Raw genomic sequence first — 72,089 nt, forward strand, 5'->3', positions numbered from 1 at the left:
ATTAATTTCTGGAGTTTCTTTTCCTCCATGTTCCAGATAAACATTTGTCTTTGAGGCTATAGATTTTTCTTTGTAAGATTTCTGAATATGTTGTTTGATATACATAAAAAGCTGTTGCTTTATCAGAATAAACAGATTGCTTGTATACTGAGCAGAAGGAACCTGAGTTGCTCGCCCTCCTCAAATAATTCAAGGTATTGACCTCTTTTGCTTGTTGTTTTGCTCAAGAAAAGTTTCACTTTTTTTCTGTCTCTTTCTAGCTCTTTTATTTAATTTTTTTTTTCTTTTTTTTTTCTTTTTGGTGCTACCTCTGTATTGTGGCTGGATTATGAGGACAAGAGAGGACCTACTCTGAGGCTATCAGCAAATTAACATTTTTATTAGGTAAACTGGCATGGACAAGACTAAGGAGAAATATCAAACCCACAAATACAAATCAAGGATCAGGTATAGACAATTTTTATTTCTATATGTAGTTGTGTAGAACAGTAAATGCAAACATGTTTATAGAATCTGTACAAAGTTAATATCTAAACATAGTTTCAAAGCAAAATTGCTGCTACTAAATTGGTTCTTAAACTGCAATGTGAGCTTTCATGTAATATTCAACAAGTCAAAGGTGCTAAGATGTGAGCCACCCTTTGTTCTCTGTCTCTCTAAGTGCACCCAGTACAGAGCTGACAGCAGCAAGTGGCCACACAGGTGATCTCTCTGGAGACCAGTGGCAGGACTTGAGAAAACAGCATGAAGTTGTGTCAAGAGAGGTTTAGGCTGGAGGAAAAGGTTCTTCACCCAGAGGGTGATTGAGCACTAGAATAGGCTCCCCAGGGAAGGGAGCAGAGCACCAAGACTAAGCTGAAGAAGTATTTGGACAACACTTTCAGGCCCATGGTGTGGTTTTTGGGATGTCCTTTGCTGGGCCAGGAGTTGCATTCCTCTGCATGACATCCTCATGTGTCCCATACTACTCGGGAGATTCTGTGATTCTATAATCTGTGGCAGTCATTGGTTGTGTTAAACTTGAAACACAAATCCCTTACTGTTTTCCCAGCAATCACTCATGTGGCCCTGAGTCCAGAGGGCTAAAGATAAATCTTGTGTTTCATTCTCCATAGAGTAGAACTAACTAGGGTGTTACCGCTGAAGATGAATAGATCACATGGACACAGGTCAAGGTGTGGTGAAAGGAAGAGAGAGTTTATTTTTCCTCCCAGGATTTATAGGCTTCTGACCACGGCCAGGGATTGGATGGTCAGGATAACACTTTCTCACTGCACTGGCCGTGAGAGATGCCCATCACAAGACGTGTAATAGAAAGAATGTACACATATCTATGTTTACAGTTACTGTCCTGGGAAAGTCCTTAGAAAACTATGTTAGCAAGCTCAGAAGCTGAGTTTTCAGGGCGACAACTAGGGGGGAAAAATGTTACCAAAAAAAACCAAAAAAAACCAAAAAAAACCCCAAAAAACCAACCCACCAAAAAACCAAACAATAAAAACAAAAAAACCAGCAAAAAAAATAAACAAGCACAAAACAGACACAGCACTGCTGGAGAAGGAGGGCCTTGTTTTTCTGTCCTGAGCTGGAATTTTTACCCTCCACTTGTGAGAAAGAATAACTGTGAGGTCAGTGGTTGGGAGCAGCACCCCTCCTTCCCGCCTGCCTCAGCCCAGCCCAGGACAGACAGGGGTGAGCAGAGCACTCCTGAGAGAGCCCCTGTGTGGATGCTGAGGGTCCTGCTCCCTCACTGTGGCAGAACGCCTCTGAACTGGTTTTTCACTGTGCCTGACAACTCTTTCCAGCAGAACAAGTGAACACATGTTCTGTAACATTTTTTTTCCCCCCCAAGGATATCCTTTCTTTTTTGTTAATATTCGGTATGTATTTGATCTTCTTGCCTTCACAAGACAATCAAACATGGCTTGTCAGCAGTTTATTAGCAAGAGAGAAAAAGGAAGGGCAGAAAGGGGTTATATGCATGAGGAAAATGTCAGGTTTAGATAAAAAATTATGAGGTCTGTTCCTTTGACAGAGTTAAACTCAATGTTTTAAAATCAAAGCTTTCTGTAATCAAACCATGAAGCTGAACTGATAATCATGCAAACCATTGTTTTGCTTGAACCAGAAGTAAATTGTCATTTCAATGCTTTTATGAATACTGTAGGAATTGAACCAAAACAGATTTTTGGTTGCAAGCTAAACACTACAAATAAAAATATACAACTCCCTAGCAGGGACTTATTTAGTATGAGCCTTATTTGCACTTGATAGGAGCTTCAAAGCAAAGTCACAGCCTATTCCCCTGTCTCCCTCCTTCCCACTCGACTTGCAGGCACAAACAGCACAAACTCTCTCTCCAGCTGCATGACATTGCCCTTCTTTACTCTCTGCTGGGCCAGCAGGGAAAGGTGGCAGAATCTCTGTCCTTGGAGATGTTCAGAAGCCACTTGGACATGGTGATCATGCATCAGTGGGGAGAGGAGTGAGCTAGGTGGTCTCCAGAGGTCCCTTCCAGCTTGAGTCAGTTTGGGATTCTCTCTCAAAGGGCTTACTGCTCCTGGAGATTAGTTAAAAGTTCCAGCTGTACAGGAATATTGGCCTGCATAGAGAACTCCATGTGGGGAGTAAGGGAGAAAAAGTCAGAAACACAGACGCTGCTTTCCAACTGCAGAATTGATAATGGCCTCTCACATATATTTCGATGTATGCCATAGAAAGGGCTTACCTGTCATTGCAACAGGCAGTTTGATTGTAGAATGATTTAAAAGTCTGATATTGATATATAACTCTAATAAAATCAGTGGAGATATACAGGTCTGACAGTAATGTGCAAAAAGTGGCTGACTGTCTCATTTTAAAATACTGATATGTATTAGTTTTACTTCATTGGTTTCAAGGAGCTTGTGTAGATTTATATTGATGCAAACAAGATTAGAAACAAACTCAATATCTGCAACTTTTGCATTTATGATTAAGAAATCTCTGAATCTCAGATTGATCCTCTACTGCTCCAAGCAACCTAGTTGTTTTCTTTTCTCAGTCCAGAAGCAGCTTTTTTCGTAAACAGCAGTAATATATTTTTATCACCTTTAATGTTATTTAGCATTTAATACAAATTTGACCCTCTTAGCCTTATACCTTGTCTTCTCCCTGCAGCATAAGCACATAATCACCTGTAATTTCTGTAAGTTCAGATCCCAGTAATCCAGATATAAGGATGAGCAGAAAACTGGTGCTTGGCAGCTGGAAAGCATGCCAAGGTTCAGTGCTCCAAAGACAAAATAATTTTTCTTACTTCTTTTGAATGGTATGAGTAACTTCTTCACTTCCACAAATGATATAGGAGAAAATCTAGCAGCATTAATCTTCCCAGAGTCTCTCCCTCTGCCTAATGTGCAGCCATAGCCTTCCTTCACCTCTGCACTGAGTTCCTTAGAGCTGCTCATAAGTACAAGGGGGCTGCTCTTTCTATTAGGCTACCAAGTGTTTCAACAAAAGAAGTGAAACCTTCTCTCTACGTTTCTAATTTTATCTTTAAGGAAATTACCAAATAATTCCTAAGTACAAATATTTTCTTCCTTTTACACAAAGAAATAGAAAAGCAAACTTTAATCATGTGTGTAATCCTCAGATTCCTGAGTGTCTGTTGTATTTCTCTTCATGGCAAAAATCAGATCAAGAGTAGAAAAATAGCATTTTAGAACAAATTAAATCAGTTTAGAACAATGACTCATAAAATACTGAAGCCTGTGCAATTTCTTATTTTTTTTTTTCTATAATTGAAACAGATTGAAAATATTTTTTTAAAAAAAATTATTATTTTAGCATATCTACTCTGTCTTCCTGACAAATCTGTTGTACAGGGAAATCATGGTGGAAAGGAAAGGAAAGAGGGGAAAGGAAAGGAAAGATGAAAGGGAAGAAGTGGAAAGGGAAGAAGGGGAAAGGGAGGAAGGGGAAAGGGAGGAAGGGGAAAGGGAGGAAGGGGAAAGGGAGGAAGGGGAAAGGGAGGAAGGGGAAAGGGAGGAAGGGGAAAGGGAGGAAGGGGAAAGGGAGGAAGGGGAAAGGGAGGAAGGGGAAAGGGAGGAAGGGGAAAGGGAGGAAGGGGAAAGGGAGGAAGGGGAAAGGGAGGAAGGGGAAAGGGAGGAAGGGGAAAGGGAGGAAGGGGAAAGGGAGGAAGGGGAAAGGGAGGAAGGGGAAAGGGAGGAAGGGGAAAGGGAGGAAGGGGAAAGGGAGGAAGGGGAAAGGGAGGAAGGGGAAAGGGAGGAAGGGGAAAGGGAGGAAGGGGAAAGGGAGGAAGGGGAAAGGGAAAGGGAAAGGGAAAGGGAAAGGGAAAGGGAAAGGGAAAGGGAAAGGGAAAGGGAAAGGGAAAGGGAAAGGGAAAGGGAAAGGGAAAGGGAAGGGAAGGGAAGGGAAGGGAAGGGAAGGGAAGGGAAGGGAAGGGAAGGGAAGGGAAGGGAAGGGAAGGGAAGGGAAGGGAAGGGAAGGGAAGGGAAGGGAAGGGAAGGGAAGGGAAGGGAAGGGAAGGGAAGGGAAGGGAAGGGAAGGGAAGGGAAGGGAAGGGAAGGGAAGGGAAGGGAAGGGAAGGGAAGGGAAGGGAAGGGAAGGGAAGGGAAGGGAAGGAGAACTAGCAGAATTTTCAGTATTGTAACTTGGAAAATACTAACTAATGTGCAGGCATGGGCATGTATTTTGACATATGTGTTGAGCCAATTCTGTGGGTTCAGTACAGTCTAAGCAGTTCAAAAGAATCAGTCTGAATGGAGGTGAAAGCCTTCTCTCTGTCTCTGTGTAAAGAGAAGTGACATTCCCCTATCTACAGATAACTTATAAGCAAGGCAGTGTATGAAGCCCAACAAAGAAATATATTGTATTAAGACAATTGCATTTGGTTTTCAGTATAAATGAATAACAAATCAAAATATTCAAGATGACTAAACATTAAAATTAACAAATAAAACATGCATAATTGGAATGAGACAATGTTCAGATCAAAATTATAATCTAGTAAACATAGATAATTCACTGAATTATTTGATTATTTGGTTTGATTTGATATAATAAGAGCCCAGACTAGAGCCACAGATCTGAATTACTGATAACTAGCTTGAGTAGCTTCAGCTCACGCATGGACTGTCAATGTGTCTCTCAACTCATTTCACACTTGACCTCCCAGAGGGCAGTGGAGCTGTGCATAAACCTACACTGTGCTTTCTGCTCCCAGAGTTTGTTAAAAAGGAAAAACTGCACCAGAAAATCTATATTGAAGTAGTAACCAAACAGAAAAACCTCATGTCTGAAAGTCTTAAAAAAACAGAAAGGAAGGAAATAAATTCATGATTTGAAAGCTCTGCCCACATAAAGAGTTATAGTGCCTCTTAAGAGTAGCACTCTCATGCATTAATAGTCGGGGCAGGAGTTCAGTTTAACTATTGCTGCAGCTTAAGGTACACAATTACATTCTTCAGTGTTGACATTTTCACCTTGATAAGCATAATAATGCCATGCAGATGCAGACTAAAACCCATAATTTCAGCACTCTGCTTCTACTCACGTTGATTATAATAAGGCACGGCACTGAAGCATGCACAATCCTACATTTAATTGTCAGCATAGCCCTTCATTTAAACAAGAAGATAGTTAACAGGATGCCTGCTCCAACGAGTGTGGGAGGCACTGCAAATAGCTGGGGCTAAACAGAGGAAGTTAAATGTGCCAGCAAAATGTGCAAAAAGCTGGTGGGGGCCTAAATTCACCTCCAGTTTCTCTGTGGATTTTAATGCAAATAAAAAATAAAATATGTTTATATTTGCAAGTAAGAACCTGAGTTTGGGTGGGGTTTTTTCCTTCTTTCCATTGTTTTTTAAACTAGGGAAAGTTTCCCTGCAGTTAACTCTACATCATCAGGAAGCAGCAAACCATATGATGACACTGAAAGATAGATTCTTGTACGTATAGAAATACACAAATATAATAAACATGTCTAAGTTTGAAAAGGGAATGTATAAGATTGAAAGGAAGTCTATGTAAATTAATCAAGACAAAAATACTATGCATTGCATTTTGTTTACTAAGCCACTTCTGTGAGGAAGATAAAAGCAACAAATAGCAAATAGAAAATTATTTAAATTGGGACGGTAGTCATACACATACATATATACATGTTCTTTATTCATACATGTATGTATGTATGTATGTATAGGATTAAAAATATCTACTGATTGAAAATAAAAAATGGGTATTAACAATAAAAAAATCTTATATTTGATAGAATTTCTTGTATTTTTAAATTTGTACTCTATTGTTGCTTGATGCTTGAAGCAGCACTAGTTTGAAAAAAACCAAACAAAGCACACCCAAAACTTGAAACAACCAGAATAACCTTGTTCACTTCCACCACATAATTCTCTCTTATGATGCCATAATGCCTTGGTAATATATTTTAATTCCTTCTGATCATATGAAAAGGGAAGAAGACTCTCAAAAATACATAATTTTGAAAGGGAAGAGGGTCTTTGCCCTGGCTGATTAAATGCTGTGTTGTGCTTTCTAGGCATAATTAATCATCAGGCACTACATGCACTTCATGAGATGACATATTCAAAGAGCTGCAGAAGTTCAGTGGCTCGTGGCTTTCTCACTCCAAACCAAGGAGTTACCTTGTGATTGCCAGTGGACAGGCAGCATATGTCACACGCTGAGCTGAGGAGCTGGTGGGAGGTCTGGCAAGACATCGGGCAGACTCCAGGGCTGGCTCACAGTCAGACTACGTCTGCTCTTTGCTGAAGGTAATGGCAACTCCAAACTCAGCTCATGAGCATCTAGCACTAGACCTGCTGGTTTATTTTGTTAGAAATTTCATGATGCTGCTGTACTGCTCTCTAAAGTGAAAATAAGTTGCCTCCCTGGTGTACCCAGCTAGCCTGACAAGACTGGTTTAGCAGAAAAGCTATAAATTACTGTTCTGGCTTATATATCATATAAGCCAATGCAAAACTATGATAATGTAATTAGCCCATGAGCTTGTAGTAAATACAGACTTCAAAGCAACTACTGTAGCAGATTTATGCACATTTTCTGCCAATTTATTTCTAACTCTGCCTCAAACCTAACTGGGTATAGTACTTCAAGGTTGGATCTCTGCCTTGGATTACACCAGATGCAATTCATAAACTTGCAATCAGTTGAGGTTCTGTTAAAATTACTTTTTAAAATCTTTTTATATAAATTAAATGGGAACTCACCAACTTCAGTTATATTTTTCAGACCAAAATAACAGCAGGTAGATGTGAAAGGAAAGCCTTTGTAACAGATCATGGAATTCACGAGTAATGCTCACTCTTCAGCTACAGTCCTTCAGTTACCACTCTTCAGCTACATGCCCTACTCCTCCTTTGGGAATGCTGTATTGCTGGCCCCAAGGAAAGGAACAAACTTAGGGAGCTTTTATGAAAGTGCTACACTGTGCAGCACTAGATGTTGTCAACAGAAGACACTTGCCATAGAAACTGGGTTGTAAAGTGTTTCCTCTGATGAGTTGGTATGTGGTGGGCCAGAATGCTGAGGTGGTACAAAGAAGAAAGCACATGCGCAGTAAGAAACTCTTCATGGGGAATAATATGATGTTGGTGGTAGGACTTGCAATTAATTTTAAAAGTGCACTGTAAATTAAGTGCTTATAGTTTTGAAGTGATGTGTAGTGCAATTCAAATGTTGGGTGCTCTAAACTTATTGAGCTTTAATTAACCACTGCAATAATTAAAAAGAAAAAAGATTTTTAAAAAAGGAAAATGGTGTTTATTTCACGGGAGAAAATAGTTGCATATGTTTGTATGAATCATTTAATATCTGTCAACAAATGATTACCAGATCTCAGAAGCAAAAATGATCTAATTGGCCCTTAGCATTTAGAAGCAGTTGAGTGACTGGGAGGATACTGCTATATAAATATTGTCACTTAGTATCCTATCGTAATAACTAAATTATATAGCATTTATATGACAAATCATATTGAAGACAACATGCATAAACATTTATTATGCAGAACATGAGGTGATATGAGACAACAACTAGTCCCCACCATAAACAGCACTTTTTATACAGTAGTACTGATAAACTGAAGCAGTCAGGCTAAATTGCCTCTACAAGCCAACTGGCACCTCTGGAGTTGTCCTGATAGACCACAAGAGAGAGTTTCTTCAGCGATTTCATTACATCTAAATTAATTTTACGCCACATTTTTTTATTCCTATTATGCTCAGAATTATGCAGAGACAGTGCTTACTACTTCATGTGAGGTTACCTTTCAAAACTAATGATAAAATTTATGTTGGAGGAGCAGCACATATAATAGCTTTCTCCTAAAAATCTTGCTACAATTACTTTGCAGGATGCTGTAAAATCAATAAAACACCATTATCATAATGCAACAATTTTCTGTGTATTCTTCCTGTGGCTGGTCATCTCACTTTCCTTTTAAGATTGTATCCTCCTCCTCTGCTTCATTGCTGTTGTGACCACATTTTTCTGGGCTCTAATATGGGCAAGATGTAGTGCTGTCTCTAAGTACAAATCTTCCTCTGTTATCTGTAATGGAGCCTAAATAATTTGTCTGGATTATGTCATCATCTGGGCTAACTCCAAGGTAACTTGAGTATATATAGGAGAAGGTCATCTAGTATTTGACTACGATTGTCTTGGAGTTTTCTAACACCTGCAGAGTACTGAAATTTCTTCTTTTATATCATTCTTTGTTTTTCTTCCTTTCTTCCACTTCTACATAGAGATGTAGATACTCATCTATAAAAATACAGGCCCCATACAGAAAACTTATTTTCCTTTAATACTTGGGGAGGTGGGGCAGAGGCACCCCCATTGATATTCACATAATGCTGACATAGATCAGTTCTAGGTTAAGGTGCCATGGTGGGAGGTTTCTCATGAGCTCAGCTGATCATGAGAGACTGTGCCATAAAAGCAACAGAAATACTACAACTGTTAAAATGGGAGGAATGGACATAGAAGTATGCTTCACTTCTCCAATGCTGAACAGTTAGTGCCAATGTCAGTCCAGAGGTTCAACAGCCCTGAATTTTCTACTGTAGCTAACTACAGCACTAACTACTGCACTAGACAGTGCAGTAAAATAAGAAAATTAGAAACATGCTGCAGCTGCTTTCAAAATAAAAATTTTACTAAAAATGTATAATAAATGTAAAATCCCACAATATTATGTTCCTGAAAAAAAAAAGAAAAAAGATAACATTTCTTTCTCAAAACATTATAAGCCAAATCACAGACATTTTCTAATGAGGAAAACCAGGTCAGATGTTCCAATATGCAGGAAATTCAGTGAGGTATCTTCATCCCTTTTTCATGCACCCAGTACTACCTGAATCCAAAAGAAATGTCTTGAAATGAATGTTCGTCACTGCCTCCCAAACCCCACCAGACACTTGATACACAGTTTGTAACTTTCTAGAGCAGTAGGGATAAAATCTAAACTGAAATGAATCACAAATCTTAATTGAATTTTTTTAATAGCATAATTTTCAACAGTGACTATTTCATGCTTTCAAATTAATTTTAGTATAGTCGAGTTTATATTTCTACATTAACCCTCTTTATATTTTGATTATATTTGTGATTTTACAGATATGTGGGCATGGGGGAGGGGGAGTTGATTTTTTTTTCCTTATTAGCTTTTTAATTGTTTGATTTCTGCATCAATCAATAAATGCATCAAAGTTACTATTATGCTAATTTAGGATACTTTTTTTTGTTTTCTTTTTAATCTGGGTTATTTTGATAACAAGGAAAATCCATTGGCATTGGAGGAGCGGGAAAAACAAAATAAAAAAGTTTCAAATAATATGAAATATTTTTTCTACTGATTGAATTTTGAGTGTTGTTTAACTGAGTCGTAGTCATTGCATCCACTTTCAGACAAGAGCATGATATGGAGTATTGCTGAGAAAACGAACTCCTAGTGCAACTGCCATAGAGAGTTGATAACTTTTTTCCAATCTTTACGACAGCATCTTTAGTAGTAGTATTATATACTTCTTTCTGAATACATACCCTATACTTTCAGAAGTATTACCTTCTTGAAACATTTTTATATTAGCAGACAATATATGGACAGAGAGCAATATTCCTGTGATGGGTGTGGCTGTATTTCAACTGCTCTGATTAACTTGCCATATGAGTACATTAAATAATTTTTAAAAGTGCATATTTAAGGTAAGATTCATCATAAAATAGATAAGGTGGTGGGGAGGTTGGAATGAGATGATGTTTAAGGTTCCTTCCAACCCAAGCCATTCTATGATTCCATGATATATTATTCTGCTCCTCCCAGGCTGGCAGCCACCTTCCCAGGTGTCTACCAGCTCTCACCCTTGGCAAGCACCCTCCTGTCCCCTCCCCATCCTTTCCCTCCCTTCCCTTCCCTTTCCCTCCCCAGCATTTGTGTTTCTCATCACATTTTCATCTGAGTCTTTTTTCTCCTAACTTGGATGATTTCACGTCCTTGTTTTAAACTGCAGTTATAATCAAATCAGAAACTTGCCTCTGTGTTCTTTCTCTCCAATGTACTTTCATTAAAACTACAGCTCATGGAGCTGAATCTGGGACAGAATAAGAATCTGTAAAGTGTCCTTATTTCAACATTTGTTTTACCTTGAGAAATATATTTTGTCTAATCTGTTGCTCTATAATCACCTCAATTCAGTTTTCCTCTTTGTCTTCTAACTTCTGCAAACATTGCTGCTGTCTCAGTCTTGGCATATCTCCATAGAAATTAGAGTGACTGCCCAGTTATTTCCTACATGACATTAATTTTAGATATTCTAAACTTTGGTCTATTTTAACATACCTGAGTTCTTTCACCTGTTTTCCTGTTTATTGCAGCTTAATTATAATGTTGTTCAAATTCAGACAACTAACACAGTTTCATTTCATTTCTTAGATATTAGGAATGCTTGCAACAGAATTAAGCTAAAATTAGATTGTAGTAACTCAATTTTTGCTTCTAATCATTTGGGAGGCTTTTTTTTTATATAATTCATTAAGAATTAAATTATGCTTATTTGTTCACAATATCCCTCTGGCCTTTAATATCTTGAAATATATTAATCATACCCTCACCTCCAGAGAACAAGCCTTTGTTTTATGTGAGTTTCTCCTACTATTCTCTAGACCCTGAAAGATAATGATCACTTTTTTCTGCCCATTTTTCTCTCAGTGCCAGTCAAGGACGCTGAATTTCCTTTTTGGAGAAGGGACTTGTGCTAAATTACTATCACAGAAACAGAATGCGCACAGCAGAAACTGACAAATTGTGGAAGAATTTGGATAAAACATACATTCAAGCTTTGGCTCAGTGGTTTTCTTTTAATGAACCCAGTTCTCAGATATTTTAAACCTGTATGTCAAAGGCTTTTGGCCTTTGCATCAGTTTGTTAGCTATTTAGGAAATTTGCATAAAGGCATATGGTCAGATTTTAAAACAGGTTGAGGTCAAAACTGTTTGATACAAGTCCTTGTGATTCAATTGTTTGGTTTTGTGGGGGGTTTTGGTTCTCTTTTTCTTTTTTACTAACTGCACATTTTACCAGATATTGCTCAGAAATTGAGAAAGATGTTCAGGAACAAAAAAATGCATGCATGCAGTCCTTCCTATTTTTGTAGAACTACTTTATTAAATACTTACCGTCTCGTTATATTCAGAGCTATGAAAATATCTTTTTCCTCACGATAGTTATTCTTCATTTGCTTTCTTTTGTTCCAGTTTTATTCTCTTGACTTTGTACCCTGAATGCCTTGCCTGGCCCTCTATCTTCCTTTTTCTTTAAATCAGCTTCATTTCTCCCATGTCCTTGTGAAAAACACTCTTTTTCCTATACTAAGATTGGCTTTTTAGCCTCACAGTGTAACCTCTCATATTAATTTGCACAGAGGTGGTGCCACTCATTTCATACTAACCAGTAGTGAAATGGTCATCATCCAGTTACAGAGATGCTCTAACACCTGTGACCATCCTCACATATTCCTTGGGAGAACAAAATATTTCCTTATTATGCTTTTGGATAATGGAAAAGGGTTGCTAAACTGGCCTTGCTCCTGGGACAAAGGTACCATCTAGAGCTCCCTGTGCTCAGTTTTTTGTGGGACACTTAGGGCAAAAAATGCCAGGTTAGGGCCAGCCTGGCATCTTGTTTCTTCTGGAGTTAGCCAGGGAGCCCATCCATCCCAGCTGGTCTGTTTCATCTCCAAGTCAGCCAGGCCAGTTTAATGTGACACATGCTGTTGCTAGCAGGTTTTCTTTTAAGAAACTGGCAGCATATCAACTATGAATTTATTTCTCCAGTTGTGTTGGAAGATCAATAAATTACAGTACAGTCAGACAAGAGTCAGTCATATTTTAGACTGGCCTGGCTGTTTCTTCTACAGTGTAATAAAACTTTGATGAGGATGAATACCAGTTGTAAATTTACTGTGGCCTATTCAAGACAAAGAAGAAAAACAGAGCTTTTTAAAAATACATCTGTTCAAAAGGTAGGCATATTTTGGTTTGGAGAGAACTGAAACAGAGCTGGAACCTTCTTCTTACCTTCTTGCATTATTATGCCTGTACTTGAAATAACTGATTGCTTGTTTACTTTAGTCCTGACCTCCAAGGTAAACTACAAAAAGGCTATTCAGATGAAAAAGTTCTACTGCATCAGACACATTTAAAACACACAAAAAAAACCAACTTAGATACACTCTACATCTAGTAGATATACATCTAGTTTCTGATGCATATTTTCAGACTTAAAGCAATTATTCAGCAAAGGAGAAGTATTCCCATGAACTACAGAGAGAAATTTTATAAAGAGTTTGAGTTAGCAAAGCTGATATAATACACAAAATGACATTTATGTGATCAAAATTTGTTGTACAAGACATAATGCAGCATCAAAAATAAACACTGCCATTGCTGTATTTTCATATCTATTGTCCAATATTTTTCCCAGGACCAACCAGCAGTCTTCCACCACTATCCCCTACACCCTGCTTCTTTTCTCTAATGCCTTCCCTTTCACCACATACCCCATCTCACTTTTCTCCTGTATTAACTCCTGCAAGCAATTCTCCCTTTAGCTTTGTTGACAAGCACTCACCAGCTCTGTCTTGGGAGGAGTAGCTGCACAGGTCTTTACTGCAGTGCTGGTGAGGAGAACTGCAGGTAGTTTAAGAGCACAGACCCGAGATGTTAATTCATAGTAGGAGTTATAACTGAGGTGCTACTGGCCTGTTGCTATTTGGCTTCTACAGAAGGTTAGGGTCAGTTTGCTTGTTGCAGGTACACCAGCTGAAAAAAAATCCCTAAGAAAATTAATTGCTTAATTAATTGTGTCTGTAAGGATGTTTCAGAATTTTAAACTCTAAAATTTCTCCTGTAGGCACAGATGGAAACAATGCTGTCACTGCATTGGCAGTGGCACTGGTTGCCATTAGTAACAGATTGAGCCTGGTAATCAGACTGGACTACTAATGGCTGCAAGTACACTTTGCCTAACCAGTACTGGCAGGAGGCTTTCCTTACAGTGATAAATGTACAAGCTGTGACTTGCATTTCATTCCCAACCTTGGCAAGCTAAAAGAGTCTGTTAATGAATGAAGACATCTTTAAGCATGTGGTTGTATGCCAACAGCAGTTGGTAATCCTCCATATTCATCTTATTTCATTTCATTTACGATTCCACTTGTAATCAAGCAATAAATAAACTACTGATGCTTGGCCAGCAATACCCACATGACCTTAGAAAATGTTTGAAATCTGAAAAAAAGCAAAATATGTCTGTCACTAATATTGCTTTCATTTTCAGTTCAACATGCAGATAAACAGTGCATTTGAAAGTCATTCTGAAAATAAACTAGAGAAAACTCAATCAAAACTTGTATTTATTTTAAAATATGATAGACCCAAAAAAAAGCAAAAAAAGCCCTTTGGAAATGGCTATTAGAACTAAATGCTCAGTGCAAGGTATTTCTGATACAGCATATGACAGAGTATTTAAAACCCAATAAAATTCAGTAAACCACTGAAGTTTATTTATCGTGATATTGACATGAAAGAGGCTAAATTTATAGAAAGCTGGAAACCTTTGGTTGGTTGTATAATTTTCAGTATTGAAGGTAAAACTGTTTCTCTTCTTTTGTGTTAAGGAGAAAGCTAAGCAAATTAAATAAAGATATACTAAATTTCAGTAATCACCCCTGTGTGTCACCCTGATATATTTTGTCTTTTCCTTCAGCAGGTATAGTCTCTAAAGGCAAAAATAAAAGTATTTTGCCATTCCTAGTTTTGCCTTGAAGGAACTGAGTTGCTGCCATTCCTTAGGTTGCCTGTTTTTTGACTAAGGAAAATTAGCAATTATTACTACTGCTTTTCATCTTACAGCACAATTCGATTTCACAACCCTTCTTATAACTTCATTATTATTTCTTCCCATTTTATAATTCAATTAAATAATGAACAGTCAAGAATTATTGTATTTCTAGCTTTTAATGATCTTTTTTGAAACTTCAAAACTACTTTGAAACTGCAAACTCATTGTGGTAAAATAACTGTCATAAGAGATGCTGCAAAGTTCACCTCACATTTACATTGCAGTCCTTAGTTAAATTCAAATATTCCAAGTACCTAAAAATGTTACAGAAGAGCTTATGGAAAATGAAGGGATCTCTTTCAACACATAGCTAATAACTAGAAATGAGAAAACTTCCCTATATCTTCAAACTTGGGTGAAAGAGAATTATCAGTCCTTAAAAGTCACTACTGCAGGCAACATTCAGGCTTGCATGTTTGTTTTTTGGAAGCAGATTTTAATCTTTTTGATAAAAGTAAAATCTATGATAAAAATTTCAAAAACATTTCTACCGTAACAGACCACTTAGAGGTCATCTAAATCATGAACATTGTGCACGATGTACATGACAGATTGGAAACTGATATATATTCTTCAAGCTGTTTGAAGAAAATCACCAGAAGCATGGGCAATTGAGCTAAAAATAAAACTAAGGGATATAAACCCCAAAATATAGTTTATGCAAACCCCAAGTGAGCTATTTATAAGTGCAGTCAGCTCAGAAAAGATCTGTTAGCTCCTACATTTTTCTTATTTTTTTATGAGCTTCAGCAAATCTGAATAGATTTCTTACCTGCTAGGTGTTTGTTTCTCCCCTCTGCAGGCACATAGCCAGTATAGGTTTCTTCCTGATTCTTTTTCAGATATAAAGAATCAGTAAAATGGTTTATTTCCCTCACTTGCCACCAAAATCTGTAAATGTTTTCACAAAAGTACTTAAATATTTCTGTAGATGAATTGATGAATAAGCTACGACTTCATCTACCAGACAGCTAATAGAATGAGTGTCTCCATAACTTATTCTGCCCTGGATTTCTGATCAATCCTCACAATGGAAAATTTATCCGTAATTGGAAGTTTTGCCATGATAAGGCAGTATTTTTGTACTTAGCTGAAGAATAAGGTTCACTGCTGAAGTGAGACACTGTCATAGCAGCACCCCCCATTACAGGCAGTGACATTAATGCTGTTTTTTTCAGGATTGTTGAGGGGGGAGGGGTTTGCAATGATGTGTAAAAGAGAAAAGAAATTTGGGATTGGTTTTTGCTTCATTTGTTGGTTTTATTTTTTATATTTTATCCAGATTATTTTGTGCTTATGATATTTAGTAAATCTCTTGATTAATTGCAGTGCTGAGAAGACACATTCTGCTGCATTCAATGACCCGTAATGTTTTGATCCAGATTCCTAGGGATACTGAAGAGATACTCATGGAGAGAGACAGAGAAGGAGAGAGACAGGACTCATTAGGAGGTAAAAAATTAACTACTTTGAACCAATAGGAATAACAATAATGACATTTTTGAAAATGTATCAGTTTAAGTGGGGTTCTAAGGAAATGTGTATACCTATCAATTTTTTAGTGTACAAGTCTGCCTGTGGCAATATAAATACATTTTTCTTCTACAAAAGGGAAAGTTTGGAATTTGTTACTATAAAGCTTCTGCAACTTACTGATGAAAAGCTGTCCATCAAAAAGCTTGGTGACGTGGACATATCATCTCACTGGTGAGCTATTAACAACACAGATTGATTATATTAAGAGTGTAGAAAGATAGCTTATCTTTGAGCTGTAGAATTTTATGTGACTGAAAAAGAGAGGGGAATTCAAAAAATACTTTTGTCAGGCTTGAAATAGATCACTCACCCCAGGGATTTTTCTGTGGACTTGTAGTGTTGACCTCAGTTGAATCAGTTAATCTCTCCGAACCTTCGTTCAAACCAAAAGGAAGAGAATAAGATCTATTTAATGTAAATTTTAAGGACTTTATTTTTAAGAATTAAAATTTAGGGTGTGACCTTTATTCTAGCAGTGCCTTCAGGTATTTGTGACCTTCTGGATAGAAAGTATATTATGAAGTCAGTATTCCTCAACATATACATTTCCTCTTAAGATTAACTCTTTCCCATGATCAGTAACAGCCTAGAATGTTGGTCTTAAAATGTACAGTGAGCCATGAAACCTCAACTAATCTATCAGTTAAGAATGAGCTATTCACATTGAATTATTCTACTGATTTTCCTTTCTGAAAATTTACTAGCTCCTTTAATATATGTTGTGCATATGGAGTGCACACTCCAAAATCAAATTTGGCAGGTTTCATCAAGCAACTATAAATGAAAGAGGCAAAGTGAAATCAACTTAATCTCCTCCATTCTTCTTTCTCACCCACTTATGTCTTTGTAGTAGAAATATTCTGTAGGTGCCCTTTAAAATGAAAAAAGCTTTGACAAAAGAAAAGTTTTTTACGTGGCTTAAATTTAGACTGGAAAGCATGAAAACCTACAAACTGTATGGGGTATTTATTCACTAGGAAAAACAGTTGTAGTGGGAGTGAAGGAACTCTCAGTTATCTGAAAGAAATCATTCAGCATCAATTTACAAAAATATTTTTTCACATCATAAATAACTGCTGTAATATGAAGCTGCCAGAATGTTTTCTCAGATAAATCTTCCTTTCAGAGATATGATCATAAATGGGACCCCAAAATGTATTTGCTGACTGAATGATAAAAATATGTTTAGTAGCAATATAGTCACAATGTGAGAATTAACCTCAAAGTTAAATTATTTTTATTTAGCAAAATGCTTGCCATTGTTTCTATTTCATCTTTTGCTTGGTACATGAACGCAAAAAGAAGAAACCAGCTGAGTGTTTAAATATTTAACAAAGCAAAGTGATAGAATACCCAAGCTATCTATAAAGGTCTGATTATTTTCAGAAGCAAAAAATATATCTAGGTTAGAACACAGTGCAAAGTTATTGAAAAAGATTTCTATTTTCTGTGAATCTCAGTTGGGCAAGCATTTTAGACCTTTTTTCTAATTAACTTTTTTTTTAATCTTATCTGCTAAACAGTTTCAAATAAAGATAATCCACCCTTCAAAAAAGAAAAAATAAAATAAAAACTCATATTGAAATTAAACATAATACCAAGTCTAATTCCTCAGTGTTTATGTCCAGTCAAGCAGATTTTTCTAGCAGAATTCAGTCATTTTCTGAACTTCTCTTTCAGTGTATCCGTCAGGATAGGATACTGCTATCCTGGCATGTAAGGTGTTCCCTTTGCTTTATCCAGAGACCATGGTAGATGCAGGTTTTGGTTCCAGTAAGGGTTCACACATGCTTAAAACTTAGACAAAACAATGACTTTTTTTTGTGTAGCTACCAAATCAAACATCCATCCCGGCTTTGGCTCAGACATTTCATACACATCTTAGAAGAACAATTTAATTTCTAACAGTGGGATTATAGCAGGATTCACAAAAATTTAGTGCATATGTTTTAGGAGCAAAAAAATGTGCTTCAAATATAGATCATGTCAGAGGCAGACCCCTCTCCCTAGTTAGGATTCAAAGGAGCAGAATCAAGGTGACTTAACTTACCTGGACTATTTTTACTTACACACAGGCTGACCCATTTAAAACTAGACAGCTTTCTAGTTAATTTAATTCCAAGCCTATGCCCCGAGCTTGAGTGTAAGAGACCTGGGTTCACTCTCTTCTCTGCTTGAGAAGATCTGAATTCTTACCTTCCAGGAGAATATCCCATAAGATATTCATGAGGGTGGAAAATATTTTCCCCCTCCTATTTCAGTCTGAAAGCTGTTCCACTTTGCAATAACTAATTAAATATTCAGTGCACCAAAAAACCACTAAAGTTGAGAGCAATTCCTTAGCCAAGGGCTATGGGTACCTCCCTTAAGATGAAGAGTCACAAATCCAGTCCTTACTCCGCTGAAAACCTTGACATGGTAATCAAGGAAACAAGAACTACAAAATTTGCTCTCATGAGAGTGAACTGCTCTACACAAAGCAAAGGAAATAGGACACATCCTCTTTCCTTAGGCACAAGAGTATTTATTTTAGAGATGCACGTGAAATGTTTTGTTGAGCCTCTTCACGCAAAACTAAAAATTGACAGTGGGACTCCAGCAAGTCAAAGGAGCAATCACAGAGTGGTGCCACCATGGGCTTCCTATCAATGACCTCTGAGCAGGAATAACGTGAGGAAATTGCATATTTACCCATTCACCAAGAAGAATGGGCTTGCAGAATAAAAATGGTTATCTAATTTAGAAAATTAACTATTTTGTTATTTAAATAAATTACTGACAGGGTTGGAGGTTACAAATCCTAAGGGTTATTGTTTGCTTAGAGCAAAGTAACTTTAAAATGTTTAATTCTTTTTTTCTATAGTATTAATAATTGAGTGGTGATAATTAACATAGAAATACGCCTTTCCTTAAAAGCCTGAAAGAATAAAATTATTTGTTAATTGGTTAACTATAGTAATGATTAATAATAAATAAAGCCAATCGTATTTCTCTCCTAGGGTTATCATATGTGTCCTTTTAGCAATTTATAATGGACCTTTGTGTGAGTTGTTCTAATTAGTGGGTTGGGACACTCTTGTTAAACATGTACTAAGTGAAAGCAATCTGGCAATATGTCCTTTACGTGACATATACCACAAGAACATTCCCACCAGTAGAACACAGAGAACAGGCTGTTCCGCCAGTGCTACATCAAAATCTAATTGACTGGGAAAACCACAGAGTTTTAAAGCATTGTAGCCATTTGTACCCAGAAGCTATTTTTCCTTGCTCCTGTGGTTACTATTATATTTTTAAACTAAAACAGCTTAACAAATGATGGATGACCAGGGAAGCTGTAAAGCACTACACGTATAGTACAGAACATTTATTGCTATAAGGTAAAGTCTGTGGTCAAATCTTAGAAGACTGGAATAATTTTTTGACACCCAAAAGAAGTCATAAGAGCAAACCAGAATTTCCTGGGTTCCAATGGATATCCTAATAAAGAAATACATTTTTGCTGGCATGTTTTGGTGCAAAGAAACAATCAGCAAGGTCCATGACTAACCTCCTTGTGTTTTACAGACCAGTTCTCTGGGTACCATTACAATGCTAAGATAGAAATGTTACAATGTTAGAGTCTGATATTAGGATGAATATGCCACTACTCTTCATATTGGAATAGATAAAAGTGATGCGCAAATTGATTTATATGTATGTCATCTTGACTGCAGCCCCAGAACAAAATTAAGGAGCCATAAATGAGGAAGTGGAGAGAGAGAAGAAAGGAAGGAACAGAGGGAAAGAAAAGATAATCCTTTACTTAGGAGTTAGTTTTTATATAAAAGGATGAAAAATGCAAAAGAGCCTGGGGCAAGAAGAAATCAAACATACGTTCAAAGACAAGAGGTTGATCTTATTTATGATTTTTGGGATTTATCTATCTAATAGAAAATGCATCAGTGGTTATGTGGCTGGAATTTAAGTGACTGACTAGTTGACCATTGTGTTTTTTGTTGAGTTTGGACAAAAAATTGTTAGAGCTTATCCAGGAGAAGAAGGGAAAGACCAACTACATCCTAATCTACTCTAGAGTTGTAGCAGAAGAAGTGGTTTCAAAGTGTTCTCATTCTCAGATTTGGTAGATTATTCTGTTTTGCCATGTGGTTCTATAAGTGTGTTTGGCTTTAATCCCTGATTCTTTTCTTTCATAAAGGTTGGTTTTGAGTGGGAAAGTTCTTTTATTGAGTGCTCCACTGGAACATGTTTCCCTGGTATGGGAAAAAAAAACATTTTAAATTTTTGTATTCTTCTCTACAGAATTAAAGAAGAGCTATCATGGAAAAAAACCCTTACTATTTCAATTTTCAGAGATTGTCATCTTTAATATTTGTTTCTATAAACAAGGGTATATTAAATTCATGGCCTTAGTTCTGCATAAGTATGGTGCTGAATTGTAAGTTCTATTGTTTTTCCTTTCTAATAGAAATCAATTTTAATTTTCACCCCAAAATTACTTTTGTCACACATTTGATTAACTGATTTATTGTTCACTGTTAATGCTGTAATGTGACACATGTCATTGTTTAATGTGGCTTGATCATTTAGGACTTCTTTGTGATGGTGCCGAGCATACTCCCAATTTACCAAAATCATTTGACCATGGAAACAAAACCTCTGTTAATAAAGAGGAAAAATACCTATATAGTTAACATTTTGAAGTCTCTTCAAAGCCGACAAACAACAGCAATACTTCCTTGTTTTAATGGAATCCATACCTAAAACATAAATCTTAAGCTGAAATGAACACTCAGGAATTTCAGGAGTTCAGCTTTACTATTTTCTTTTTCTTCATATGTTACCATCTTCCTTCTTTCCTTTCCTTTCCTTTCCTTTCCTTTCCTTTCCTTTCCTTTCCTTTCCTTTCCTTTCCTTTCCTTTCCTTTCCTTTCCTTTCCTTTCCTTTCCTTTCCTTTCCTTTCCTTTCCTTTCCTTTCCTTTCCTTTCCTTTCCTTTCCTTTCCTTTCCTTTCCTTTCCTTTCCTTTCCTTTCCTTTCCTTTCCTTTCCTTTCCTTTCCTTTCCTTTCCTTTCCTTTCCTTTCCTTTCCTTTCCGTCTTTCTTCCTTTCTTTCTTTCTGTCTGTCTTTCTGTCTGTCTTTCTGTCTTCAGAAATCTGTTACTTGGAAGTAGCAATGCTGCAGCCAGCACTGGAGTGGTAGGGGACTGAAATATAAATCTTGTGGAGATTTGAGGAAGACAGAGGCCTTTTATTTTATAAAATATATTTTTGAATTTTCTTTAAGTTATATATATGTAATATATATTTACTTACTTAAATGAACAGGTTTGAAATATGAAAGGACTTTTTCAGTCCCCTCACCACTCATCTTTCTCACAGGGTTGACTAATAAGTTATGAGTGAATTAGTTTACTTGATAAGAAATCATCCTTAAAAGAGAAAGAATGGGTTGTTCCTAAATAAGAGCTGTAGCTAATTAAATATACATAATTTCATTCTTTCATTTTCTTTGGCAAAGCTTTGCAAGACTTAATATTACTTTAATCAATAAATTTAAAGTGAAGCAATAAAAATTTAAATTAGTTTTGAAAAATGGAAATTAAGTGAATACTTGCAAAGAATTCTGTTCTTTTGTCAGAATGCCAAAGCAAAAATATGAGTCAACTTTATGAAATTTATTAGAGGATTAGTACAGTTACATGAAAGGGAAAATATGAAATTTTTCTGTTTTAATTATATGCCCAATTTGGTGATATTACAGTAGTTTTTCTTGATTAAAACATTAAATGGGAACACTACATAGAAATATCTGGCATATTGACAGTTGGAATTGTTGAATGAGCCAGCTATTGAGGCCGCTAAAGAGCACTCTCATCTTAGTACTGAGCACTTTGTTCTTTCTAATGGAAATGCATGTGAAAGAACTACCAGTAAAAGACTACCATTGAAGGTAATTTCATCATTCATTGAATCATGCAACAATCATGTATAACATTTCATTTAGGATGTTCATGTAACAATGCAAGGATCTGTGAGGAAAGCCTTTCATTTTGTGGGGATTTTTCTTCAACTATTTTTTAATCTATTGATAGCAATAGGGCTAGTTTTTGCATTAATTTTAGCAATATTTTGATCATAATTATTATGATCTTAGCCTCATATATTTTCATAGCTGGGTAAAATTAACAATATTACAATGCAAAGTTGTAGCTGAAGTGCACATACTTTGCTTATTTAATTATAAAAAATAGTAGTCTGAAAGTTTTTGTAAATCTAAATATTATGAAAAAATGCATGTCAGAAGTCCTGGTTAGCTTTTATGCAAGCAATGCTTTTCCTTAAGTTCTCAGCAAAAACTTATCTATTGTCTAAATCCATGACATTTTTGACTTGAGCAGAAGCCTGCAAACCCTTCAGCAATTGCACTCCATAGCCTAAGTGCACCTAAGAAACCTTTGGATGCATTCTCTGAGGGTCTTAATTTTAGAAGCAGCTCCTACCTGAGCATTGTTCCATGCCTGACACCAAAACACTGCAACTGGAAGTGGTGTTTTCCTTATTTAACAGGTCACTGCAGAAAAGCCAACAAGGAACCATAGCCCTATTTCAGGTGTTTAAAGATCTAAAAAATGTGATGGAACAAAGCCACAAAAATATTTTGGGTTCTCCTGGGCAAAGGGTGGCTAAAAAGTTGCTCACCTTGCTGCTACTGTCCCAGCACAGTGAATTATGGATGGGAATCTTCACATGTGCCAATTGAACAAGTTGGACTGGTAAGGAACTGGAGTACATGAGATGAGATGATAAAAGGTCTCGCCTTAATTTGATGGAAGTGTTACAGCTTATTACAAAGACTGATTTTTTTTCCCTTCCTATTTCCCCCCACCCTCCAAATGCACAGCTAAATCAGCCTTTCTACCCTGCATGATGCAGCTGCTATGGAATCTGTAAAAAAAACATAGAACCACGGAATAGTTTGGATCAGAAGTAATCTTAAAAATCATCAAGTTCCAACCCTCCTGCTATGGGCAGGGACACCTTCCACCAGACCAGGTTGTTCAGAGCCCCATCCAATCTGGCTTTGAACACTTCCAGCAATGAGGCATCTACAACTTCTCTGGGCAACCTGTGCCAGGCCTCATCACCCTCACAGAGAACAATTTCTTTCTAATCTCTAATCTAAATCTTCCTTCAGTCATTCTCCCTTTCCTGTCATTACATGTCCTTGTATACAGTTTCTCTCTCTTTTATCCACTACTTCATGCACAATTCCTGTGTTATTACTTGTAATCTCATTAAGAAATGGATAGACAAGGGTACTGATTCCAGATTAAATCCAGAAACCCAAAATATAGCAGAGATTCAGATAAGCAGAACTTCACACCTATTCTTTATAGATTTAAACAACATATCAAGTAACATTTGCCAGACATTCCTGGATTCAGCTCCTCCAATGAATAGTGAAGGATGAGCAGTAAATCTAACATACTCAGTTACTGGCAAAACTGAAGACTGTAAACGAGCAACATTCAGGACAGACAAGAGACTCCTTGCTACGGCATAAACCACAATGATTTTTCAGACTTAAATTTCAGACACCTACTTTGAGGACCAAATCTAAATCAAAGGCCTTCTCTCCACCTGAAAGATGTCCTCTCCTGTGACTCCCTGCTGAGTTGCAAGGAAATTTATCAGACTCATCAAGTATACTTGGAGGGTGTATGCATACTGTGTTCTCTCTCGCTATCATTTCTTTCTTTCGCGGTTCATTAATTCTGCATATATAAACCCTAAATGATTTTTGTCTATTACTATGACATCTAATAATCTCTTCTCTTGCACTTCTGAAGTCCGTACCATTATCACTTTTCCCCACATTGTCTTTGTTTCAGATAATTTTCAAAGCAGCAGTTTTTATCTTTACTTCCTAAATGCACTCCAGTCCTCTCTTTTTTTTTTATCTGTATGGGTATTTTTGACATTTCCCAGCTAGCTATTCACTCCAAAATAGGAATATGCTGCTCCTGCTCTTCCACAGATATTAAGGACAACTGGACTAAGAGGTGATTCCTGCATCTCTCTGCTGGCTACAGTAGTTTTGATCTATGCCTTCTACCTGTTATTGCCTGATGGCAGAGCTCTCAATCAAGATAATCTTTTGAATTATATTTTCAGTTCAGAAATGCTGCACCAAGTGGCTTATTAAAGAGCATGTGTATTGTGTGCAGCTCGTGTTTGCAAACTAATGTTTAATTCTGTTTGAAAAGATATGTCCTCATCACACACACCTGCAAGGCATATTTATCCCACCTGTACCCCAACCCAGATGTAGTTTTGCTGTTCTGGGATCAGGGAACTGGCACTGGTTGCTGATGCTAAAATGTGGAGCAGCAGTGAAACAGAACAAAGCTGATTAAAAAAAAAAAAAAAAAAAAAAGAAGAAAAAAAAAAAGAAACAAAAAACATAAAAATAAAACCCCCAACTGTTCAGATACTTTAGGCCTACTTCAGTGCTTTGACCCAAATAACCTGATCTGCAAATAGCAAATAACTTCTGTGTTCTAAATCAAAGGGGAAAAATAAGCTATTTGGGTCAGAGTACGCAAAAAAAAAGGGTCTACCCAAATGACTAGTCTCCCTCAGACACTAGTGTGTGCTTATCTTCTGGATCTTTTTAATTTGCAATTTTCCCATGGCTCCAGACAGATGTGTCAAATAGATCTGAACATTAAAAACATTACCTAAAGCCACAGTGATTTTTAATATCTCCAATAATATATTTATTTTAAATCAACATTTTGTAAAACTAGCACGGTCCTCCTAAAGGGTCTAAAGGATGTGGATGATGGGCTAAAAATAACACCCTCGGCTTTATCGTGCAATTTCCACCCCATAGCTCACTTTGGTGTTCACTTAGTATAATGACATTGTCTCTTTCCAAAGTGATCAGAAACATCTTGACTTCTCTCCAAATCCAGTCTCTGTTCACTCTGGTGCATTACTCATCACTCCCAAAGGATTTTTTGAGGCTGTGCACAAGGGATGGGATTCAGAACAAAGAGCTTACAAGCAGATTGCTTCAGTAGAATACAATCGTTTATAAATTTCCTATTCATTAAGTTCTACATTCCCAAGAAACGTTAATACTAAATTTACACTCAATTCCAAGGACTCAGCTGGATCTCTATCATAATTTATAATGCCACAGTGAGGAACTACCCCATTATTATAAATAATGAATTAAAGGTGCAAAACTTCCTCAGAAATATCCAAATCTGAAAGCACTCTCCAATTATGTTCCTTAAAGAATACATTTGTAATTTTGGCCAACTTGGGAGCCATTTGCAGTAGAAAAATAATAGGTCTGGTTGTATCCAGTGATGGAAATAATCTTTGAAAAGTTTCTCTTTTATAATGATTCTACTTTGTACACTTCATTTGGGACTATCATAAAGGTCGTATAATTTCATCATATGCAAATGTAATAGACCAAAAACCCCATAATTTAAAACATTTGTTTGAATCTTATTTGCTTGACTATTATAATTCAGGGTGTTCACAGAGATAAATGACAGCAAGAAGGATCCTATTATTCTGTTCAGGAGGAAAGACTGGGAGAGATATGAGTCATTTGGAAGAATGAAGAGAGTATGAAAATTTATCTGTAAGTAAGCAGCTTTTTCGGGGAGAGACAACACCGAGAGAGACAAATAGGGAATTCACCGAGGGTGGGAAATACAAGTGATGGTTTCAAGGAAGCCACTTCACAAGGATTATAATTTTCACAGTGAACTGACTTAGGACAAACATAGCCATCTGACTCCTATAGACTGAACCTGCTAGGAGGGCTCCTGCCTCCATTACGCCCTTGCCAAAAATCGGATTTTTCTGACCTGTGCTTGAACAGGTCTCACAATGATCCCCCTGAACCAGATGTGATTTATTACAAGACCACAGAAGTCAGTCTAGACACCAGTGTAAGATACGTCTGCAAAAGTTGTTATAAAAAGCCAGTTTGAATGGGCTGGTACCCTGTGATGTGAGAGTCTTCACATCCCTACCCAGGACCCAAACTTTATAGTGACCAGGAGCAGGACCCCCTCTCACCAGATCCATCTCCTGAAGGATAAAAGATGCCTTTGAGTCCCTTTACATATCCAGTGGAAGTCTGGAGAAATTCAGGACTAGCAGTGCTTCCTGGGGTGCCTTTTTCCAGTACCCACAGCACATAATACTGTCAGTAACACTTTCTGTCGATGGTGTCCTTTCTTCCCCTGACTCCAGTTGCTTGACCCAGAAGGAAAAGCAGCATGTCATACATATCAAATGAGAGAATTCTACATATTAACTCAGTCTTTTCTTAAACGTAAAAGACTGCTTTAAGCAAGCTTAAGCAAAATAGAAAATAACATCATGAAAAACATCACTCCTGGTTGCATTAATTGGATGACAAAATTACGTTGCTTGCATAAATATATCTGAATAGCTATTTTAATCATCTTAATATTATTCACTGTTTGGATTGCAATTTGTGAGGTAAATGTAGGAAATTTTTTATATCTTGTTTTGAATTTTCATAATTATCTCTTAGCATTACATTCCCCACCCCCCCACCCCAAATTATTGTCTGAATTCACTGACAATTGATCCGAAGGTGCAGGAGGTACTTCAATCACTGAAATAATTCAAAGCCAGATGACACTCTGTTAACACTTAAAAACTGTTGACCCCCATATGCTTGAAAATGTCTGGAAATCCCCGAATAAAGATTTTAATAATGAATATGCAACAGCACGAACCCATTTCAGAAGACAAGCGTATGGAACAGCAAGATCTAATACCTGTGGACCTACAGTATAATTTCCTTTAATTACTAGGCAAAATCAGGACTAATCAGAGTTCCTTTTAAATTCCTGGTATGAAGAAAAAATTAAATCAATAATTAATGACCTATGTAATTTTTTATTACTAGAAATGTAGTAGAAATTCTATACTCATACTCTGCAATATACAGTATGTAAATAACTTCAGACAATTTAATTTTAAATACCAGATGAAGTCCTAGTGAAAAACTGAAATGCAGTTATGGCCCGTGATGGTACTTAAGCATGTTTTCAAATGTTTTCCTAATTGGAACTTTAAGCTCATGATTTAAATCAAGTCCATAATTAATGCAGTCCCTTATATTTATTTAATTGGCTTAGTTTCCATGTCTGTGGAAATACTCAGCCATCTATTCCTCCTGTGACATTTGGAGCCCTTGAGAAATTTACCATTTGTGGCCCTTCAGACTGTATCCCTTCAGATTGTGAAAAGGACAGCATAGGAAGTAAAAATTTGTCCACAGTATCATCATCACTATTCAGCAGATTGTTATTCAGCTCCCACCTTCATTGTACTAAACAAACACAATAAAACACAGCTTCTTTCACAAAGTAACAAAACAAAGGAAAGGAAGCATTATCATCTCTGTTTTTACAAAAAAATTTCAGTGGAGTTTATGAAAATCTAGTACATGCTCCTCATCCTTGGGAGTTACCCAGTATACCTTGAAAGTATGCTGCGAGAAGAAAACTGTGACTTTTGTTTTCCAAAAAGCAAGTGAGTTGCACTTGGAAAGTTTTCAGGTGCTTTTGAAAGATCTGTCCCTAAGCAGCTTGACCATTCAAGACATGCACAGCTGTATTAGAAACTAAATCCACGTATCCTAAGTTTTGCTTCATTGCTTTTCTAACAAGACCTTCCCCTCCCAGTTCTTTTCCTCACAGCTAAATGTATATGAATTTGCAGTACTAAAGGTGTATGAAGTACAGAAAACTGCAGTAATTCTCAGGAATACAATTCAGTGTCTACACATTAGCAACTGACAAAAGAAAAATGCTCCTGAAATGTTGTGTTTCAGATTAAACAAAAGACAAAAAAAATAGCAAACCAAAAAAACCCAAACAAACAAAAAATATAACTGGTCACAAGCAATAATTTTGCAACTAAAATAATTGTTCGTTTATTCACTGTCCCCTCATTGCAAATGGCACAAATGCTTTTGCCCAAACCTGCCATTGAAATTTAGCCCCAGGTATAGAAAGAAGTTTCAGCCTGAATGGTAAATGTTTCCAAGACTCAAGAACAACTCAGGAAAGCTGTTGTGCAACATAAACAGTAGCAGGTCATGACCAGAACACTGCTACTATAATAAAGGTTTATTTAAATGCATTAGCATGGAGGTGAAAATATACAGGAAAAAAAACTTCAACGTTTTATCTCTGACTTACTACTTAAAAACTGTTTAGATTGGGATGGAGAGGTTCCCTTGCTCTTCTCCAAATTTCCAGGGTGTTGGGGGGGATGTAATATATAAATAAATATATATCTATAAACCAATGCACATCTGAAGTGGAGCATACCTAAAAAAATAAACAATGTATCTACCTTAAAAATGTGATTCTAATATTTATAATAAATCAGTAGAACAACTAGATGGAAAAACAAACAAATGAAAAAAAAACAAACCCAGAGGGAACTAATTTTTTTTTTTTCCCCCTGCTTTTTTTTGTGAATGTAGTGAAAACACAGCAGTGGTTCAAAGGCTTTTTGGTTTAGGTTCATACTGCCTTTAGCCTTTGATTATAAATATCCAGCATCACTTCTGCAACATATTTGTTTCTGTGAATTAGAATGTAAATACATTATAGTGATTGCTTGCAAGAGTAGCCAATTGCAGAAAATTGAGTTTTGTTGCCTTTTCTTTGTGCACAGGTGTAATATAGGTCAGGGAAACAGGCCACCCAAGTCTGGCAGACAAGTCACTGCACTCTTTTGTGTTGGAGAGCAGAAGGTGTTTTTTAGACAGACAACTGGGCAGAATCAGTAAATCTCACCCAGAAAATATGTGCAAAAACCTGCAGGGACACATGTGGTTTTGAATTATTTACATATATATATATATGTATATACTTACATATATGCATATACATATATATACACATATATACATATTTTGCTCATTTTCCTATGTATATATATGGAAACCTCTGTGTGTGTGCATACAAGGAAAAAATGTAAAACAAAATAAATTCTATATATACATTTATAGAGGAAAACACTTAAAAGTCAAACTAATTCTCAATATCTTTTTACTAGAATGAAACACCCAGCAAATAATTTAAGAACATACTGTTATTAAATCTCCCCTAAAATTTAAAATAAACTTTAACTCATTACAATATGTGACCTAAGAAGTGCATTCATTTTTTTAATTTTGAAAATAATGGATGCTCTCAAGACTTTTTCCAGACTCATATTATTTCATACTATTAGTTCATACTAGAACTAAAAAAACACTGACATTGCAGTATTTAGTTTCCATACAGAACAGCTTTTCTCAGAAAAGGACTTTTTGGGGTTTTTTTAAGATGAAGATAGTAATATTCTCTCATCCAGTGTTCACTGAAATTCAGGAACAATATATAGAATGGGGAATTACAGAATTTAGATGAAAGCCATTCATTAACTGTGCAGAGCTTTAAATCTGGGGAGAGATAAATGATTACCAAAATAAAATAACAATTAAGCATGCTTGTACTATATTTGTTTGCATAGTAATTGCTATATTTGCCACCATTAATTAGAATTCTCATTGAGCTTAAGAAAACCCTAAATTTGTTCCCTCTTTTGGTAGAGAAAAAAACACGGCAGACAGAGAAGAGGAATTTTCCTTTGATTATTTTATCAACAAATTTTCATGATAAGTTACCTAAATTCCACCTTTGGATGGCAAAATAAATTTTCCTTTCTTCTTAAAATGTGATGGAGTCTATTATATTTTTTAAAAAGAATTTGAAATTACATTATCAGATTTTTGGATTAGAAGTAATTTTATGGGAGTACTGTTGGACTAGGACTTTCTCAAAGTATTCCAGCTTGAATTTTTATAAAAAAAGAATTGTCTGTCAGTGAACAGATTGTTCTTTTAAACACATAATTTCCACTGACTGGGAAAAAATTATATCCCATGAAATCATTTATGCAGATCAAACTTGGAATATTTTGAAACTATAGTATTCTGCCTTGATGCCTTATGGCTGCAGAGCTGGTACCTCATTTTTCTGGTCTGTCATCTTGGCTGGATTCCCAGTTTGTTGGCATAAGCCTTCATGCACAAGGATGCCTATTCTCCATCAAACAGCTGAGTTTCCATGATGTAATGTCTTGCAATCAGCAGTTGGATTTGTGATGGTCTAAGATCCAAACATAATTTTCTGTATAAATTTGAGATGTTTTTTCCAGATATTTCTCCACAAAGTTGTCTTTCTTAAAGTTCACAGTGTTTGTCCTTGCCAGAGTTATACATTGATTGTTTCTATCCATACTCTCTTGCCCTCTCTATTATTCACATTCACGCACAATAATCACCAGGAAAGGTAATCCCTGTCTCTGAGGCATCTGGACAATTTGCAGGAATATGTTTGCTGGAATTTGGAAATGTAAATGAACTTAAACCAAATCTACTTGATTGCAATTGTTCTGAATCCAAATTTAATATGCAGATTACGTGTGAAAATCTGCTACTAAGAAATTTTCTATGAATTTTCTGAAACAGATGAAAATGTACAAAACAATGGTAGTACAGATAGTTACTATTTACTTCAAGTTATATCTGTTTCTGGAAGCCATTCATCTTGATATTTCTGAATTGTCTTTGAGATGTACTACTGTTTCCAGATGTGAAGGACCTGAACCACCCCTCTAAGTAATTTTGGTGTAAATCAGAAATAAAAGTAATAAAATAAATGTGAGTAGACCAATGTGTGACAAGGAATTAACATTTTACACAGAGATAGCTACATTGGCATGTATACATAAAACATAAACAGAGGTTAAAATATCTAGGAGTTACTTAGAGAAATATTCGTACTGATATTTAATCACCTAACAGTAAATTATATATAAATGCTGGATGTATTTATTACCTACATTGCTTTACATGCTTGCAAGCATATTTCATTGCTGTTATTTGTGCTGCTTGTCTCCTAGTCTGAAGGCACTCCTTTAGAATTTGTAGAGGTATAGCTCTCTCAGATGCATGTTTTATTCCACAATATTTTTAAGTATTCAGTTAGCGGACCCCAACTCACATAATTAAAAAGTTGCAGATTAATCATTTTTTGTGCAAATGGAAAGATTACATTTTTGTGTAAGCATTGTCAGTGATTTCTTTGCTAAAGCTACTGCACACTGTGTCTATATTGAAAGGTGGGGTTACGGCAACCTCCTTCTGCTGATAAATCCATCCTTGTGTTTATATCACAAGTGCCCCAATGTGTGAAAAAAACAGAAGAATTTTTAAATTCTGAACTGTTCCAACCCTCCTAACCTGAGACCATATCAGAGTGGAAGGCAGATGAGAAGGAAGCACCTGTCTCTAAGGGCATGGCTATATACCAAGGGAAGATGAAAATTAATTCCCAGACTTGAAATGATCTGAACTGGTGAGTCTAAATGGTATATAAAAAAACAAACAAAAGGATATTGCCAGGTATTAGGAAGAAAAGTGTAATGGTACAACAAGTTTTAGTGTAGAGGCACATTTCATACAAGTAGCCCTGTTCCTTCTAACCTTCCTTCTTAAGGTCACCTACCTGGCAGATGCACACCAGTGCTAAACCCTAGTTCTTTGGTCATTTGCAGATTCTCAGGGTGGGACACTCAATAAATGCTATCACAACATGATTAACCAAGGTAGTTATCTCGAAAATGTGATATGGTTGAAAAATATTCCTTCCAACATCTGATTTCCAAAGGGGAGCTGAAGGCAAATTTCCTCAAGGGAAGAGGCTCTGCTCTGAAGCCCAAGTTTTTCAGGGAGCTCTTCCAACCCACACCTCCTCATTGATGTAGTTGTGGGTAATCTTAAGTCTGGACCAAAAGAAGTAGAGCTGGAAGAGCATGTCTCAGGGCTGGAGCTGGTTAAATCTCCTGTGCCATGCTGCACAGGGAAGAGCAAACATGCCCTGAGGCTCTGTGACTAGGTCTGGCTCATTTGGCAGGAGGAGATCAGTGTGTTGAACCTGACCTCTGGTTGCTGCCCCATTGTCAGAGCACTGTGTTCAGCTGGCCACTATTTCACTCAGCTCAATGAGTGCACGTCCTGCTCTTGGCTTCAGATGTGTAAACAGCTTTACAGCTAGTTCCTTCAAGTTCTGTTATCATGTAAAGATTAAACATCTGAGCAAATAATCACAAAGCCAAAAGTGGCCATTTTCTCAATAACACATCTGTTAGGATGAAATCCTGCTCCGTTGTGCTTTGTGTGTGCTTAGATTGCCTAGGGAACTGGCATGCTAATTTTTGCCCAGAGGTTATAATATTGAAAGTCTGAGTTTTCTTTAACAGTCAGGCTTAACTCTTGGGCTAACATTTTTCCTGGAGTTTCCAACACGATCACATAATCATGTTTTGTAAGTGAAGGGCAGAGTTATGTCCTAAAAAAAGAAGATGTGTGTTAGTTGGTCAATCAAGTAAAATGATTAATTTAAAACAACTCACAACAGCTACAAGGGTAGGAAAGATTATTTACTTGTTAAAAGGCATCTGTGTTCAGTTATGGGAAAATAGATAAGGGCTGGATCAAATTTTAATTATTTTGTCTGATTTTTTTCCTTGCCACAATGAGAAAAAAAAATAATTCAAAGAGCAACATTAAACAATCAAGCTTCTTGAAATGAAGCAGAACAGAAGCGCTGTAGATTTTGATTTCATCTAATCCAGCAGTTTAGAATTATATTTGTAGCCCATGAGGGGACTTCTAGGATTGACTTATTCAATCCTTCTGAATAACTACAGGGCAATAAAATACAAAACAAGACTGTACCAATTGCCATACTGATAAACTGATATTTAGAAGCAGTTGTCTGAATTCCACCCTATGGTACATACCAAGGACAATATAATAACATCAACATTCCTGCTCCCTCTTTTATAGGATCCTTATGTGCCTCTTTTCAGTCTTCCCTGCTGTCATAAATAATTAAAGTGCAACTAGAGTCAACATCACATTTCTCCATGCAAATAAGCCTGGAGAACTTCTGATGATACTGATTACTCCATATCTTTTCTTTGGTTTTCTTTCCTTTACCATCAGACAAATATAAAATAATCTCACTACTCTGTTGCTTCTTTGGGACATAAGTTACCATGTTCTCATCTCTAGGAATAACAAAGAACCACATATTCCTTTTTTTTATTTTTTTTTCTTAACATTTTTTTTTAATAACTGTCTTTATAATCTTACTTTGACTAGGGTTTCTATTTCTATTAACAATAGGTTGGCAAAAAGAAGTGTTCTCTCTTTGCTGCCTTTTTACTTTCTGCAAAGCTGCACAGGAATCCAGTTGCAGACCAGTGCCCCACAGGCAAGAAAAGAATGACAACTTTATCCATATAAGCTAATCATCAAAAATTTTCAAAGGAGTTCATAATTTCTATTACTAATTAAACCTGTCTTTCTTCCTGTATGTCCAGAGACACATCTCTGGAGCCGCCTGCTCCAGATGCACATAATCTGAAAAAGCTGGAAGATCTTAATTGCCTTTCCACAGTGCTATTTTCAGAGCCCCTCTCCAAATATACCCCCACCTAGAGAGGCTGGAACTACATCTTCAATACCTAAACCAGCAGATGTTCATTGGCACAACAAGAATTAGGTTTTTTACCTATTATCAACCTATTCTTTTGTGGACAAAGTCAAACACAATTGCTAAGGGAGTATCTTACAGAGAAAATAATTTTATGTTAGAGAAAATAATTTTTTCATGTGCTGGTAAAATTAAATCATGTCACTGAAGAAAAAAATACTATTTATTGTGTAATTATTATGAGTGAATTTCCATGCCATATTTCACAATGTAAGAAAAAAATCAGCAGTTCATTAAATATTGTAAAATGATAATTCATTTATATTGTCATTCAATTTAATTAATATTGCATTTATATATTCATATAATATATGTTTGATAAAAGCATAATAGGGATAAATTGTTCAGATGATGGTGAGAGATCTTTGAATGACCTAAAACTACAGATTTCTCTAGAATAAAGATCTAGGAAATCTTAATTTGGATTACTTGATATTGCCTAGTTTACCTGTTGTTTTTTGGGTTTTTTAAAAGGAATATAATTGTAGAAATTGAATAAACCCCATTTTTACTCCTTTTTATGTCCAGTAAACAAGGAAATTAAAGCTTATGTCACATCATTCCAAAACTGTTCTGTCACATCAGGTGCCCCAAGGCTATCAATCATCATTTTTTTTTACAAGTTCAGATCTCAGAGAAATTTACTTATTATGAATTTGTCTGCCTTCTAATGGATTTCATTAATCCAGTAATTGCTAGACATAACAGAAAGAACAGGTCCCATTTGAAGGAGAGGGAGATATCAAAAAATCCTCAAATATGTCCTCTTACCTTACCTTTTGTAAAGCCTGTTCCAGATCATAACACAGTTCTTGTTACACAGTTGATCAGTTTCATGAGAAAACCCAGTTCCACGTGATGTAGTAGATTATTCAAATATAAATCACTGGAAAAAATAAACTTGCTGTATCTTTTCTGCCACCAAGGAATAAATGCAGACTTGACTGGGACCGAGCTGTTGCCCTTTCTGGGCCTCAGTCCTGAAGTGGTTGTCAGCAACTCAGGAATGACACATACAGTATGTAAAAATCCTGTACATAAAAATATGAAGCTAAGCTGCTCCATATTTCAGGATATCTATTTCCAGACAAGTAAAACAGATAGGAAACACTTGATGGAAAACTTTACTTCAGAGGAATACAATTAGGCCAGGTAGAAAGCTGTTTCACAAATTTCCAGATATGTAAAGCTTACAAATTATCAAAAAGTGCTTTAGAAATAGTATTTAGAAAAGAAAATAAAATTAATGTGAAATACTGTACTTTGTGTAGAATAGATCTTTGAATAGATGTGCTGTACATAATAAAAGGGGAAAATTTGTATGTGGGTATTGACTAAACAATTGGTAATGGCTCATGACTATTTACAACTTTTAAGACATACTATGGGGAATTATCTTTAACTCAAAATGCAAATGTTTCACCTTGTTCATATTGGCTAGCTGAATAAAGGTTTCAAATGAGGCAAAATAAGTATCTCCATTAAACCTATCCCAATGAAAGTGAATTTGACATTGGAAAGAGAGATTTCAGTATAGTGGAATTATTTTTTCCCCTGTGCTTTACAGTTATGATTCTGCTTTTCATAAATATGGAACTACTAAGATTTACCCGGCTGAAGAGTTCTACTTTCCTCCTTTTTCATATTTTAAGGTGAATGTCTATATCTAGATCTACATCTTGAACTCATATGATTTTATACCTGCCTTCATATCAGCAGGGTTAATTTCAGTTTTCCTCACTGAAGATGAAAGATGAGGTTTTGAGATACCTGGCAGCTTTTCACCCCCATGACAGATGATGACTTTGCTTCCTTCTTTGACTTGAAATGAAAGGGCAGTACAATATATACTTTGCAAAAGCTTGCTTAATACCCTGCTGCCTAGAAAACAAAATCACTGGCATTAAATTTCCTATATCCTTTTCATACCAGCTTGTTTTACAGAGATTTAGAGGATGATTAGTATCATTAACAGACCTTATTTTTTTCAGGGCTTTACTCATTACTGGCCAGGGGTCAATCAAATCATGCATATTAAAGCCAGGTCAAAGTGAGCTATGCTCAGAAGGAGAAAGACCACAGAAAAGCTTCAGCTAACCACTGCCATCAAGTATTAATGTCACAGGTTAATGTATGTGTGACCATATTAGTTCCACATGGGAACTTCAATATCAAAGCCAGGTGATAAGACTGAAGAATGGTGAGACTTAAAAAAAAAAATAATTCTCATGTCTTGACTCACCAGAGTTAATGACAATGAGAGCACAAACTCCCTGTGCCTTTACACTTTACAGCCCTTTCAGAAAGAAAGGAGTAATTTCCACTAAAACAGCAGCATGCAAATATAAATAATAGGAGAATAAAAACATTGACAATCATTACCCTTTAGCTTGCCTTGAAAAGCCACAGTTCCAAGGTGAGATCAGGGCACCAAAGTGTTCAGGGTTTTCTGTGCTTGTTTTATAAGTGCAGAGCTAAAAGCCTAGATAAAGTAAAAATGAGACTGCCAGCATTAAAATGGGATGCAAGTTGGGACAGGGGGAAATGAAGGTCAATAGGATTGTCTACTAATAAGACATGAACTTGCATTACTTAGTGATACCCTTGTAATCTGTCAGAAGTAGAAAGCTTAAGGAGTTAGTGAGCAAAGAGAGTCAAGTGGAAATTAAACCAGAGTTTTAGAAATATTTTAAAAAGAAATTAAGAAAAGATTCATAACGGAGCCATTTCAAAAATTAAGATACACAAGCAAATGAGTATATTTGATAAGGTACATCCAGGTCATATAAGTTACGTTCTTATGTTCAAAGAAGAAATTTATTTTAAAATATTTTATTAACCCATTGGATAGGGTATTCCTCATTTATTTCCTTCTCATTTTTATTTATGCATTTAGAGGACACCCAAATATTTTGTACTAAAATTGAATGTCTAGACCTGATTTAAATGTGAATACAGTAGTTTTAATGACTTTTTTTAAATATTTAAAAAGTAATGATGGAAGTGCATCAGAGTCTATAAACAGACATTTGACTAAAGCTTTCATAAAGATGTTCACGTAGCAACAGAAGAAAATATGTTGATATAAATATTTTTGTTTATATTAATTTTAAAATTATACTGATATATATACAGATTTAAGCACATTATGTTTTTACCTATAAGTATAGTTTTAGGGTTTGGGATATTTTTCCCTCTTTGAAATCAAGCCACTCCAGTAAACATGAGAGATTGAATTTCTTTTTAGAAATTGAAATATGCCTACAAGCACAGGAAAATGGATATAATACATATCTCTATGGTTAGTTACAAATGCATTTACCTTGTGGGGATTTTTTCGTTTGTTTTATTTGTTTGATTTAGTGAGAAAATTCATCTCCCATCTTCTTCCCAGCTTGGGTCTTTCACATGTTATTTTCTTCAAGGCTGGTCAATACAAATCCCTGATTTAGAGGGCCATTCTCAGTAATTTATTTAGATTGCATAAGAAGCCAGTGGCGTCAGAGAAACAGCAAGAGCTGCTCATGTGTTTCTGAACTGAAATATCACCTGCCAATAAAGCTGTGGTTTCAGATAAACTCTACCAACAGATAGTAATTCAGATACCCTACCAACTTAATTCAGACTTTTTAAGTGAAGGCCATTTAATTGTAAAAACAGCATCAGAAAAAATTCACAGACTTTGTGGTGTTAGCAAATATTGTCAGTCTGATAATTCTGATATTTTCAGAAGTCTCTCCCGTCACAAGCTGTAGTAGCATAGACTGTGTTTTCTGTTGTAATCTGTGTGTTAGAGTCCCTTTTGCAGCTCATGAATGGAGATTAACACTGATTTCCAGGCCAAGTCATTACATTTTATGCTTATAACCTTACGTGCATTTAGTCTCACCATGTCCGTTCAAATGTGGCAAGTTCTCAAACAACAGCATGAAAATATCTCCATTCCTGTTGGCCCTTTAATGATATTAACCCCTCCATATGCAGAGGTATCTATAGCACAACAAAAAAGACTCATGAAAATTTGAATTTTTAAGTTTGGATTATTTTTAAACTAAGTTGATAAAACATCAACCAATGCCTTGGTGCTTTTAGGTCATTTTGCAGTAGCAGCAAGGAAATCAGTGTCTCTATGAAGATATTTTTGCATTGTCACAGACTGTAGAAGTTGGACCTTAGCATAAACAAGGGACTGAGCTGTCATTTCTTTGCAAGTCAACAAAGATCAGACTATCCTTTCAAATTTGAACTGAAGAACATTTGACAAGTGCAATCAGCTCCAACTTTTGTGCTTTGACACACTGAAAGGAATTCAGAGCAAAGAGGGGCTTAATGGATTGGAAGGGGTGATGCGTAAGAAAAGTTTAGAAAGATTAAATATGTACAGCTTGACTAACCAACAATTAAGTGGGGGGAAAGGGAGAAGATATATCTCAATGAGATATTGTCAGAAGCAATGAGAAGGTAAACACCAAGGGGCAAGAGTAATTATTTAAAAATACAAATGGGATATAGCTAGAAATAATGAGATCAAATTGAGAAAAGGACAATGTAATCTGAATTTGAAGAATGACTTACTGTGAGAAAGGGTACTTCCACTTTTTTCTCTTGAGAGTATTATACAGTGTGCTAGATCTTCCTCAAAACAATTAAAATTAAATGGGTAAAACACAGGGGACTATATTCTATGTTACTTTTCAGTATTTGCAGGGCTTTGCTTTCTGTCCTAAGAGATCTTTTCTAACTGCGATGATTTTTTTTCCTCTAAAAAATTTATAAACAAAAAATCCAAATAAAATGAGAAGTTATGAAATAATAGTTGCTTGTGAATAGGGAGAAAGGTAAAAGAAACATTGTGAAAAGAATGAATCACTCTGTATTAAATAAATAAATAATGAAAACCATATTAAAAAAATTAAGGCTTTCTAGTCACTTCCAGTGTACTACAAATCTCATGTTTGTATTCATTCAATTATGTGACCCTGCACAGTCTCTTGCAGTTCCAGGTTTTTATTAAATCAGGTATAGAAGCATATTTGAGAAACATTTTAAGATTTAAAAGAAAAACTTAAATATGTACTGCTTTTAAGTTGGAGAGCATGGATTAAAGGAGAAAGACAAATTGCAAAACAGTTGCAGACTTATATTGGAAGAAATTAATTCAATGATTATGTTAATACATACTAGGTCTACAACCAAAAAGAAGGAAAGAGAATTTCTAAATTCTTTTTCATGCGGAATTAACAGTAACATGAAAGGAAATGAAAAACTTGTATAACAAAGATAGAAAGACACTGCCTAGTTCCTCTACACAAAGGAATGCCTTCTGATAGGCTGAGTGACATTATCTAGTGTTTTGAATAGTAATTATCAATAAATTAAAATTCAGTATTTTTATTTAAATTTCTGCTTGTAGTGAGCTTTCTTGCATTGTCATTTTCATTTTTACCCTCAAACAAGGACATTGCTGACTGAATTTCTCTGCTTGAACAGATAAAATAATCACAAGTAAAAAAGCAAAACCAATGGGATGTAACATTTCTATGCAACTGAACACCTCTATGGAAAGTGAAATATTAGGAAGTGACACTACATCATTTATATTTTAGAATACCAGCTATTAATTTTTAATTGCAATTGATAAATTTGGATTAAATATATATAAAATAACTGGCTGATGTAGATCACCATTCTTTCAATATAGTCCCTCTATATACTTTCTATGTCCTTATACCATATATTTGAATCAGAAAAGTACATTTACCCTAATAGTATTCACTTTTTAAAATCTATATAAACCTATTGACCTATCTAAATCAGAAAGTTGCTGTCTTCAAAGATGGTCACAAGTTGTCCTTCCTTTTTTCTATGCAAATGTGTTAAAAAAAAAAATTATCTCTTTTGTTTACTAAATTATTTATTGCTCTAATGAACTGCCATACCTGTCTATGAAGTCAAAGAGATAATATGATAAGTGCATAAATTAGGAATTATGAGTAACTTCAGAAACTTGTCATGATAAGTGGACATACATAAGAATAATCTATTCAGAGGAATGCAAGTTTATGTCATGATCTAGAAGAGTGAAATTTATCTAAAAATCAGTCATTTATTTGAAATACTCGCATTTTAAAAGCACAAGCTAGTACAATGGAGCATAATGCACAGAAGTGAAAGCACACTCATTTTAATCAGGAAATTACTTTGCTCTGTACAATAACACTGTGACAACAAAATCTCAAAATGCTGTTCTGCTTAGAGTATGGCTATAAAAATGTCAGAAAAGATTTTCACTGACATGAAGTGCTTAATTTGCAGATACAGAACCAGAGCCTGTATCAATTCCCACAGAAATCCAAGGAATTCAATGAAAACAGAGTTATATCAGCTAGGTTACTGAAAAATGTCACTCACATTGTACATAAGTAGTGTGAGTTAAAAAAAAAAAAATAATTGATTACAGAAATCAAACTATCATTATTTGCATCTATGTATTGTTAGGGGCAGCAGATTTAATTAGGTTATCACTTCACTCTTCCTCCAAAAGAGACTTTCAAACACATAAGTCAAACCAAAAGGGTGCTTTGGGGTACTGGTTTTTATTGTCAGGAGAACCAGCAAGAGATGATCAGGGAGTTAAACAAGGTAGCTGGTTCTTTAACCTCACTGTCCATTTTTCTGCAGAGGAATGGGAGAGGCAAGAGAAAATGCTCGAATGATATTAAATCACAAAGAGCAAAAATATATAAATAAAAGTTTGAATTAATTTATGCCAAACACCACCTCAGGCTAGACATTAATGAAAACATTCCATTTTGTTCAAGGCACTCAGAGCTGTTGACCAACAGCTGAATTACTGCCATTTCTGCTACCAAGGCCTCCTCTTCACAACTCAGAGCTCTAATTTCCACTCAGTAGTGCTTGTTCAGGGAGCTGAGGGCTGAAGGAAGGGCTTTTGGGAGCCTCAGCTGTCTGGTAATTACCCCTGTGCAGTGACATTGTCATGGTCTCATCACCTCTACTGTATGTGGCTCTTTGCATATCTCTCACATCACCTTTCACATAGCTTTTCAGATAAATTTGGTCCAAAGAGTTGAAGGAAAGTTGTTGGCTGCTTTGTTCTATTCACAGAATTGTAAACTCATAGAGTCATAGAGGAATAGAATCAGAATCGTTAAGGCTGGAAGAGATGCCCAAGTTCATTGAGTCCAACTTTTGACTGAACACTGCCTTGTCAACTAAACCACAGCAAGAGGTGCCACATCCACTCATTCTTGAAGACTTGCAGGGATGACAACTTTACCACTTCCCTGGGCAGCCCATTCCAATGGTTAAACACCATTTCAGTGATGAAATTCTTCCTGATGTACTATCTGAACAGCCCCTGGTGCAGCTTGAGCTCGTTTCCTCTTGCGCTGTCACTTGTTGCCTGGGAGAAGAATCTGATCCCCACCAGGCTACAAACACTTTTGAGAGATTTATAGAGAGTGATAAGATCTCCCCTGAGCCCCCTTTCTCCAGGATAAACACTCCCAGATCTCTCAGCTTCTCCTCATAGGACTTACTTTGTAGATCCCTCAGCAGATGTCCCTTCGTTCCTAATAGGAATATAAAATATCATATAATATAACATATATTTAGTTCCAAAAGCCTGCAATATCTCATGCTTTGCATTTTTCAGTGCATGCACCAACATAAAAGTACTTTGAAAAGTAGCAGGCACCTTTTCCATTGTGTATGGTTGCCTAAGTCCCACCTAGTCCTGTTATGTCCCATGAAATTATAATTATTAATTAATTATTTCTAAGCAGTTAAGCTGCCTAGGTTGATCTTAACAGCTACAGTTTTCTTAGAAAGACATGTTCAAAGCAATTTTATCAGTTTGTAATCATGTATCAAGTTTTCTTCTCATTTGCCTTAAATTTGTCTTGTTTCTGTGATTAAATTTTAAGTTATCCTTGTGCCACAACATCCTTTACTCCCATAATAGTAATGCTATCCTTAATTGTGGTATCAGTTACATTAATATCAATGCAAATGAAAATATAAAACCTGAAAGATGTTTCGTGATTACATAACCTTGATGTATCTCATCCACAATGAAAACAAAATTTGAATATTTACTATATTGTCATCATCATCATCATCATCATCACTGATATTATTATCATTGTTATCACTATTATTCTCAGACAGAATTTGACACTGTAAAGATCACTCCTTCCCTAATTTTGTACACTTTCTTGAAAGACAAACCTCTTGAAAAACCTAAAAGAAGATTGCCACTGGCGGAGGAGATTGGGAAAAATCATTATTAACCTAACAAATTCATAGGGATTGACAGAAAATCCACAGAGAAATGTTTAGCTCACAGAGCACATGTCTCTTCAAAGCCCCGAGATCTCAGAGGGACAGAGAAACCTCATGCTGTCTCAAGAAAATGGAGGATTTACTTTCAAAGGTGAAATTCCACTTTTAATTCAAAAGTCATCTCCATGTCAGCATCTGGTGCAGCTCATCAATGATTTTCATTAAACAGAATTTGATTTTAAATTGAGAAAGTATCCCATCTACTAAAATGCTTTCTTTTGGAGAGATTAAGATGTTAGAATACAGCATCTTTTAGAATATATCTTAGACTAATGAGTGTCCTGTGAAAATTATATTTAAAATTAGTGAGAGGACCTTTTAATATTTAACTACATTACCCTAAAACTATATGCAATAATGTTTTGTGGTGAGAGTTCTGGCCTGCTATTTAACTCTTTTATTTATTTATGCACATATAAAGTAGAGGGTTGATTAAAGAGGGTCCTGACCAATTCCAATTTTTCCTTTAACTGCTATCGGAAGGGTCTTAGACTACAACTGAAATAAGATCTAAATTAAAATAATTAAAGAAAAAAACCTGTCTCTTAAAAATACTATCTTAGTTTAAAGAAATCTATGTCTATAAATAAAATCAATGAACTATTAAATTATATGGCAACTGACCATATTATTTATCAGGGAAAGATAACAAAATAATCCATAAGTCTTGCATACAAAGCCCAGAACTTTTGGGGTTTTTTTTCCTCTCTCTCTCCTTTAAATCTGTCAGGGCACACCTGATAAAACAAAACAAGAACATGTTTTTTTTTTTTAATCGAGAAACTTCACTCATTTAATCTAAATTTGGAAGGGTAGTAGATGGAAAGAAAATGGCCAGCATTTCAACTGCTCTTAAATTGCTGTATCTTTCGAATGAGCCTTCTTTACTGTTGTTTATAGAATGTAAACTACATAGAATAATATACATTTATTGCTACATGTCAAACTATGAACAGATGATCTTCAAATTTTGCAACAATTCAAATGAAAACTCTAACTTGACAGCCATCAGACACACAGGACAAAAAACTTTGTTTTAAGAATAAGAAAATTATTCACCAAAATAGTCCCTTACAAACTAGCTTTCTATGAGGGTTAGATGCAAGGCTAAAATTTATAGAACCAGGTCATATAGAAGAGTGCAGGACACATGTGAAAGTGTCACACAGTTAGGGAAAAATGATCCAAGAAGCTTGCTTAGTTAGAATTTAGATAAAATTCACTTTATATATAAATACATAATTTTTCTTTATATAGAATATGCAAAATATATATTTAATTTTTTCTTGTTTTATGTTTTCTTATTTTTATTTTTTTTTAATAGAGGGAAAAGAAAGGTAAAAGCCAGAGATTAGGCAGTAATGATTTAAAGAAACTGTGAGCTTTAGGGAAAACGAAATGAGAATCAAGAGCCAGAACAACACTTCAACACATTTATAAAATGTGATGTAGCTTTGAAAATGTCCAGAAACATAAGAACTAAAGGATTGTACCGAACAAGACAAAGTCAGATTTGAGTGACAGGCTTCTCCTATATGTCCAAGCCTGGCTGTAAAGCATACACTTCATTCTATCCTAAAGAGAACTAAATGAGAAAGGTCAATTCTGAACAAAACATCATAAAAGAATATCATTGACAGGAAAAATAAATAATGAGAGCTCAGCTATGAAGCACTGCTTTCAGAGGAGTTACACTTATCTGAAAGTTAGGAGTGATTCAGACAATACAACTTCAGCACATAAAACTACATCACCAACTTCAACTCTTAAAGAACACTGCACCCCAGAGCTATAAAATCTCTTAATCTGGAGTCTCAGTTTTCAGTCAATGTAAAATCCACAAATTTCATTAAATTTACACATCTCTTAGAAAGAAGTATGAACACAATTTAAAAAGACAAGGTACAATTTGAAAATGGCTGGTCCAAGTCATCAAACCTATAAGCAGTCAGATTATCCTTTATTATTTCTGTGTCCTTCCAGTTGTATAACATCAAAGAGTGAAAAAAAAAATATTATTGTGGTTAAAATGTTAAGTTTTAAATCTGAGATTGCAATGAACCTCTCCAGTAATGGCTGAAGCTTTGTGATGGACTTAATTCTCTGATATTTTCCATAGCAGAACTAGAGAAAAGGGTGTGTTTTTCTAAGAAGTGTTGCATTCACCTCTCATAACTGTTTTCATGCAATATTCACCAGGGGATAACCTTTACTCTGCAAATATATTTGTATCACGTTAAACACTTGTCACAGTCTTAAAATCAGATATTTTACATAGCTCTATAAACTTAATGTTCTAGTTATATAAGAAGCTTAAATATGCTGAAATAAATATTGATTTCTGGAGCTCAGCCACCATAAGGGTGATGGCTGTAAAAGAGTCTCACAGAAGAATAAATAACATTTACTTTTCCCTACATGGGCCCTTATTCTAAATTATTGAACAAGTGACATGTTTGAATTAAGCACATAAAAATGTGCATTTTTCTGTTTCAGTCTTTACTATCAGCACTAAAATTTTCTCTAATAGCCCAGATATATGCCAAACAGTAGGATGTGAATATTTGTAGAATATAAAATTGGTTAAACTTTGATTTGCAGAGAAATGGAGATTAGATTATCCAGCTGGAAAAACAATTTGAAGTCTCCTTACATAATTGAAAAACTTAACAAAGCACAAACCAAGACTTTTAAAAGGAAATCCTATCACCCATTCCACAGCAAGTGTAAGGATAGTTATTTTAATAAAGAAGAATTTCCCTGAGGATATATTTGACCAGTGGAAGATTACACTATAAGTTAATTCCTTGTTTTACACAACTCTTCTTGAAGCATCTTTTTAACATGGATAACCAGGTTTTCCTGACCTGACAGGTCATTTCTCATGGTTTTCACTTTGAAGATGAGGGCCAGCTTCATCTGGCATTGGTACCTGGGCAGGAGAAATCTCCACTTTAGCTTTTGGCTAAAGTCTCTGGTTTCTCTTGCTGTTTTACAGTGTTTTCAGTACCAATAACTTTTCCTTTGTCTTATGGATACATACTGATGAAAGAAAAACAAGTGATCTTAGCCTTGACTGAGCAAGCCTTGGAAGAACATGTGGATCCAATATGGATTTCCTTCATTGGGACAAAAAAAGAACTTGATTTTCACTGACCAATTTGCACAAATTTTTGATTCACTGCTTACTTTATTTTTCTCTGTGGTGTAAAAGGCATTTCTTCCAGAGCCTAAAGCTGTAAAAAATTCGTGTTCATTGTATGTTCTGCCCCATCTCCTCACCAAAATACCCCAAAACAGGCTGACAAAAGGATATAGCCTCAAACTCAATGCTATGGATTCAGTAAATACATCCTTCCCTGGAAGGCAGTGGCAGATGAAGGTGCTGCCGTATCCACAGAGCAACTGGCTTCTGCTTTCCCCTGGTTTCTTCTGGGTTTCTGCTGGTAGAGTCCAGGAATATGTTTAAAAGCTTTTTTGATATTTTGCATGCTCTGGAACTGTGAGTCTAAGCACAGTTCATAAACCAGACGACCTCTTCAACTTGCATACAGCTCAAGAGCCAACCCCAACAGAAAATGACACCTACAGTGTGCTGGCTATAGACAACAAGCTGAGCAAGGCAGGCAATTAACTATGACTCTACAAAAGTGGGAATAGGAAATATATTTTCATTTTGGAATCTTTAATAATATTTGAATATCTTTTTAAATTACAGTTAAACACCGTGTGTTCCAGGTGCTTTAGATAAGAAATAAAAAGGATTTACTTGTTCTGTATTTAAAAGTAATTGATTTTCAAGCTTCCTACCATTATTCATGTTAGAGTCAAAGATTTGCACTGTATAGTATGCAAAGAGGGGCCCTAAACTAGTTGGAAGTTCAGAGGGCAGCAGTATCTCTGCACTAGCTCTGCTTTTCTGGAAGTTCAAAGTAAATCTTATGATTGGCAGTAATTTCCAACACTGTTGGACTGCATCAGAATGATATTTGGAGATGCTAGTTGTTGAAATATATACATTCTACCAGTGAAGCTCTCATAAAAGGCTTGAATTCATGACTTTCCTAATGAGCATGTGTCCATAATGATGCATAATGATAAAGAGTCTTATTAATCAAAGAATTTGCCTATTTTACTGTGCACTCGTAATTACATGTGAGTGATATAACCGGTCCTATCTTTCTATCACATTTAAAGAACATAATCTTCTATTTTGGAAAACAGGCAGAATTAAGCATGCATCTTGACTGAGAAAATGAAGGAAAGGTGAAACTAGTAGAAGGGAGATTTTAGGAAAGATTTTCCCAACTTTTATAGCCTCTTAGAATCGGGGCTTTTCATTATTTTTTTGTACGTTTGATTTTAGTAATGTTTTATGACTAAATCCCCCTGTAGTTAATAATAATATTAATAATATTTATTAATAATAATATTTTAAAATTTTTGATCAAGATACATGTTTTTAATTTTTAGTTGATAAATAGAAATTAAAAATGTCCTCTTTTTATGTCTGAAAAATTTTAAAACAGTTCATCACCATTTTACCTTAAAATTGAGATGCTGTCATAGTCCCCCGAGATTAAGATGGAACAGTAACAATGTTTAAGCAATGGCAAAGGCAATGAGAGGAGTAAGAAATTAATGAAAAAACAATAGAAAATGGCAAGACCATCGAGTTACTTTTTGAGATTTACTTAGAAGATTTCCCCATATATTATATAAATATATCTTGTTTTAAAATTGATTTAAAAGTATGTGTGAAGGACATCCATCTGCATAAATTCATATAACTACTCAGTATTTCATAATCTTTTAGCTCGTTCCCCAATAACCCCAAAACTGATGCCATTTTGCAACTTATTTAAGTATCAATCATAGTAATCAGTTGTAAAAATTAAATTAACTACTTATCTCTGTTGTGCCCTTTGAAATTCAAGCAGTCAAAGACATAAGATTTAGGAGTATGAAAGACAATTATTCTATGTTATAATTTAATTAAAAATCTAGATTTCAGCAAAAACAGCAAGAAAGCATCATAATCCTTTAATTTCTAATGCATACCTAAAGGAAAATAAAGCTTTCTCTAGAGATTAAAAAATGTGTTGTTGAAGGAAAACTATTTCAAATCATAGGAAATAAGATGGAATTTTCACATGTGCTTCTCAAATAAGTACCTAGATGTACTTGGTTCTCAAAAAAATCTCAAAAAAATTCAGTGTAACCATAATGATAGAAATGTGCTTTAATTTAAGCTTATCCATTCTGAGATATTCATAAGAATTTATTAAAAATAATCAATAATAATAATTTTCTCTTGAGTTTGGGATAAATGATTATCTAGAAGACATGAAAACATGGCATAAGAATGAATATTTTTTTTTCTTTTGAATATATATCACAATTTTCTATTTTACTGTTATTCTTCCCACTATACAGCTCCTTAGATTAGGAAAAACATTGTGTTCACTTTTTCTCCAGTTTTTGAAACACATTCTTTTGAATTGACTGTAATGCCCAATTCTCCCTGTGAAGAAATCATATATTTAAACTAATTACTAATGTAGACATTTGAGCCACTGCTTATTATCAAAATAAATAGGTTATTCTACTACTAGCAGTCATCCTTATGCCAAGTAAATTACTAATTCTTTAACTAAGCTGTATTTTCTTTAGTATTCTTCATCTTAAATTCTGCATACTATGGCTGAATGTCCATGTCTTGGAGGTCAAAATCAACACAGAGAGATATTAACAAATTGAAAACTAAAAACTCCTCAAACTTTCTTCATAATATGAAAGACTTTTTACTTTGGCTTGACAAGGTGGAACAGACATTAGGAATACATAGCAATGCAATGTCATTTCACATACTTTTATGTCATACTTGAGAGGAAGAGAAGTGGCATATATTTTAAAAAAAATTAATTTATTTTCAATTTTCCTTTGTATTAAATCAGCTTTTCTTCCTACATCACCAAAAGGAGGAAAGAATCAAATCTGGGAGACTGGATACAGATTAGCACAGCTATGGAGATAATGCAGTTTGCATGTACGATATCAACGACAAAGATCCTCAGGATAATAAGCAAAGTGGGTCACTCAGTCTCATGGAGTACTGGAAAATGGCTTCAAAGAGAAATAAAGCTTGAAACAGTCTTATCTATCACACTCACCAATGGTTCCCTTCCTACTTAGTTTCTCAGTTCTTGAATTCATTAGGAAAGCCGGGAGATATTCACCCAAATTAATCAATGAGCCAGGTAACAGAAACATAAGGTGATTAGCTTAAGTTGGATGATTAAGCTTTTGAATATCTGGATCTGGGGAGCTGAATCACTTTCTTTGAAACTGTTTCCAGTGGTGTAATTCCAAGTCCTCATTAAGCCTTGCTTAATACTAAGTTACATGGTTTTAATATTTATTTCTCACCTTCATTCCCCTCACTCTCCCTGTCCTGTCTGTGTTTGGAGATGTAGCGGAGATGAGTAAAGCTAAAAAACTAAGTTTGTGCTCTAGAAAGTGTGCATGGGATCTGCACACCTGTGAGGCAACTCCTTGCTGTAAAATATAAGTGAAATGGCCACTACTATGGTCTGGAGGGTAAGTTCTCACCCTCAGTGGGCCCTTGTTCCTCCTGCAAGCAGGCAGGGCTCAGTTTCTCTATTGATATCCATTCCCAAGCAACCAGCAAATGGAAGATGTTTTACTACAGACTATTAAAGTTAAAAAAAATACTATGTGGCCTTTCAGGTCTTTTATATGTAATCAAAGTTTTGAATATTTCATAACAGTTATTAAGAAGTTTCAAGATACTAATCATCCAGAACAATAAGTTTGTGTAAGTTTGTGGTCCTGATTCAAGTATCTTTTTCCTGCAAGTTTTTTCAGTTTATTAAATATGTTAACTATTACGAAAGAAGAATTAGAGGGTTGTTTTTTGGGGGTTTAGTTTTAATATTTTTGAATGATCACTGCTGATTTCCAAATAAAAATCATTTCAAGTACTTATAGCAGAAACATGGCAGAATGAAAAGCTGAGAGTTTTCAGGCAATACAAAAAAAAAAAAAAAACCAATAAAAAAATGGTAGATCTGTTTTCACACATTCAAGATAATTATATGCAATTTTTGGTACTCCATTGAAAGTGCAAGTTAAAATCAGTCATCTCAAAGGTTCTCAGATAAAAACCTGCCAAACTGTGATGTCACATGCATGACATCCTTTGCCTTGACAGTGCTCCTGAGTGATTATGCTGGCCTCAAAGCTATTTTTTTGCACTTGAAGTTACCTTTATTTTTCCATGTGCTTTATCTAATACTTATAGCGACATTCATTTCCTCAGCCATTTCTTTTTTCCCAGGTCCCATTCTCTCACAAAGACCTGCAACTCTTCACAGCTGGCACATGGCATTGCCTTGTTGATAGACCATTCCACAAAATTTCAGGGAATCCTTCACCAAAGAATTTAACTAAAGGAAACAGCCTTGGTATCATAGACAATATCCTTGCATGAATAAGCACTCACCTAAAAGACAGAAAGGTAAGTAGGCATAAATGTTTAACTCTTGCAAGTGGAGGGAAGTCTCCCTCTTACTGCCTTTGTACAAAAAATGTTTAAAGCAGGATGAAGTACTGAACAATTACTTGAAATGCTGGACCTATGGTTGAAATAATAAAAAAGAAAATCAGCAAAATTCATCATCTGTGTGCTGCAGTTCCCATACAGTCTCTTCGCATTTCATTTGCTCTTTCATAGCATTTGTTCAACATATTCAGTGTTAATTGTAACAGCAGAGAGCAAAGGAAACCTGCAACCCAAGGATACAGAAGAGGCTATTTCTGTTGAAATTTGTCAGTAAATATTAAAAGTCCTTCTTAACAATTCTACCTAGAAAACATCAGATTATCGGAATGATTGAGAAAGTTAGGAATAATTATAAAAATAATTAATTGTGTATTAAAGTTTTTGTACTGATTTTATGATTTCTCAATGTCCTAGAGTGACTGTGATGTTAAATTGTATATCCGTTACAATTTAAAATCCTATATTATAGGACTGCTGCTTGATAAAATAATGACAAGGTTGGAAATTTCCAAGTGACTATAATTATCGCCATGTTAATATCTGGATACCATAGAAATTAAATTTGCAAGATAATTTAATAAAATATCAGAAATGTGGTATAAATCTGATATCATAAAAATGACAGGCATCCTTAAGTAGGTCTGGGGTTTTTTCTTAATGCTGATATAACATATTTAAGGAAACCTTTAAATATTTTATGGTAACAGAGTTTAACCTTGCTATACTTGCCACGGTGGTGAGCAAACATTTATAATTAATTTTATATCAAAATACATCTCTGTAGCCATTTTAAATTCATATATATAAGTAAATTGATTTCAGTGGGAGTTATGTACTTAATCACCTTTGAGGAAGTGGGCCTCGGTCCCTAATCAAGTCTGGTTAAATATGCTAACCGAATTGTTTTGAAAGTGCTGACACTCTGGAGCTGTGCATTATTACTGGGTGTTTCTGGATATTCTATGTAATAACAATTATCTAATCTTGTTTAAGAAAACACAGTTTGGTAATTGGCAAAGCATTTTCTGTGATTACTACTCACTTTCATCTTGTGAGTATTATATAGCTGTGGATGTTTATCTGGGATGTAAACAATAAAAAGTACTCCATAATATTTTTAATATCCTTCTAGGCAAACTTATATATAGACATCTGTATTATCAGTTCCAAACTGGCATTCCTTCCTGCTATGATAAGTTCAGCTACTTATTTCATTCATTTTTTTTCAATGTAGACGGTGCTGTCTGACGTCAGAATTGTATACCGAAAGGCTTCATTCTTCAAAGCTGCAGGACTCTGACAACCTTGGGCTCATCATATTCCTGAAGGTGGATCTTTCCAGAAAGATTAAACTAAGTGTTAAATCTAATTTTTTTTTAAATAGTATTTTAAATAACTAAATGTTTTCTTCTGAATGGTCCTTCAGAGTTTTCCTTCTATATTAAGCCTTTGTGTTTCAATGAAAGACCTTGAGCTATTGTAGATTCTTTAGAGTAGGTTCCTGGTTCTTATTAAGTTCTTCATAAAGTTAGTATGAATTCAAGAAGAGTATTAAATCTTAGATGATATATATTCTGATAAAAATCAGAATCTTTCTACCGTTTAAACTTCAACATTAGGGATTAACATTCCAATGGAAATTGTCTTTAAACAAAGAGTAAAGCAGTATACTGAAGTAAAGGAAAAGAGAGGCAAGTGTGTTCAAATGGAAGGGGAAGAATTGGTGAAGCAGAATTTAGAAAGGACTAATAATAAAGAAAATTAATGGTTTTTATATGGGAGACTTACAGACTTCAAGGTTTTTACAAGTATAGGAGTTTTTTATTTTATCCAAAACTATTGAATTAAAAATTGAGATAAGTTTGGAAAAGTGAAGGAAACCTGAATGTAGATACTGAGGAGAGGTAAACCATAAGATTTCTGTAAGAAGGTGGTAGGTCTCTAGAGCTTCAGATACATGAAAAACAGATGCAATATAATATATGAGATGGGAAGATAAGGGAGAGCTGTTATGATAATTTAGGCATAAGAGGGAAGCAGGGAAGAACCGTTTATTAGAAAATACAGAAAAAAATAGTTTGGTAGTAAAAGAGCAGTCATTTAAGGGAAAAGTGGAGGGTGGTGGATAAGTGGGTTAAGATGGATCAAAAACCAGCAACAACAACAAAGAAACAAGACAATCATACATGAGAGAAGAAAGAAAATTCCTGGAAAAAAAAATGTGAAAAACAGAGGCACAGACCACAGACGAGGGTGAGTGGAACAGAAGATAAAAATAATTAACATGCCAGTTACCAGGGTGTTTCTTAGTGTAAATTATGCATAAACTTTAAGCTAAAATGAATTTTACATGCTGCATGGAATGTGTTGATGCACACAGAGTCTTATCTGAAGACTACTCAGATCAGTGGTATAAACCTCCTGTGGTTGTTTAGAGGCTAACACCACACTTGTAGCTTTGCAGATCCAAAGAAAGAGCTAAAATTTGACCTGTCAAAAACATACATATTTTGGGAGGACTTTGATCATGCTTCTGCTTAAGCAAGCTCCTTCCAAAAGCTGTGAGTGCTGCCGAATTGAGGCGCTGCAGGTGCGTCTATGGACACATGACTGCCAAACTCAGCCCCTTGCTTGCCAAGGTCAAAAGCTTTAATTATTGTTCCAGGCTTTGGTGACTGACACTTTCATGGGTGTCACAAAATGTCTTGCAGATTTCAGGAAAATAATATTCTGTTGATTGAAAGCTTGAGTATGTTCTCTGTCACAATTGTAGTAATTCAGTATCAATCTGGCAGCACCATCATGCTTAAAATTCTGTGCCCATTGCCATCATCAGTCTGGGGATTTTGAGTGGTTTATAATTCAGATATTTTAAACCATACTAGGATGCATCTCAACTTACAATTTCTTGTTCTGGATGTATTTTGTTCTCAAAATATTGCATTTAAATTGTTTCATTATCTTTCTAGGTTAGCAACTGAAAGAAAGGATTGTTTCAGGAAATACTGATGCTTACTAAACAGGGCTTATTTAAAACAGGAAAGTTTACTCACATTACATTACCAACGCAGAGAATCAAGAGAAATTAATCCAATACTCTCTGTGATATTTGTCAATGTATTCTTTTGTAAGTATGCTATCATTTCAACAACAGCTTCACTGCATGGCAAGTTCCCAGCTTTGGACAGGAAGAAGAGAAACATTTGTATTTAGCCCAGTAGTATTTTAAGGCAGTTCTTTGCTTAAATACCTCTGTCTTCTTTGGGTGGGGTATTTTAGAACTAAATTTCCAGTTTCTGACATGTACACAGGTGTTGCCGCCCATATTGCTTGGTTTTATTAAGTTCAGAGGTGGTTTACCCCAATTGCTCCCCGGTCATAAAGAATGGTTTGTCCCCAGGTGCCCATCATGGTAAACCCTTCCCATTTTTCCAGATTGTTCCCCATCCATCACCCTAATCCTGCCCCTAAGCCCTGTCAATCTATGTGAACCCCCACCTTTTGTTCCAGTTCTTTCCTTGCCTATCATCCCTTCCTCGACGCCCTATTGATTGTACAGTTGCTTTCCCCCCCCCCGGGTCCCTACCATTGGTCCTGCATATTGTAATCCCCACCCTTAACCCCTCCGTGGCTGTTGTCCCATTGGTCACCATACGAGCCGCCCACGGTCCTCAAAACCTGGCGCATGGGGGTGCCCAGGGTCTCGGCTCAGACCTCTCCCCTGTGATCCCAGCTCCGCACCTGTTGGAATAAACTTGTTCCTGGGAAATCGGAGGAGTTTGAGCACTCTTTCTCCCTTCGTCACAACCTGTGTCGCCCTGTAAGCCTCAACGCCAGAGCGCAGAGGAGCTCTGGAGGTTCCAGGTTGAGCCTCGCAGTGCTAGCCTGGTTCCCCACTCCTGCCGCTGACATCGGCCACAGCTAGCCAAGGCAAAAGAGGCCGATTCGGGCAGCGACAGATGACGCTCAACGCGGGGCCTCTCGTGAGGCGTGGAGACCCCCGGAGAAGTCGGTGAATCTACGCACTTGTGTGGATTTTACAAAAGACTGTGAGCGGCAGCTACCCCGGTAGAGCAGACTCATTTTTGTCGAGTGCTGCTCCTGGGGATCGAGGTGGCAACCGTCGACGTGCCGACGATCGCCTCGGGGTTTGTGGACGTCTCCTGCAGCACCGGTCCGGAATTGGGTGAGTAGCCCCACGTGGGGGACGAGGGGGTGTGCAAGTGTGTGCAGCTCCCCCTGCTGTGTGTTGGTGTGCAGCTCCCCCTGCTGTGTGTTGAGAATCCCTCGGGGAGGGAGTGTGGGGTAGCCCAGTTCAGACCCGTACTTTGTTACGTGTGCCTTTAGCTGCAGGGGGTGGTGGGAATTGCTGTGCTGGGGTTCAAAAGATGGGCGCACGTCTGTCAGCACAGCAAAAAAGAGTTTTCTACCAAGTTGTGACTACCCTTGAAGGAGAGAGTAGACGGTTTTCTCGTGGGAGGGTGAAACAGTTTGTGAGATGGCTGTTCCTGCATTTCCCCAACTTCACCCCAGACAGAGCAAACACCGTAGAGTTTTGGAATGAAGTCGGAATAAAGTTAACAGAGTTAGTAAATGAAGGAGATACATCGGCTGACAAATTTGTAACATTGTTTATCTTAATTCAGTCTGCCGTAATAAAAGAAAAAAAATTGCAGGAGCAGCTGCCACAGACTGCCCCGGTTTCCCCAGTTTCCCCATCCCCGTGTTCCTCTCCCCCTGATCCCGAGTTGAGGGAGACCTGCGGAGCGACCTGCAGTGCAGGTTGCCCTGTTCAGGGTTCCCCCAAGGGTAACAGGACCCCTGGCCCCCCACGTCTCTCCCAGAACCCCTGCCCTGGTAGCCCTGGCCAAGTTACCAGAGCACTTTTCGATTCCCCCGTCTCCCCAGTTACAAACCCTCAGCTAAACATTTCCCAAGTTGCAAGTCCCCAGTTTTCACCCTCAGACCCCCGTGCCTCAGTTTCCCCCAGTTTCCAGTGTTCCCCTGTGTTCCCCTACCCCTCTCCTAACCCTCAAGAGGGCTCCCGGAGGGCACAAAATGGCGGGGACCACATGGCTGGGACCTTCCCTTGTGCCTCTTCTCCCCATAATCCCTTTCAGACCCCCAGGAACAACCCTTTCCTCCCTAGCTCCACCCCTTCTCCCTACCCTAACTCCACCCAGTTCCCCTCGAAAACCTCCTCCTCCTCAGGGGCGGGCCCCTCTGAAGTCATGCACCTAAACCCCGCCTTTTCTGATTGCCGCTCCTCCCCCTTGCCCTCCTCCTCAGTCGGTCCTCCAGTCCCGCCCCCTCCGGCTCCTGGTTCCCACGCCCTTTCTTCCGGTTCCCACGGTACCACACCCGGTTCCCATGCTTTGGGAGCTAGAGGTGGTAAGCCTGGAAGCCAGAACCCGGAACAGGTAGAAATCCCTCTTGCCGCACCGGTGACTTCTAGTGGAAGGGGGGGGCGGTCCCGGGAATGGGAAGCCCTCTCCTTCCAGACTAAGAGAGAGCTGTGCAAGGCACAGAAGGAGTTTGGGAGAGGTAGTGAATATTTTAAAGGTCTATTAAAAGCTACCTTTTCTGCGAACGAAATGGTGCCCAGTGATCTGAAGGAGCTGTTTTCCTGCCTCCTTTCCACAGCTGACTTCAGGTTGTGGAAACAGGGGTGGAAGAGATCATTAGAGACCATCCTTCCAAGCCTCTTGCACAGTATTGATAGATGTATAGATAGAGTCCCTCTGACTTTAGATCACTTGTGCGGTGAGGGAAATTGGGACAAGCCAGAGGAGCAGGCCAGGGTATTACCCCGGCCTGTCCTGATTAAAATCATGGAGGCCGCAGAAAAGGTTTTCAATACATTACCTGAGGAGGGACCCCAGATAAATTTAATGAGTATTTTCCAGCTCCCTAATGAACCTTTTAATAAGTTTATCAATAGATTGCAAGCCCAGGCAGAGAAGCAAGTAGAAGAGGCAAATCTACAAGAACAGCTTGTATTAGAAGTGGCAAAAGCCAATGCCAATGACATTTGTAAACAGATAATTTTCAGTTTGCCTCTCTACCCAACCCCGACACTAGACATCCTCATCGAAGCCTGCTCCAGGAAGGTGCCGATGATGGGGATGTCCAGAGCCATCCCACCGCAACAGTTGAGACGAGCGCCTACGGCAGCAGTGACGCAGTTTCCACCATCACCAGCGCGTCAACCACTGTGTTTCCGCTGCAGGCAACCTGGACATCTAGCTAGGGACTGCCCGGCAGAGCATCCTAGCCAAGGGAGCAGTGCGGGGGCGAGGGCAAACAATACAATAATAAAAAAAAACTAGGGGAGCTGCGCGAGCCTGCCCCGCGCGAAGCGATAAATGGGGCAGGCCTTGCGGGGGAGGAGGGCTTTTCACATCAGGCTTGGACACCCAACCGGACGCGACATCTAACCACCACCAAGGACATCCTCTTTCAAACCCAGCACTGGACAGTAGTTGCTGTGGATCCACTGGAGGGAGGCAAGAAAAACACTGGATGTGACTGTAAGTACATCGCCATCGGGGACACTAAACACACACCCCCAGAGATTGAGATCTCCCCGATCACCTTCCCAGAGGGTCCGGAAGATCTCCTCCTCTTAGCGCGCTGCATTCACCCACCATATTTTCTCCCAAAGGGGCAAATCATAGCCCAATATATTCCTGTCCCGGAGGGAGTCCCAGTGGACGACCACGCACCAGGCGTCTACTGGACAGAAATAGTGGGTGAGGACAAACCCATCATCGATTGCAGCATCAAGCAGGGTGCGGAATCTGTCCATCTGAAGGGTCTGCTTGATACGAGGGCAGATGTGACGATCATCCCCCAGAGGAGATGGCCGTCACATTGGGAGCTGCAACCTGTGGCAGGGAAAATTCAGGGTATAGGGGGTACTCAATTAGCGCAAGTATCAAGGAGCGTAGTGCAAATTATGGGGCCGGATGGGCAATTGGCAAATTTACGCCCATTCATTGCGGATTTCCAGGTTCCCTTGTGGGGGAGAGACCTTATGTCACAATGGGGGGTAAAGATTGAAATCCCGAAAACCCCTCGGGATTTTTAATAGCGGCCACTGTAGAGCGCCCCTTCCAAAAACTTGATTGGACCACTGATGAAGCAATCTGGATTGATCAGTGGCCGCTCCGAAAAGACAAATTAAAGGCGCTCAACGAGCTCGTGGAGGAGCAATTATTAAAAGGTAATATTGTAGAGACTACCAGCCCTTGGAACTCCCCGGTATTTGTTATCCGGAAGCCGGGGAAAGACAAGTGGAGGCTCCTTCACGACCTTCGTGCCATCAATAAAATCATTGTTGACATGGGACCCCTCCAACCAGGGATGCCTACTCCAACGATGCTCCCCCGAAATTGGAATCTGGCCGTAATTGATATAAAAGACTGCTTCTTTCAAATTCCCTTGCACCCTGATGACGCCCCACGGTTTGCCTTCTCGGTGCCCACCCTCAACCGAGAAGCCCCAATGAGGAGATTCCACTGGCGGGTGTTGCCACAAGGCATGAAGAATTCACCCACCATCTGCCAGTGGTATGTCTCCTCATTGCTGTCTCCCGTGCGCAAAGAGATGGGGGAGGTCATCATCCATCACTATATGGATGATGTCCTAGTGTGCGCCCCCCATGACGATCTACTCACCCGATCACTTGACCGAGTGGTTAAGGCTTTAACATCTGCAGGCTTTCAACTCCAGGAGGATAAAGTTCAACGGATGCCACCCTGGAAGTATCTGGGTCTGCGGATTGCTGAGAGGACCGTTGTGCCTCAAAAATTGGCAATAAACAGCAATCCGAAAACCTTGTCAGACCTTCACTCGCTGTGTGGGACCTTAAACTGGGTCAGGCCTTGGCTGGGCCTTTCCACTGGAGACCTAGCCCCCCTCTTCACACTTTTGAAGGGGGAGAAAGAGCTGAGTTCTCCCAGGACCCTGACCCCAGAAGCGAGGAAAGCCCTGGAGAAAGTAGAAGAGGCCCTTGTTGAAAGACAGGCGCATCGGTACGAACCGACCCTGCCTTTTGAGTTTATTGTGCTCGGGAGAATGCCACACCTCAGTGGGCTGATTTTTCAGTGGGACCAGGGCTCAAAGGATCCCCTCTTAATCATAGAGTGGGTTTTCTTGAGCCATCAAAGGTCCAAAAGTGTCACCCGGCCACAGGAGCTGATGGCTCAGCTCATCGGGAGAGCTCGGGCCAGGCTTCGGGAGATGGCTGGGTGCGACTTTGCATGCATTCGGGTACCAGTCAGCTTGTCTCGGGACAAAGAGTCCCCAAATAAGCTGACAAAAGAGATGTTTAATCAGTTACTTCGGGAAAATGAGACACTCCAGATTGCTTTAGATAGTTTTGAGGGCCAGGTCTCTGTTCATGCCCCTGCCCACAAATTTTTCAATTCCAAATTCGAACCAATTCCAAAAGAAGTAAGGAGCAGGAAGCCCCTCAAAGCCCTGACTGTGTTCACTGACGCATCCGGGGCATCTCACAAGTCTGTGGTGACTTGGAGAAATCCTGAGACTCAGCAGTGGGAAGCAGATGTTCAATATGTGGAGGGATCTCCACAGGTTGCTAAGTTGGATGCAGTCGTCAGGGCCTTTGAGAGGTTCTCTGAACCTTTCAATTTAGTCACTGATTCGGCCTATGTTGCAGGGGTGGTTGCCAGAGCGGAACACGCTGCCCTGAAGGAGGTCTCTAACCCAAAATTGTTCGAGTTGCTTTCTAAATTAATATATACTGTTTCCCACAGGAAGCAACCATTTTTCGTGATGCATGTGAGGTCGCACACAGATCTCCCCGGCCCAGTAGCCGAGGGAAACCAGATGGCTGATTCCCTCGCTGCCCCTGTTTCCATGGCTCAGCTCCCCGATCGGTTCCAACAAGCTAAGCTGAGCCACCAAATGTTCCATCAGAATGTGCCTGGCCTGGTCCGCCAATTCCACCTGCGGCGGGATCAGGCCAGAGCCATTGTGGCCACATGCCCCCATTGCCAGACCACTGTCATGCCCTCTCTAGGGGCGGGGGTGAACCCTCGAGGCCTGGGGAGCTGTGAGGTGTGGCAGGTGGATATAACTCACATTCCCGAATTTGGCGGGCTGAAGTTCGTACATGTATCCATAGACACTTTCTCAGGGGCAGTCTTTGCTTCTGCCCACACAGGAGAGAAAGCCGAGCATGTTTGCAAACACCTCTTGCAGGCTTTCTCTGTGCTGGGGGTCCCCAAAGAGCTAAAGACAGATAATGGCCCAGCATACATTTCCAGGAAACTGGAAGAATTCCTGCAGAGTTGGGGAGTGACACATAAGAGAGGCATCCCACACTCCCCCACCGGCCAAGCGATTGTAGAGCGAGCCCACCAGTCGCTCAAACGCGTCCTAAAACGTCAATGGGATTCAATGAAAGGTTGCGCCCCTCAGGATAGGCTATCAAAGGCGCTGTTTACTATCAATTTTCTGAACTGTACTGATACTAATCCCAATCCTCCAGTGGCACTGCACTTTAACTCCACCAGCAACTACGAGCTCCAACATCGCCCTCCAGTGCTGGTCCGGGACCCAGAGACCCAAAGGATCATGGGTCCATTCGATCTGGTGACCTGGGGGCGAGGTTACGCTTGCGTCTCCTCGCCCCAGGGACTAAGGTGGATCCCACAAAAGTGGGTGAAACCTTATGTCCCAAAACATCCTACCAGGCCACCAGATGAGCAAGAGGATGTCGCTGCGTCCGTGCAGGCCGCCCCAGTAACCCCCGAGGACGACGAGGAGGAGGAATGTCTTGAACCCCTTTTCTCTATTGATTTTTTGCTCTCCCTTTATGTTAACTGAAGTATTTGTTTTCCTTTAATTTTAGAGAGCCATCAGAAGGATGACCACCCCGAACGTCGCACTAGCCACCGTGCTCCTGCAGGATGGGGTGTCTCCGGATGGCTCTCTTCTGTTATAAGAACCATATTATAGATTGTTTTTGTAAATTTTATTAAGTACATTCGCGGTGTTGCGGAAGTGTTTAATTCAATTTATCCTTTCTTTGTTATTCCCCCCACGGCAAGTTGACTATGTTGATGTAAACCCTCTTTCCCCTCCTCCTCCTCTTCCCTCTCCCACTCCTGAATGGTTTGCTGTACCCTCTGCTCCCCTAGACCCCACGCCTTCCTCTGTTTCTTAAAAGGAAAGGGGGAGATGTTGCCGCCCATATTGCTTGGTTTTATTAAGTTCAGAGGTAGTTTACCCCAGTTGCTCCCCGGTCATAAAGAATGGTTTGTCCCCAGGTGCCCATCATGGTAAACCCTTCCCATTTTTCCAGATTGTTCCCCATCCATCACCCTAATCCTGCCCCTAAGCCCTGTCAATCTATGTGAACCCCCACCTTTTGTTCCAGCTCTTTCCCTGCCTATCATCCCTTCCTCGACGCCCTATTGATTGTACAGTTGCTTTCCCCCCCCCCGGGTCCCTACCATTGGTCCTGCATATTGTAATCCCCACCCTTAACCCCTCCGTGGCTGTTGTCCCATTGGTCACCATACGAGCCGCCCACGGTCCTCAAAACCTGGCGCATGGGGGTGCCCAGGGTCTCGGCTCAGACCTCTCCCCTGTGATCCCAGCTCCGCACCTGTTGGAATAAACTTGTTCCTGGGAAATCGGAGGAGTTTGAGCACTCTTTCTCCCTTCGTCACAACCTGTGTCGCCCTGTAAGCCTCAACGCCAGAGCGCAGAGGAGCTCTGGAGGTTCCAGGTTGAGCCTCGCAGTGCTAGCCTGGTTCCCCACTCCTGCCGCTGACATCGGCCACAGCTAGCCGAGGCAAAAGAGGCCGATTCGGGCAGCGACACACAGGAGTTCTCCAAATGTGCCCTTTCCCACTACCAGTTTCCAGTACTTGTCTTACACAAGTAGCCACATATATTTAACTAGCTACCATATTTAATGAAAAAATACTCGTATTTGTCCTTCTGGAAAACATCATCTTTACAAAAGAATATAAACAATGTAAGGGATTGTATTTTACAATCAAGATGACCATTGCTGTCATCCTTCACTCAAATGAAAGCCATATTAAGTAACACTGAAAGACACTTAATGCCACACCAGGCAGTTCATGACCAGACTGTCACCTCTTCCTTAAGAAACAGTTTTTACCTTAACTGTTGCTCTTATCCTTTCCTATTGTTGTATAAGCCATTTTGTGCTACCCACTACTGGGGAATTTCTACTTTGCTGTTTGCTTTCAAAAGCAGTTTCTTTGAACATTCTCCTTCATAAACACGTACTTGCTCTTTGATTTTTTTAGTAGTTCACTTAGGCTCATTACACATGGAAATCTGCAGAACCATCATTTAAAATTCAGTGAGATTCTATGGAACAGGCTTCCCAACTTTTATCAGTTTTCCGTAAGACACAAAGGCAGCTTAAGCAGATACATAACAGCATGTTTTTGATCCATTTCTTATCTCTAAATATGGAGTATTAATGGACAGGACACACTACATGCCATCCTAGAAATGTATATATTTTCATGGTGGTACACATGTATATATTTATACATACATGTATGTAGGGACATAATGCCTCTCCATGTAGTCCAAAATTCACCAGGAAACTGCTATCCAACTTAATATTGAACAGAGGGCAAGGAGGGTTAGTTTATTCCTTGTACAGTCAGACATTGCTCTTACAGTCAGAAGCAGAGCCTTCCACTGATACTTACAAAAGGTTTTAAATTTTCAAAGCATTTGACTATAGTTTAAATCATATAAATCATAACTCTTTGGGCTTCCATAAGAGAATTCATTAAAGACTCATCACCACTTTACAAATGGGTAGGCAGAGAGCTTCAGCAAGTTATCCCAGGATAAATGCATTTTTATTGAAATCAGACTTAAAGGATCTCTCCTGGTTAACTAGTCCAAGGAAATGCAGCAATTAGAGCTCTGTTCTATCAAGAACCAGCCCAGAATGTGTTATAGGAGAGCAGGTGCCACCTACCCTAACTTAAACACGTGCAAATTCAACAAGACTATACAAGTCAATGTAAAATTAGATCAGAGAGTTGCATCTAGATGAAAAGAGGTTAGAATGAGGTGGGAATTGTCCTATTCTCCCGGGCAACGAGTGACAGCACAAGAGGAAACAGACTCAAGTTTTTCCAGGACGCTTTAGATTGGATATTCAGGAACATTTCTTCACTGAAAGGCTGATCAGGTATTGGAGTAGGCTGCCCAGGGAAGTGATGAAATCACCATCCCTGGAAGTGTTCAACTAATGTGTGGATGTGGCACCTGGGGACATGGCTTAGTGGTGAACATGGCAGTGTTAGGTTAATGTTTGGACTCAAGGATCTTAGGAAATATTTTTGAACTCAAACTCTTCTATGATTCTATGAATAGGAATAACAAATGAAAAAAAGGAGGTATAATTCTAGACATTTTACAGGTAGAAGAAATAGATAATCTATGCTACAGAACATTAAGGCTTAAAGCACTTAAGAGATAGAAAAGGCTAATTTAAGGTTGATTTTATTGTCTCACTGTATGCTCCTTCTTTTGCAAATGAGGTTTGCATCACTCAACTAAGTGCAATTCTAAATTTATTATGAATACTGTTTCAATCAATGTAGAGGATGGCTAACATGATAGAACAAGAAATATTTTTTACCAGAAGATACTCAATGCTTTCTTATTTTTCTCCTTATTGTGAAAATTGAGTTTCTGATGGACTTACCTTCTGAAATGTCATAACATATTTAGATTAGCTCATGCGTAAAATATTTCTGTCCAAATTTAAAGAAATACAACAAATATAAAACCAGGAATATAAAAATTGTACAGAATTTGTTAATAGGTGGGGCTAGCATTCTTATGGGAAGTTCTAGTAAGCATCCCAAAAAAAGTTATCAACTGAGAAATCTTGGTTGCAGATGATAAAACAAGTGGTAACACAGAGGAAAAAACCTTTTCCCTGGCTTTCCTCACATACAAAAATTGCTTTCAGAAAATTAGGTAAGTCTTATAAGAAAATTAACAATAATACTGGTGGGTAACAAATAGCTTCACAGTGTGACAAGACCTCTGAAAAGGTCAGTTCCTACTATTTGACTTAACAAAAGTCAGTGATTAAAAAAAAATAGAAAATGTAAAGCACTTTAGAAAACTCAAGATATTTTTCTCAAGCTATTTTTTTCTAAAGAGTAATTTTTCCTACTACTGATCAATAATACTTGGAAAAGAGCAGATTCATCTACTGATACATATTTTCTTCCTCTCTTTTTCAAATGTGACCCTTGCCTTGTCAAGGGTTTAGTCACTTTTGTCTTCTCCTACACAGTATTACTGAAACAGTATGAACAAGAAATCATTGCAGCAACTACAAAAGAGTTAGATAAGAAAAAAAAAATTTAGTCATTAGAAAATGTTTTTGGATAAGTACATTGCATTAGAGGATAAAATCTCAAAGAAATCAAGAGCATTACTTAGGCATTTCTATTTCATAAACAATGTAACTGCAAAAATAAAAAGGACCAACTGCAATTATTAACAGTATCTGCCATATTCTTATCCAGAACAAACCCCTGCTTCTGTACATTCCACTTATATAAATTTCAAAGTTAAGGACCCGTCTATTTTCAGAATCTTAGAAAATCACAGTATGATCTACTTATCTGCAAATAAGCTGTGGTTCCAAAAGGAGCCTGAAAAGATTAGGTCTCAGTAGGGCTTCATTCTAACATAACTTCACACAACTTTGCCAATAGAAAGGATTTGTAGTTTTCTTCTTGGAGTTTCCAGAACAGAACAATAAGCTATGAATGCTTGGGGGCACAATTAAAAGTATAGTTCATGAAAGTCAACCTTATTTTAAAAGGAAAACAGATTATCAGCTTGCAAATGCAAGTCTGGGACCCATATTTACTTGTGGGTATAAATTACCCATGCTATGGTACTCCAGTTTATATGCCTACATATAAATGACAATATTGAAAATACTAGTTATGTGTCTAAATGTGTTTAGAGAGAAAGGACCTCATAAATGGGTGTAGAGAATGGACCCTATAAACTAGCAGTCAAGAAAAAAAAAGAGTGAAAAATCTTTCTCACCTACTTTACAGAACGAGTACTAATTATTAACCTCCAAAGTATATAATAAACCTACTGAAGATTTTCATTTCATTGTTGTCATAACCAATAGGTCATGTTAAGTACAGCTTTAGGCTTTTCTCCTTTAATGTACTGCATGTTGAAAATTGAGCACAAGAATGCATTAAACTTCCAAATTAGTATGTATATTTATTGATTATTTTATTTCAGCTGGGGTCATTAACAATCAGTCATAGAAGGAGTAGTTTTAAGCCTTTTTTTCTCCCCTAGCACTGCACTACACACAAGAACACTGGATAAGCTTTCTGGTACATTTCAAGCTCTCTAACACAAAAGTTTATTTTGAAAGAAAGGGACAGCTGAAGAATTGAAATCTGCTCTGATGCAGATTTTCTGTAGGTAACAGTTTTGATTCAAGAAATCCAGAAGTTGTAAACTAAAACTAGCAATATACAGTTGGATACAATTTGTAGAAAGATTTGTCAGATGCTACAACCAAGTAATGATTAGAGTAAAAGAAAGGGCAAAAAATGTTTTTTCATATTTTCCTACATGACTCAAAGCATTCTGCTTTCTTTCTTGCCTTCCAGTCCTTGTCCCCAACACAAGCCTCATCAGTAACTCCATACTGGGGCCTGGGAAAAAATTCTCCACTTGAAAAATGCCATTAGCTCCCATATCTAGAGCTCATGGCAAAGGTCAGCAAGGGAGGCCTACACAGACCACAGGATGTGGCTACATATATTCCAGGGCAAAAATTGGAAAAGATGAGACTCAGATATATGAAACCTACCTCTAACTTCTTCCACTGCTTGTACTTTTCAGCAGCTTCTTCTCACTCCTCTCTTTCCTACTACTCAGCCCTCCTCCTTTCTAGCAATCAGAGCTACTTTTCCCTTGCTCCTTCCATCCTAATTCTCCTTTAGACCTTCCAAATGCCTCCACAGGTAAACACACATACTTTTCTAGTTAAAACTCACTGTCTTCTGGGTTTTACCCTGTGCTTAAGTTGTTTCCCCATACTGAAAACATCAGCCTTGGAGGTTTACAACCTGAACACTTGTAATCCCTTTTCCCTTCCAGAATTCCTGACAGTTTTTGGATGCAATTTAATACTGGCTGGTGGGGAGATGCAGAAGGATGAGGCTTAACAGCTTTTGCACATCCCTTGGAGTGACCCACACCGTGTGAAAACCAGCAGGCTACAAAGTTCCTTGGCTACCCTGTCTGCAGATATGCTTTTAGGCCATGCTCATGCCTAATGAGATTACTTATCCCTTTCTCAGAAAGCTGTTGTCAATGTTGATTTTCCCTGAAGGTAGTAGGTATCAGGTGGGAATTCAGTAAGCCAGTGTATATAAGACCATCTGGGACAGGCTCAGATTCTTGGCCATACTAAATGAGCTGCTGCTTCCAGTCTCCTGCTGGTTCCCATCATGTAGGCCTCAGTGCCCTGCCCTGCTCTCAAGGTGTGGCTACATGCTCATACTTTCTGTAATCATGGGAAAATATACAAGTAAATGAATAAATCTGGAACAGGGGATTTTTTTACTTGGCTTATCACGGACTTCCAGCTCATTTAATCAAAATTCTGAAATCAAAATCTACCTACATTTCCCATGGAAGCTCCAGTTCTCAATGCAATTGAAGTAAAGGATGACTTCCTAAATTATTGAAACAAAAAAACTTCTAAATATATTATTTTACATATTATAATGTAAATTATAATAGGTAAGCCTAGAATGGTTTTACTTCATGTGAAGATGGAAAACCATAGTACATGATCTGAAAGGCAGCCATAGCAGTATGCCCGCTTTGAATAGAATATTCTCTATTTTTTTCTTTCTTTGGGGGATAGAGCATGTAAACTAATTTTTTCTAACTAGATTGAAAAAAAAATAAGCTGAGTTAAAATGAGATTAAATGTTCCTCTTCACATTAAAAAATATTGTGAAGTTGTTAAGTGCTGCTGTACTGCTATATTAATGATAATGAGATTAATACAATTTATTTTCACTCTTACAGCTTTTCATTTCCATGTGATACTATAGCACATTCAGCCCTATCAATGGCAGAGGTTGTATCAGTTTACGTACAAGTAGCAGCCTCATTTGGAGGAATAAAAGTTGTTTATATTGGAACATAGGATAAATAATTAACCCAGTTCCCCCTTTCCTGCTTGTTTAACATTTGTACAATTACCCAAAGCTCTGATGGTCCCAGAGCCGTGACAGTCATGGCAAGAAGAAAGGTTACACTGAACACCCACTAAAAACTGTGGATGCTGGTGTTATTGCAGCAAGGTAACACAGGCAGCATCCTCTGCTTGTTTCCCTCTCACCCACACCTACTTCTTTCATTCTTTCAAGTTTGTAGTACTAAATATTTTTTATGAGCTGTAGGCGGTACTTTCGAGAATGCGCCATCTGAAAAATGGAAACAAGAAGACACAAATATTGAAAAGAAAGCAGAAACCCCATATGTCTCACTTGTGTTTTTAGTATTTTTATCTCATCTATATTTGGAAGAAAATATTTTAGTGTCTTTTAAATTCTTAGAACCAATTCTTTTCTTCAGGTTGCAAAATCCATATACCCTATTTGCAAGTTACTATCACCTATTGATCCTATATCACCAGGACCTGAATGTCTGTGCCTCAGAGCTTTGCACAATTGAGGCATATCCTGAGACTGTCAGATGATGGAGCTACACATATAAAGCTATTACATAAATTCTGAAGCAGCTTCTTTTAATTCTTCTGGATAGCTAAATTGAGCCATCTGGGATCTCTTTGGTCAAGTTTAATTTCAATGGTTCAGGTTACTGGTCAAAATACTTCTCATTGTTGGAATAAACTGTAGTACTGTGCTTCCAAGCAAAAAGCTCTGATGAAACAATGTCTGTAACTTTCTGAAAAATTCTATGTGCTCTGGTATTTCCAGATAAATTGGATAGCAATTATTTTTTTTTCACTGAGACAACATTAAAGTTCTGAAACCATCAGGTTACTATTGATTTGAGCTCTAAGCACAGAAAAAAAAATGTATCCCAGATTGAGGAAGGAAAGGAATTAAATGCTCTTCACTGTTATTTGATTTCTTTAGCTTACACTCTCTCTTGATTGAGAAAAAACTGGGTTTTTTTTTCCCTATTTTTTCCTACATATTTGCAGCTAGATTCTTGTTCTGTGTGTCACTGACATGCATGTAATGCAACACTATGCATTTTAGCATTAAAACTGCATAGCTGGACATCCCACTTGCTTAAATAACTTTGTTTCTTCAAGGAAGGAAATTATCTGATTTTTTCTAAATTATTCCAAGGCAAAGAAGCTGCTGTGTTGGTTGACATCACTATCAGTTTGGACTAAATTATTTCCATAAATTAGAGGGCTGGAGGTACTCAGTGTACTCATCTAATTCATCTTTTTGTATAACACAGTTCATATGATTTTTCTGATATGGCTCCATTTGAATCAGACTACCTCATTTAGAAATAGCATCAAAACCTGATTTTAAAATTAACAGTGATGGCAAATCAAACAAATCACTTAGCTGGCTTTCCAGTTAAATGACCTCATTTTAATTTTATTTTGCTTTTAGGAACATCTAATATCTTGTCCTGGGGTGACTTTATGATGCTTTTATCCCCAGTCTCCTTGTTTATGTTATACATTAAGTTCTGCACCTTTCAGACTGGCTCTGAGAGTGAAGGGGGGAAGAAGAAGCCACAGTTTGTGTTCAGAAAGAGCCCTCAGTGCCCCACATCCTGCTCCTGGACTGTGTCATCTGTAGCATGGACAGACAGCGGGACAGAGCTCTTCTTTGCTTTTAGTTAGTTTTTAGCTAGCGGAGGCAGAGAAGTTCCCTGGACTTTTTTTCGTTTTTCCTTGGATCTGTTCAAACCTGCTCTGGACTGAAAACCCAGACAAACCCCCAGGAGCTCACACCTGTGGCCCACCGGGGCCTGGGCCTGGGCACTTTCCAGCTCTGGAGGGACTGATAAGACTGAGCAGTGTTGAAGCCTGGAATACAGAATGTGTGCCCTTGTTTCTGATACTTAGTTTATGATCCAGAAAAACATTGAATTTCATATAATATGAAATTCATGAGCATGTTTTCATGGTGATACATGAAAACAACTGTTAAAGTTAGATAGAAAAGCTAAAAGTGTGAGTGTGTAGATTAGAAAGTTTTCTTATGTCACTGGGTGAAAAAGTTAGTTTAGAGAACAGAAGACAAGATGGAGGATTTAGGGTGTTGTCTCTTGTCCCTTCTTCTTTCTTCTTCATTTTCTTCTCCTAGAGGTTTTTGGGTAAGAGTAAGTGATTGGTTAGAAAATGCCACAGTGCAGCACACAGGTGAAGAGTCATTGGGTCATTAAGAAAAATAATATACGTGTCTATTGTTAATTGGGTAAAAATAGGTATAAAGATAAAAGCACTGCGTAATTTGGGGCCATTTTGTGCATCAGACACAAAGTGTGCCACAAGGCCTTGTTTGTCCCATCAGAAGAAAGAAACGTACCAGACTACAAAGAATTAACCTTGTGCAGCCAGCCTGGAGAGACCTGCCAAGTTTTGTGATGACCTTCTAATAAATATGAGAAACAAGATTCTAATGAGCTTGGGAGTTTTCATCAAAACTAAAGAACTGAGATAAGCAGAGCTCCCCATGAGGGAGAATCCCCAAAGAATTCAGTCCATAGGAGGCTGAGAAATCCAGGAAGAGAAAGAAAAATACAGAAGAAATGAAGCAGAATCAGAGAAACAGAAAAAGGATTTTTTAGAAAAAAGTTACAAGCAGGCCAAGCTACACCACATGAAAAGGACTTTTCCTGGATTTGCCATCTCTTCAAACAGTGAGAGGCTTTATTATTTAATATTATTCATTTTTTTTAATGCTTGTAGATACTTTGCTTCTTTAATGAACAGTTTTTTCCACTTTTCTCCAAGGAAATCTTTTCCTGAACCAATTCAGGGAGGAGCTGCTTAAATTTGCTTTCTGGAGGGACCCCATTCAGGGGTTTTCTCCCAAATTTGACCTAATTTGGGTATATCTGATTTCAATACACATGTGAACTGCTTCCAGACTCCACTCTTATTTCTGTCTGCTGGATTGAAGAGCACACCATCAAAGTTTCCTCTCCCATGTAGTGTACAGAGATACTCTGGTGAAATTACTATTTGAATTTCCTATTTAAAAACAAACTACATAAAATCATACATTTCATCCCTTTAAAAAAGAAAAAAAAACAAAACCTGTTTCAATCCTTGAAACAGGTTTTGTAATTTTTCATTGCTCTCTTCCTATTTTATTAACAGACCTCAAACACTGTTCATGACAGCTGAACTGACTCCTTCCTCAAAGGCTGATGGGAAAATTCACATGGGAAGGCACCTCTGGAAGTCTCTACTCCAAGTGTCTGCTCACAGCAGGATGAGCTTGGCCACCAATCTGTGCTGCTTAGGGCTTTGTCTGGTCATCCTTGAAAATCCCATGGACATCTTCAATTTAGGCCTCAGAGCCCCAGCCTTAAACACTTCCAGGGAAACCTGGGCCAGTTTTGCCACCCCCACTGTAAAACATTTAGTCTTTACACACAGTCTAAATCTATGGTCTGTCAGTTTAAAAACACTTCTTGTCCTATTTCCACAGCTCTACTAAAAAAGTTTGTCCCCACGTCCCTGTCTTTTTTATAATCTCCCTACAAGTATGTAAAGGCCACACAGAGGTCTTCCCAGAGACTTCTAGAGGCTAGAGAACAGCCCCAAATCCTTCTTTTCTCACAGGAAAGAAGTTTCATGCCTCTAATAATTTTTGTGGCTCTACATTGCAGCCCCTCCAACAAGTCCATGTCCCAGAGCTGGATGCAGCACTGCAGGTGGGCTCTCACCAGAGCAGAGCAGAAGGGCAGAATCCCCTCCCTCCCCTGCTGCCACAGGGCTCTGGATGTAGCCCAGGACACGTTTGGCTCTCTGGGCTGTGTGTGCATATTGATGGGTCATATTGAGCCTTTCCTCTACCAGCACTCCCAAGTCCTTCTGGGCAGGGCTGCTCTCAATCTTCTCATTCCCAGCCTGGATTGACACTGGGTTTTGCACCATCCCAGGTGCAGCACCAGCACTTCCACACCATCAATTGACTTACCCTTGACATCCAGAGTCTCACACCTATTGTACAGAAGGACCTGGGAAGGCAAGGTGGGCAGGGAGTGGGTTCACCTGGCACCCCAAAAATGCACTTGCCTCCATTCACTTCCTTTCTTTAAGTTATTGCATTTTGCCTGGCAGGGGGAGAATGCAGGATGCTCTTTATGTTGGTTTCTTTCCTGGTGGGTGTTGGTTTTGGCTGGTGTAGAATTAATTTTCTCAGTAGTAGATATGATGGCGCCATGATTTTGATTCATGCTGGAGACAGCACTGTGAATACAGGGATATTTTAGTTAGTGCCTCACCAGTGAGTGGTTGAGTAGGGTCAGAGCCAGGACAACAGACTCCATCTGATTCAAGGGATATTCCAAAGTAAGTAGGTAAAACTGGTGGAAGAAGGCATTTGGAGCAATGGTGTTTCTTTTCCCAGGTCACTGTTACACATGTTGGAGCCCTGCTTTCCTGGGAAAACATGCCTGCCCACCCATGGGAAGTGGTGAATTAACAGCTTGTTTTGCTTTGCTTACATGTGCAGCTTCTGCTTCGTTGTATTTACCTCAACCCAAGAGTTTTCTGACTTTTACTTTCTAAATTCTCTGACCATGCCACTGCAGCAGAGGGACTGAGGCAGAATGCAGCACCATCCTCACAGGGAAAAATTTCTCCCTAATATGTAATTTAACCTGCCCTCTTCCAGATTAAAACCATTCCCCTTTGTCCTGTTACTACGTGTCCTTGTAAAAAGTCCTTCTCCAGATCTCTTGTAGCACCTTTAGGTACTGACAGGTGTTATAAGGTCTTCCAGGAGCTTTCTCTTCTTGAGCCTGCAGTACTCACCAGTAGCATATGGCATTTATCACTTTGGATTTTTTGGGAGATGGAATAATTAGAAAGTAAAATATCTTCCATAGTGTAGAAAATAATTTATCAAGTACTGCAGTGATTGAAAAGTTGAAATGTGCCGTGTAGCTTTGAGTGCAGTGCCTTTGAAAGCTCATCCTGAGTAAGATAGACTGAACTATTTGAACAAGAAATCTCAATGACATCTTGATATAAAGTCAATATTTATTATATTGAATTTCTCCCTGCTCTGAAAATCTGTGTAGTGGCAATAAAGATCAGGCCATTCTGCAGGGAAGGTCATCTCTAGTAACATCTCCAGAGGACCAAAATAGACCTCTAAAGGAAACAAACCTAAACTACTTATTTTGTAGGATGCTACATCAAAAGTATTTTGGAGCAGAGTAACTTCAGAAAACTGATTGCATGCTGCACATGGATGTACAAACATCCAATTAGCGTCCTTGATAATCAAGGCTCAAGTCCTTGATGGAACATTTACTCAAATAATGATAATAGAATGGTTAGTACCACAGACAAAGTATGTACAGCCTTAGAGGAATATGTGTGTGCATTGTAGAAACATACTGGCTCGTTCCATTTGACTCTGGCTTGACTGCAGCTCAAAGAATGTTATTTAGTTACTCCAAGACCTTCTCAGTATTCCCTTTGCTTTTCTGGATGCAACATCCCATATTTTTTATTTCTGAGATAAATTTGTTCACCTGTGGCACTCTGCAGGGCCAATTTGTGATACAATAGCTTTGTGAAGAGCAAAATTTGACACAATGTCTTATGAGCATAGAGTCTTTCAATATTAAATCCAGGTTTTGCTACATTACAGTTGGCTTGACTGACTTGGAACTTTTCATTAAGGAGAGGTGAGAACTTCAGAATCTTAGAGCATGCTTTAATCTCTATTTACTATTGATCTTTTCTAATGCAGCAGGCAAAAATATGTACAAGATAAAAAATTTACAAGGATTTTATGTTATGAAAATAAAGTTTTACTATAAGATATGATAATTCATACTGTAGCCATAATGAAATAGTAAGAAAAAGTACATTCCTGCAGGAAGTTAGCACTGAAATTATTGTATTTGCTCAAAGGTATTCAGAAGTGGTGAATGAAAATTAATCCATCATTTATAATAGAACAGAAATGAAAGCATTCAAAGGAAAACTAATTTTAAAATTTTTAATGCTGATTTATATTTTATTATATAATGCTTATTTACAATTATAATTATCCATATGCTTCTAAGAAGAGTGGCAGTGTAAAGGAAATGAGTTATAAATATTCTCACATGAAAGCTAGAAACTAGGCATTTAAACAGAAATTCCTCTGTGATTGTGA

This window comes from Poecile atricapillus, chromosome 4 (assembly GCF_030490865.1).
Source record: "Poecile atricapillus isolate bPoeAtr1 chromosome 4, bPoeAtr1.hap1, whole genome shotgun sequence".
NCBI classification, from domain to species: domain Eukaryota; kingdom Metazoa; phylum Chordata; class Aves; order Passeriformes; family Paridae; genus Poecile; species Poecile atricapillus.